The sequence below is a fragment of the Elaeis guineensis genome, chromosome 1 (assembly GCF_000442705.2).
Source record: "Elaeis guineensis isolate ETL-2024a chromosome 1, EG11, whole genome shotgun sequence".
In the NCBI taxonomy this organism is placed as follows: Eukaryota; Viridiplantae; Streptophyta; class Magnoliopsida; order Arecales; family Arecaceae; genus Elaeis; species Elaeis guineensis.
Genome location: NC_025993.2, coordinates 114,940,057 through 114,996,309, shown reverse-complemented (window position 1 = coordinate 114,996,309; position 56,253 = coordinate 114,940,057). Strand labels below are relative to the sequence as shown.

Sequence of the window (56,253 nt, the reverse complement as noted above, 5' to 3'; positions counted from 1 at the left end):
CTAAAAGGGATGGTGCATTTGTGACATAACCAATTTGAGTGTCTTTGAAGTTAACGAGATGATGAGTAGATGGGTGGGTGCTTCAGCTAACTACCATGTTCAAACGGGGCCACAAAGGTCATGTGTCATGACCTAATCAGCTTTGGACGAGGCAAAAATCCACCAGTCCGTGACACACGGCCACCTAATTGTTCTACTCTATGGGCTCAATTAGGTTGTCCGTAAGCCATCAGAATAAAGACAGATAAAAGTGAAACAGAGGAGTCTCATGGCCTGTTTCCCAAACCACCTGGCTTGGACCATCATCTATGCTACTTTATATCCGAAGTTCTTTATTGCATGATTTCTGTGATTATAAAATCTATTCCTAGTTCTCCATCACCTAAATAGATGGATCTCACTCTTTTGTGATGGTTGGTGCAATGATATACAGTTGAGACTTTTAGATGAATTTCAAAAATTAAAAATAACTATTATTTTATTGTAATGTTTTAATTAATGCAGCTATGTGCATCCGGACACAACCCTAATTCCATCCAAAGGAGCTAAACGAGTTGGTTATTACTTGATGACATGGAAATATGAAATGAGCTATCATAAATTGGTGAGAACGACAATGCTTAGACGAAGAGAGTACGTGAAGATCTATACAAATATGTAGTTAGTTTTACATTAATTGTTTGTTGGAAAGATCTTAAATACTTGTACAGGATTAAAGAATCTAAATAATATTTTTTGATTAACTTTTTTAAGTGAGATCTTTGGTTGTTACAATGAAAAAATCATATGAAAATAAATCCAAAATCTCTATCATGTTCCAATTGCCTCCTATTTAATTGTGAGGTATTGTTCTGGGAAAGGAGATTTTTCTGAGAAAGCTTTGAGATTTATGAGCTAAGAATGATAATTGTTGTCAACCCATCAGATGACCGACTCAAATGAGGTAGGTTTTATCAAATCTGAATAGAATTGGGGTAGGTATGGATTCTATATATAATACCCGATTCGGATTTGAACCAGATATCATATATAGAACTTCTCGATTATATGCCATTGTGATAATTGTTATTTACAAAATAATTGTTTTATGAAAAACAGGGTTCTTTGTAACAAAAATAAAATGATCAGCTATTTTTATCAACAAAATGGCCGCAACCATACAAGCTAGATCCTCACAAGACATATAAATGGTATCATTTTTAGACACCGGAGTAAGTGGTAACCTACTTGGGATAAACATAGGCTTCATCGGCCTATATTAATATGGAAGTAAATTATCATATGCAAATAAGATCCTCTTTTATGTGTCTCCATGATACAAAATTCCACAATAGCTCGTGAGAAAATGATTTGGTGCTAGATGTTCCGCAAGAATGTAGACTTGCCACTCTCCTAATTAGTCATTGTAGACATGCAACAAGGGCGAGATAAATTAATATACATGTGCACTACACGCTAGAGCATAATAGTCTTCTAACTATTTTTTGGTAACTTGCATAAATTTTAGGGACTATTAGGACGCATAAATTTTAGTTTCTGAATTATTTTTTATGATGTACGTCAAGTTCGATGATTTAAAAATTAAATTTGAATAGCCCACCTATTATCTTAGTTTTAAAGAAAAAATCATGGATAAACTTAATCTACCACATATATTATATTATAGATAAAGTCAATAAAAAAATGTCACAACAACCTGCAGTGGTGTGTTAAGTGGTTAAACAGTAATATATTGAGGCGGTTATAAGATTAAACAATGGTATCTTGAGATGGTTATAAAATTTTTAAATCAAAATACTAATGCAGCATCGTTTCATTAACTTTATCTAAATCTATCCAAAAATTTCTCGTTTCAAAGAGAAAATCTCGTGGAAGCCGTGACATCGGGTGTGGTGCGTGGGGATGGTTTGGAGCGTGTAATCTGCCACATGAGTGCAGCTCCTACGTTTTTTGGTTTCAATTGGCCCACCCCTAGGAGGGAAGCTGTGGTCCCCAAGGAAAGATAGGTGCCTTTTCCTTGGCATGTGTGATTATAAAAGCATAACTCGTAACGTACAATGCCAGTGGCTATTGAAAGGAACTCAACAGGTAGGTGCCTTCACTCGATCTAAGTAGCATTTTCTTTCGTTGAATCAGAATGAATTGGAAAACTAACTCAATTGGCCTTCGAGATCCAGCAAATTCTAATATCCTGTTACGAGGTCTATATAATTATGGGAAGGTTATGGAACATGAATGATGTTTAATTAAGAGCAAATTTGATTGGACCGAGTTATGCTCTGGAATGTGAACGACAGTAACTTATGTTCTAACTATTTAGTTATAAGAATCTGTTTCCATTCTGATTTTAAGGAGTGAGAGTATCACAATCTCTCAAAATCCAATCCCAACTTCCTTTTATTTTGAAATCTCATTCTGATTCCAATTATGAGCCCAAATATATCGAAAAATATGATCATTCTAATTTCGATTATGATCTGATCAGATCCTAATCATAAAATTTTGTATATGCAAATAAAATTTGCAAATATTTGTGAAATGATGTGGTGAAAGATAGAAGTGGAGATACCTACAAGAGCTTGCAAATGGATAGAAACAGAAGGGATGATAGCTTCGTACTTATATCTTCCAAATTAACATACACCACTGCTACAAAAGAATATCACCATTTGATTATAAATTTGTGTCAGGTATTTGTCTCATTGTGATCTTCTCTTTTTTGAAAATTTTTGATGGTCCCCACTAAACATCGTTTTCCCCCCTCTCTTCTCTTGGCTTCTCTCAACTCAATCATCTTTGTCATTATCACCTCGACCTTCTCCATCTTTCTTGATGTATTCCTGCACTAATGGGTGTCACCTGTCCTTCTAAACTTGACTTGGTAACGTCACCCATTTCCTAGCTATCCCTCACATTATATTCTTGTGAAATATATACCATTTAAGCTATAAAAAGGTAGGATAGATTAATAGGATTTTATCAAGAAGCAAAAAAAATTTCTTTCACTAAGTTGAGCATGGTTATGCAGGATGGCTAAATTCAATGTTGCCTTCGCCATATGAATTATGCTACACACCGAGGTTAGCACACATGCTCATTAGATTGATAAATTGCACATGCAGCACCGAACCTATTTTTGTTAGCTTTCTACAAAGTGAAGATGATTTTATTTTTTGTTGAGAAATACAATGAAGATATCATTTAAACCTAATTCCGCTAAGCAGAGTGGAATGCCGATCAAAATCTTAAAAATTTAAAAAGATTTTTGTTTCCATTGAGATCTTGTTTTGTATGTCAACCACTTGGTAATCTCAAATACTGATTCTTAATTTATATATCTACCCTAATAAAAAAAATAGAAATAAAAGTTTTGAAATCTAGGAACGTTCATCCCAAATTTCATCCACTATTTTCTGATCGCAAAAGTAACATTCCATAATGTCCAAATTACCTAAACAATGCTAACTATATAAAAATAAGGAAATAAAATTTTATTTTATTTTATCCAAATAAGGAAATTTCATCTAATTAGAAGCATAGTAATAATTAATTAATTAATTAAACATCTTCAATTAAATAAGAAAATTAATTACAACCATAGTCATAAATAAATAAATAAGGGCCGCATAAGAAAAATGTGACTCAAAAGAAATAAGAAAAAAATGCCAACTATAAAAAAATAAAGAAAAATTGGGACGAAATATGTTCAGTTTAGTGAAATCATATCCAAAAAAAATCTTGTCTTTATGTTAGTCTCTCACCACAATTTTTTGCAAATAAAGAAGCAAAATGATAAAATTAAAAAATAAATAGAGAAAATATCGTAATTAAAATTCATGATAGTAAATAAATTAAAAATCTAGAAAGAACAATTTTATGATACTCGTGAGAGTAAATAAATCCTTAAAAAATAAAAATTTTATAATTTATGTATCATAATTTAAAATTTTATTTTTTCAAATATGCATTGATATGCTTGGTGCTGTGGATGCAAATAGACGAGTAGGATCAAGTCCGAGGGATCCCGATCCAACTCAATTTTTTGATTGGGTCTTAATATTAGACCCAAATCCAATTCCATAGAATATAGGATCGAATCGGATTGGGTCCATGATCAAAATTTCGATCTGATAGATCATTCAAGTCAAGTCAAATCTATGTATAATCTGATCCCAATCCAAAAAATTGGATCTAAATCGGATCCGAATCAAACATATTCTAATTACCATGTAACTAATTATTATTAACCATATAAAATATATAATAAATAATATTACTCTCAAGATAAATTAGGATATAAAAATAATTTTAAATCTATCTTCACGTTAAAAATATTATTCATATAAATCTTAAATCATAATTTATAGACTCAAATATGTTCGGATCCTAATAGTATACCGAGTTCCTATCAGATTGGATCAAGTCGAGTCGGATCTAAAATTTAATGGATCCAGATTCGATCCAGAAAATGGAACAGCTTCAATTTTAGAATCTGATACAGTGCCGGGTCCTTTGAAATGGGTAGGATTGAATCTAAGCTGATCAAGCCAAGTCTGGTTCACCAGACCCATTTGCAGCCTTGGGTGCCGGTAAAATAATAAATCTCAAAAGTCGAACGATATGATGTGAGCAAATCTGTCAATGAATTCCAATGACTTCCTCAAATAGATTCTTTAGTTAACAAATCTTAACATTTAAAAATAATTATTAATTTTAAATTCATTTTATGGTTCAAGATTTCAATATCTCAATCCTAACATATTCACTGAGATCTCAAGAAAAACTTTTTCAAATTTTCCATCATCCAATCTCAAATTGAGATAATCCCAGCCAACCGAGATAAGTTTGTTGGCCATGAAGACGAACACCGCAGTAATGCAGGTTATGTGGTGCTTATCTTCCCGGATTCCAATTTATAAAGTTCACATGACCTGAAATCAGAAAAGTTTGAGACAAACTCTGCACAAAATTCCATCTACTAATATCCAAATGACTGTTATCCATTCCACAAGCCTCCAATTCCCCTCCAGCCAATGTCTAATAATACCAAGTGTACCCAACCAATTGGCAGAGATCAATGCTCCGCAAAATCCCCACAGCCAACTCATCTGATCACAACCATTGTATCCTTCCTTCTTGGCCAATTCCAACTACTTTAGGGTGGTTCATAAAGATTTTATATAGATTTTATATATAGAGAAGTCTCCATCATTCTCTGAATCTCTGCACAGCCCCACTTCTAGCTTTTTCCCACCTCTCTTTTACCTGGTAACACCAAAAGAAAATATTTAGCCCTCTGCATCACTGGATACCTTTCCTCCCTCCAACCATTGCTAACCTCCCTTCTCTTCTCCTTTTCCATCATGTTGTTGGAGAGGACCACAGCCACCTCCCCTCCCCCTCCTCATATTCTCTACCACCTTCATGGCTCTTGAACGCATTTCCTGCTTTAGCCCCTGAACCCTTTGAGGTCTGTGGTCTCTCTCTCTCTCCCCACATCTTCTTCGCTTCTTTGGTTCTTCTCCCTCTTATGCCTGGGGGTTCTTAAATGCTTTAAGCTCACATGAGTCATATTTATTTTTCCTTTCCCATGGACTGTTCTATCTGAGCTTCTCTACTTCTCTCAAGATATTGCTCCACTGTTCCTCCTCTCTTCCCTACTTCCTCTAGTGTTAGCAAAACAAGGGAAAAAAGGAATTGTTGGTCTTTTTAACTACTTAGAAATTAGCTCGAGTTAGCAGGTCTCAAGTTCCAGTGCAGTGCACTACATTGTGTTCTTCTGTGCTCTCTTCCATGAAATCCCTGCTCTTCTATGCTTGCTTAATGTTCTCTTCAGTAATGCTTCTTCATTAGACCTCTAAAGCATTTGTTCTTCTCTATTCTTTTCATCTTGTCTCCTTCTATCTACGTCATTCTTCTTTATTTCCTCTTTCCAATGCCGGAATCTTACTTCCCTCTTCGGTGGGAGAGCACTGGGGATCAGTGGTGGTATGCCTCTCCTATCGATTGGGCTGCGGCCAATGGCCATTACGACCTCGTCCGAGAGCTCCTCTATATTGATGCTAACCTCCTCATCAAGCTCACCTCCCTCCGCCGGATCCGGCGGCTCGAAACCGTCTGGGACGACGATGCCCGCTTTGTAGATGCTGCTAAATGCCGGTCCTTTGTCGCCCGAAACCTCTTTATCGAATGCGAGAAGAAGAACCGGAAGAATTCACTGATTCGAGCTGGCTATGGTGGTTGGCTGCTCTACACTGCAGCCTCAGCAGGGGATATTAGCTTTGTTCAAGAGTTGCTTGAGAGAGACAAACTTCTGGTCTTTGGAGAAGGGGAGTATGGTGTGACTGATATATTTTACGGCGCGGCGAGGAGCAAGAATTCTGAGGTTTTTAGGCTTCTGTTTGATTTTGCCGTGTCACCGAGGTGCTTCGTAGGTGCCGGCGGTGGCAGAAAGGCGGTGGATGGGTCGGATGCTGGTGTTTCGATTTTTAGGTGGGAGATGATGAACAGAGCTGTTCATGCTGCTGCTAGAGGAGGGAATTTGGATATCCTGAAAGAGCTTCTTGATGACTGCTCTGATGTATTAGCTTATAGGGATGTTCAAGGATCTACCATCTTGCATGCCGCCGCTGGCAGAGGACAAGTTGAGGTGAGACTGCTTCTACTTCAAATTTTTCAAGTTGAGGGGATTTCCTCAGTAATTTTCAGTTTTGATGGTGGGTCTAGGATTCTCTGTATTTTTTTGATATGTTGAAGAGAACAGATTTTGTTTCTGAAAAAGAAGAATTGTGAGTGAATGCATACAATAAGTGGTTGCTTTCCATGTGATAATCCTGCCTGATGGGCCAAAAAGCCCACAAAATCCATTTAAAAAAAAAAATAGGGAGGAAGACTCCCGATCGGAGTCTTCCTCTTCCCCGATTTCGATCAAGAATCGGAGTCCTAGGGCCATTAAAAGACCCTAGGACGAGCTCTATAAGAACCCCCCACCTCTCCTGTAAGTGTAGATCCATTAGCCACCGACGATCACCGGAGTTTTTCTCCGATTTTTCCGATTGAAGCCGCGGTGCTTCGACCTGTGCTCGCCGTGATTTCACGCCGGTGAGGGTCATCGGAGGCTGTGGTAAGGCCTCCTTCCTCTTCCTCTCTTCTCCCCCTTCTTTCTCGTGCCTGTGAGCACGATGGCCGGCGACGGATGTCGCCGGATTTTGTTGGAAAAGAAAATCCCCTGTTCACGCCGCTTCTTTTCTCTGATTTTTCGGCACCGACGGTCACGCCGACCGCCGGCTCTGGCCTCTCCGAACCCAGGAGAGTCGCCCGTTGCTGCCGGCCACCATCGGGCATGTTATGGCCATGATCGGCCGGTCAAGGCACGGGGACCTCTAGGTCTCCTGTTTCGGCCCAATGAAAGTCCGGGAAGAAGAAGAAGAAGAAGAAGGAGAAGAGAAAAGAAAAGAAAAGAAAAAGGAAAAAGAAAAAGAAAAGAAAAAGGAAAAAGAAAAAGAAAAGAAAAGAAAATGCAAAATAGAAAAAAAAATAAAAAAAATAAGAAAAGAGAAAAATTTCCTCTCTCCCCTCTTTCTCCCTCTTTCTCTCTCTTTCTCTCTCTATTTTCTCTCTCTAAAAAGAAAAGAAAAAGAAAAAGAAAAATATATATATATATATAAGAATAATAATAATAAAAAAAATACATGTGAGAGAAAGTTTCTCTCATTTCTCTCTTAAGTCTTTCTCTCTCTAGAATTGGACTTTCTCTCTCTACCTTCTCTCTCCATTTTCTCTCTCTAGATTTTCTTCCTATTTTCTCTCTTTAGACCTTTTATCTCTTTTTATGGATTTCGTCTCTCTAGGGTCATTCTCTCTCTGATTGCATCACAGACCCTAGGATAAACTTGAGATGAAAATATGATGATCTGAGACTGCTCCGAAATTCGTGCAGTAGATTAGATCCTGATCCGATCCTTCTTCGAAATTGATAACATCGATCATGGTTAATCCATATTAAGTCATCCTGATATAACCTCTGATGATCTCAATCATGATTGCCATTTTTGAAGGATACGAAGATTCTCTCTCCACTTTCTCTCTCTACTTTCTCTCTCATAACCGACTTTCTTTCTCTAAGAAGGTCTATGAATCCTGTATCGAGTCATGCCTTCATCTTTTAGAGGCTCATATTGACTCTAATAAGATGATCCGAAATTGCTTTGATATCCGTGCTGAATGTCAACCTCATTTGGTCATATCAAGTATTTTTCAAAACCATTATTAAAGAACCCTATTGATTGAACTTGATCTTAATTCGATCTGTGTTTCACGATTTCTTGATCAAGTCACTTGAATCTGACCCTCAGATCAGAGATCCTGAATTGCCCTGGTATCTAGATGGTCCGACACATCCGGACAATAGTCCTCTTTCCTTATGATTTAATCTTGTTATATTTATGGAATAGAATTTGATAATGATTTGATATTTTAAATAGGATTAGCTGATTCTTCTAACGAAGTCTGAAGATCTAAGATGAACGAGGTAAGTGGATCTTATGCTCCTTATTTATTTTTAAATGATCATATTTTTATGTAAAGAATTGCTATTGATGAAATCATAATTTTTCATAAAATAAGGATCGGCATATGTGATATGAAAAAGCATGTTTTATTATGAGCATTGATTTTATGAATATGTCTTATGAAAATAGCATGATTATGAAGCATGAATTTTATTATTTTTCCATCTATGTATATGTATGCTTTAAGAAAAAGATATGATGATTTCAAAGGCTCTCAGATGGCTATGAATGAATTTCTTCGGGAAGGTCGACATCCGGAGCTAGCATCTACACGAAACATGGCCCTGCAAACGGGTATAAAATTGGCACATGAATTAAGAACTCTGTCGATTAAGAAACATGGCCCTGTCACGGGTATAATAGTGACCTTAGCACGAATATCTGTGAGCAATGTTTAGAAACATGACATGAATACAAGATGAAAATGATTTACGATTCATGATTGTGAAATATACAAGATTTATGCATGCATGATGAGTTTATAACTTGTTTTGTTATATGCTCTATGAAATGCTTTATTTTATATTATCTGTTATTTTCTAAATATTGCATTATCAAGAAAACTTATGCTTGATCCGATAAGGAAGCGCAAGTTCTACTTACTGGGCTAGTGTAGCTCATATTCCTTTTGTTTTTTTTTTGAACTGAGAAATAAAGTTAGGATCGGCAAAAAGAATCCAAGCTTGAAGATCGGCATAGCAAGCTGAAAAATTTGGCAACAGAAGTTTAATTTATTTTATAATCATAGATTTGTAGTTATTTATGAATGTTGAGATTCGGGTTAGTACTTGCTTTTGGATTTAGATGCTCTGAACCCATATTGGTTCGATTATTTGATGAATAATAGAATTGAATCTTTTTATTTGACGGATTTTAGATGATTATGATGAATTGGCTTCGTGTTATCGTGGATTCCATCCCTCGGTAGCATGGCCGTGTTATGTCCCGGATTTGGGACGTGACATTCCACTTGTGTGAAGGACTGCAATTCAGCAGCAACAGACTTGCATTATCCTAATTGTGGTTTTTAGACTATCGACTTTGATTGGAGATATAGCCCTTGAGTTATTATATGATTTTGTCTTCTTTATGTCCTTCATACTTTCATGTAAATAAGGAACCTCATATGCTGTAACTGGGAAGTGTTAGTGTTGATAAAAAGGGGAAAAAACTCAAAAAATGTGAAATTGTTTAGCTGTTACCTCTGTTGCTATGAAGAATCGGTTAGGTTTTTATGTCATGCTAACTTCTTGTTGGTATAGACTCATATATGTTTATGTTAGAAAAATATGTTGTCTGCCCTTTCAACTAAATTACCAAGTTGTTTACTACCCATTCTAGAACATCCCATTTTGTTAGTCATACATAATTTTTTCTCCCTAAAGTCAATTGATGCAGACTTTATTCCAAAATAGCAGGCAATTGTCATGGTACTTTTTCATCGATGTTGTAATTTTGGTCCTTACCACATTATTGATTAGGGTTTTGTTGTATCGTTTTGCATCCTTTTACGGATTGTTAATAACTGATATTGATACTGGAGTTGCCAAAATTCCCTGTATGTGTACCTGCCAGGAAATCAATTTGTGAACCGTTTACCTGAAACATTCTCTTAAAACATCTGTAACTTTGGATGGATTATCAAGCAACCTTTTATTGATGCTGCTGAGAAGTCAATATCAGCATTGAGCTGTTGATGTTATCTGATGTAGAAGACGAAGCCTTGCTCATAAACATGATGGACAGAATAAAAATTTATAAATGAGTATGTAATTTCTATACATGTGGATCTAATTGAAAAAGCCATCTCCTGATAAATGTAACTATGGTGACATATCACTCTTTAAACTTGGTATGCATTTTCTGTTAGTTACTTATCCAACACAACTAGGATACAGACAAATTAAGGTGATGGAAGAACCAATCATGTAATGAAGTAGGTGAAGTGATATATTAGCTGCATGAGCTGCAACTAGTAGTGTTAGTTTTTGTCATTCTATCAGCTAATACTAATAGTCTTTAAAGCACTGGAAGGATGTGTACATGAAGCTTATTCTCAGCATATCTATATAAAGAGAGATAAAAAAAACATGGTTTGGTGATGTTGCTTGAATGATTCTATAAACTGTAAGTTTCTTCATAGAAATGCAAGGTTAGGAATCCAAAAGCAGGAGTTTGGTATTACTTTTAGCATTAATTAATGAATAGTGAGTTGATGGTTAGTTTTAATTTATGTGCCCACTTATGATTTCTTTCTTGTCCTTTTCCTTTTTCTTTTAGTCTTTTCTGGATAAAGTGATTCTATGGTGATGGCAAAATAAAAAACAAATGAAACAGATGCGAAAAGTTTGCATCGTTTAGGATCATACTGGAACTCTGCAGTATGGTTGGCTATTTGTGCCATGTGAGATCTAAGCAGAAAGGTTCATGTTCACATGTGCATTTAAATCCTCTCACATGTCATTTGCACTTTTTAGTTGTGCAATTGATTAGACCATAATTAATTCAACACCATGCTTCTGAAGGTGATGGCAAAATAAAAACAAATGAAACAGATGCGAAAAGTTTGCATCGTTTAGGATCATACTGGAACTCTGCAGTATGGTTGGCTATTTGTGCCATGTGAGATCTAAGCAGAAAGGTTCATGTTCACATGTGCATTTAAATCCTCTCACATGTCATTTGCACTTTTTAGTTGTGCAATTGATTAGACCATAATTAATTCAACACCATGCTTCTGAATAGTTTATTTTGAACGATGAACGCTCCTTAAACTCCTACGAAAAATGCCTATGAAAGTTCACTGCTAAAACAATTTTGCAAAATCTCAATAGTTCATCATTTTTGGAGTTACTAAGAGGAGGAGAGGGTGCGGACATGAAGTTCCAATTAACAAAATTTTGGTGTTCCAAATATATCATGTGCCATACGTGTGTGAAATTGCATGATGGTGTGAAAATTATGTTTCTTCAAAGAAAATGCAATAGGATTCCACATTATTATCCTACCAAAAAGGGTTATTTGCTTTGGCCTTATAAGGATTTCCATGTCACAAAGTAAGGGAGATTCTTTCATTTGTGGAGTAAGTTATATGCATCTGCATCGCATTGTGAAACATTTGCATTGAAATTTCCATTAGGAATTAATTTCCTACTGACTTCAATCAATCCAAACTAATCATGCAGGTAGTTAAGGACCTAGTGGCATCTTTTGATATAATCAGTTCTCGAGATAATCAAGGGAACATAGCACTGCATGTGGCAGCCTTTCGAGGACATTTGTCAGTTGTCGAAGCCTTAATTATTGCATGTCCATCATCCTCCACCTTGACAAACAATTCTGGAGATACTTTTCTTCATATGGCTGTGGCAGGTTTCAGAACTCCTGGTTTCCGAAGGCTTGACCAACAAATGGAGCTCATGAAGCAGCTGGTTTGTGGAACAATTGTAAATATTCAAGAGATTATCAATCTCAGGAACAATGATGGAAGGACAGCCCTTCACATAGCTGTGATTGGTAACATGCACTCTGACCTTGTTGAACTGTTGATGACCGTAAAATGTATCAACCTAAACGTTCGGGATGCTGATGGTATGACCCCATTGGATCTACTCCGGCAACACCCACGATCGGCATCATCTGAAATACTGATTCAACAATTGAGTTCTGCTGGAGGAATCTCAAATTCAAAGGTCTACATGGCAAGATCAGCCATTGCTTCCCATGTAAAGATGCAGGGTATTGGAAACAGTCCAGGTACTTCTTTCAGAGTTTCTGATGCAGAGATATTCTTGTACACAGGTATTGATGCATCAGAAACAGGTGGAAGGCCTAGCTCATGCTCAAGTGCTAGCAGGAGTGAACTCCCAAATTTTGGAACCATCTCAGGCCAGAAGAAACAAAATTCTGTCAACAGTGCAGCAAAGCGGCTCAAGATTCTACTCAGGTGGCACTGTCTGAAGGCGAAGAAAACTAATACACCAAAGAAGTTGGGAGACAATGACTCAATGGACTCATTCAAGAAATGGAGCGAGCGTGAGGAGACACCAACTCCCCTCCGACAGCGATTCTCCAGGGGAACATCGCTTCCGAACAACAAGCGAACTCTCTCTGTTAGGAGTTCCATGCCAAGTCCTGCCATGAAGAAGAAATTTGCTGCTGGTCTAATGCAAGGGGTCATTCAAGCGATGCCACATTTGGCTCCTTCAACACGGTTTCCATCTGATTCTTTCTCGAAGTCATCGACGCCATCCCCAGCATCAGATAAACAGAAAGTAATCTGTTTGCAAAATGAGCCAAGTGGTGGTGCCTGCTGCTCAAATTCATCAGTTACTGGTGGTGGCATGATAGAGAACATATCACAGAAATCTGGTTTCACGAATGCTAGCCTAATGAATCAATATTTCTGTTTTGGCACACAAGACCTGACAGTGGATGATTTAGTCAGTGGACAGCTATCAAGTCGGACATTCAAATGTTCAGTTTTATCCATGGCTTAATTGACCCATTGAAAGATATGGAGCTTGTGGCATATCTATGTATTTGTCAAGGTAATTGCTCTGTTGACCAGCATTGCTAAGTGTATTTTGTCAGCAAGTTGTCTTAGTTTTTTACTAAGAGTATATGTTATGTGTTTGTTTGTAGGTATGCCTAGAATGGATGTAGCTTTCAGTCTGAACCATATCTAACTTCTGGAAATAACTTGAGAGAATGTTAACATCACATCATCAGTGTTAGTCTGCTTACATCATTTCATGCATTCAACCATAGACTTCGCATTAACTAGATGGTGAATAATTGAATGTATCACAAAGAATTGTTTTTCAACCAGAAGTTAATCTTTTAAAGATGTTGATGACTGCCTCATATCACACTGGGCTTTCTATGAATAAACAAATATTGTTTTATATCCTTCACCTACAACACTCACTCGGGGAGCACATGGAATCTTTTGATATGTAGGCATGAAAATAAAGTAGGGGGACAGATGAGTTATGTGCAAGGTCATTAAGCAGGCTTGAAGCTATTGGAACTTGGAACAACATAAATGAAAAAATACAATGTTTTGATATCTAATGCAAAAGTATCGAGGAGATTGAAGTTCATGGTTTCTAACAGTGTTTCTGCAAGAAACAAATTGGTCATGCAGTAGACCACTTGATGAGGTTTCACTTATTCTCCATGAAGCATCTCATGTTCCACCTGGATTTCATCAAAAAGCTGGCATCCAGATCCAAAAACAGAGTCTGCACATAAATTCTGGTAACGGCGTGGGTTCGCTGCCTAGAATTTTTCATAACCAACATTCTTGGTTGCATTGTTGAGACTTCTTGTGACGGCCTTGGAGGTACATGGGAGATGAATGCACCACAGGCATGATGGAATAGATTTCCTATGACCAACCACTCATATCCTTTTCCTCTTAAGTTGTCTCATCCCTGCAGGACCCTAGCCATGAAAATTGGCTAGGTACTTTTCTCTTGTACCTTTGAAACTTGGATCCACCATTGCCGCCACCAATAACCCTTCCTCACATTGTCTTCGATGCAGCTAGCTGATTTAGATCTTACGAGCTGGACTTCGACCACTTTCTCAGGGCAGTGATTCTATTTATACCAGTAATTCTAAACCTCCGGCCTGATAACGCAATGCAAACGTGGACAACGATGCACGTCCAAGAAGGCTCATTTTCTCCGAGATCTTCTCCAACAAAACATACATTCCGCTAGCTGCCATCATCATAAAAGCTGAATTATATATTCTTTGGACGCAGCGTGTTTTTTTTTAAGATTTTAATATTTTCATATACAAGCAGGAGGAAGTTTCCCTCAGATATTATACAAGTGATTTATCCTCAAAAAGTACGTTCTATAAGAAAGATAAGGCTTGGCTAACAATATTTTCCACTTCCCCTCCCCCTCCCCCTCTCCTCCCCCCCCCCCCCCCAAAAAATACAACTAATTCCAACAAGTCTTATCTTCGAAAAAAAACTCAATCCTTTCAGTATTCACACATTTCAAAATTCCACAACAGGTGGTGGAAAGTACTCACCTGCTAGAATCCCAACTCACTATGCCATACCCTATACAATTTTTTTTTAAAATAATAAAATAAATCACTCCTGCTTACCTAAGATCTTTTGCCCTATCCAGTGATCCATCCTCACTTGCTGTCAGTGAAATCTGCATCAATCACATCCCCACCATCGGCACCCTTGCCCGCTCCAGGGGTCCCGGCCCACCCAGCCCCAGCCGCAGCAGGCTGGTTGTAGAGCGACTGGCCAAGCTGCATCACCTCCTGGTTCACGGCAGCCATGGCATCTTTCATGCGCTGGGTAGATCCCTCCGTAATGGCATCTCTAAGCTCCTTGAGCTTTGCCTCCACCTTCTCTTTGACGGCGGCAGGGACTTTGTCTCCAAGCTCCTTCAATTGCTTCTCTGTCTGGTATACCATGGACTCCGACTGGTTCTTGGTGTCGATGGCTTCCCTTTTCTCCTTGTCCTCCTTGGCATACTTCTCAGCTTCCTTCACCATTCTCTCCACCTGCATGGTTCCAAAAAGGAATAATTATTTACCTATGCTAGGCTTCAAGATAGATAGATAGATACCAATGAAGAATGTGAAACAAGTGCTTCATATTTTGTATAGATAAAGCAACGATGAGAAAAGGTGCATAGAAACAAATTGCAAAGCACAAGCCTTATGCCAACCTTTTCAAATGTTTCTACCAACACTAGCAGGTGACACAAAAATATATGATATCAGATGATTATTGCAAATCAACACAAGTGAAATAACAATTATGCAAGAGATTAAATGAAACAGTACCTCACAGAAACAAAACCAGTCTGACTTCCACTCAAATTATTGCTAACAATGAGTTTTTGGAGTATTTGTGGCATAATTATCTTTAAACATGTATAGGCCATCAATTAGATACCAAATATACGGCAATGCTAACAGAAGCACTAGATCTATAATATATATGTGATATGTAATCTGACGTCCGTTCCACATAAACTAATACACTACAGAGTCAAAGTGATCCTCTAGTACTTCAAAAAAACATACCTCATCGCTGGGCAAGGTGCTAGCCCCCGTTATTTTGATGTCTTGCTTCTTCCCGGTGCCCTTATCTACAGCAGTAACTGAGAGAATACCGTTGGCATCAATATCAAACTTGACTTCAATTTGTGGGACCCCTCGTGGGGCTGGAGGAATTCCATCAAGACGGAAGCTTCCAAGTGATTTGTTGTCCCTCACAAACTCTCTCTCACCCTGAAGAACATTTATCTCGACACTGGTCTGCCCATCCGCAGCAGTAGAGAAGACCTCCGATTTGGAGGTGGGCAATGTGGTGTTCCTTGGGATGATCTTTGTCATTACTCCACCGAGAGTCTCCAGACCAAGAGATAGTGGTGTAACATCCAGAAGAACAATGTCAGCGACATCTCCAGCCAACACACCTGCCTGAAGGTTCGAAAACAAGAAATTATGAATAACGTACCCCAGATAAGAAAAGATCCAATATTGAAAGGAAATAGTTAACAGACTAGTTTCTGCAAAACTGGCACAAAGGCAATCAACCACCTAAAGCGTACATCATTCAATGGAAAAAAGAGCAGGTTTTTTTCCTTTTCTTTCCTCGATATTGTATGTATGCATATTACACCATAATCTCATAGCATATCAGTAACTCACAAAACACATCATGTGCTTTTAGTCTCTTTATGTACTTTCACAAGCTTGCATGTCTTTCAATGCAAATACCAAACTGAATCCTTTCATGATTAAAGAGCACTTTTCATCCGAAGATCCCAAACATCATCTTGAAAGCCAAAAATTCTAACCTAGATTGGAGACACTATACCGCTTTCTTTTTTTTTTTTTCTTTTATTTTTTTAGATAACAAATAATGAAATAAATAACCATCAATTTGCGCATGTACGCGTTTGGAGCTTCACAGAATCAAACCCTTATTTTATTACCTGGAGGGACAATGAATCACTAATAAATAATGATGTTGACGTACCCACATAGTAGCAGTTGTCAATAAATAAAGATAAACGAAACTTAGGACCAAATGTCATATTGCTCAGGTTTCAGATTCCATCAAAAAAGAAAATGTCAATTCTGATAAAACTTATTCCAGTAGAACAAATATCAATTATTCCTTTTAACAAATAATTTGCATGAATAAAGTGGTGAGCTGGTATGGATCAATACTGACCTGAACAGCAGCCCCTAGGGCAACAACTTCATCAGGGTTGACGGAAACATTGGGTTCCTTTCCTGTCATCTTCTTCACGAGTTCCTGAACAGCTGGCATGCGGGTTGATCCACCCACAAGTATCACCTCATCAATATCCTTGACTGAAAGTTTTGCATCTCTTAAGGCATTTTGTACTGGAGTTTTAAGCCTACAAGACACCAAAAGCAGATATAAGCTACAAATACATTAAATATACATCTAGAAGAATCCCAGAATGAAGAAAGCATAATTGAACCTATGTTTAATTTTGCACGCTTGGTACATAGTTACTGATTTTAATGAAAACACCAGAAACCACCCAATAGAAAGAAGTGATGTTTTCCAACAAAATATGAACTAAACATTAGAAAACAGTGAACAACAAAAGGGAAATAAGAACCAAGGAGGCCAAAAATAAACCATAATTTAGTCTTTTTTTTTTTTAATAGTCTCAACAACAACAACGGATCATTCATACCTGTCAAGGAGGTCAGAACACAATTCCTCCAATTTAGCCCTTGTAAGGGTTGCCTCAATATGCTTGGGGCCATCAGCAGTTGCAGTAATAAATGGTAAACTGCCAAAAAGCGTCGACATTTCCCGCATTAGGAAGACTTACAAAACATAGAGATCAAGAGAGTGTAACATGTCAATTAAAAAGGAAATTGATGTGACATTAGAATCTAACTTAATGTTTGATTGCGTCAAGGATGATAGTTCAATCTTGGCCTTCTCTGCTGTCTCGGTGAGTCGCTGAAGAGCTTGTTTGTCTTTTAAAAGATCAATGCCTTCATCTCTCTTAAAGTTGGCAGCAAGCCAATCAACAATTCTCTGCACAAAAAGACATAAATAAGCCTTTTTTTTTTTTTTGGGAAGGGGGGGTGTTTAACACACAGCATTTATAGGTCGATTTCTGTAAGCACTAATTACTGTCAGATTACATGAGTGAAGCATCTGTTAGTGCACACCGTTTATGGTGTACCCCAGCATATGTGAGTTTTCTTTTTGGCCATTTAAGAACACAAAATTTTAGCTAAATTGCAAAGAATTATTAAATATAAATAAAGGGAGATTCTGCCAATGACATATCGCATAACAAGTAGAAAATATCATAGAACATCCAGTAAGTCAACTGTTTCTAACTCAGGCAAGGATTCATGAATAATTTCAAAATAAGTCAGTAATTATGATGCCGAAAGGCAAAGAAATAAAGTTCAAGCATAAGAAGAGTGGAAAAAATGTGCAATATTTAATACAACCATATCAGAGACAAGCTTATTAGATTCATCAACAAATGCAGCAGCAGCAATGCAGCAGCATTTCTTCTTCTTCTTCTTTTTGCTTTTTTTTGGGGGGGCTTTGGGGGGGGGGGACCTAGTTAGAAGCAGGTATCAAGGACATCTAGGTATAAGCCAATGGCAAATAAGAAAAATGTTTAAAATCTTCACATAACAAAGATGTTTTTAATTTAGAAACCAATGACAAAAAAAGTTTTCAGCTATTCAGGTCCAACCCCTAATTAATGGGGAAAGCCTGTTTGTTATGATTATGCTTTCACCAACCCCTGCTTCAAGAAAAAGCTATAGATATGACAGGTAACAAATAATTGATTGTACAGTGTATGTAAAAAAAATCTATATGCTGTTAGATAAACACTTGGTGGAGCTTCTGATTGATGTATAAAAACCTAAAACCATGCAGAATGATACTTACTCAAACTGGCAGGATTGTACAAAAATTACGCACCACATGTAACTTAATTAGCAGCATCATATTTGTGTGGGCACTCAAAAAAAAAAAAAAAAGGTTCAGTGGCAGAGATACATAAGACAGCGCTAAGACACATATCACACACATAAACACGGCAAATAATCACATACCTAACAAGTACCAGAGTAATTTTACACCCCCCCCCCCACCCCCCCAAAAAGGTACCTAAGTATTAATTATTGCGATATTGAGTTGCAACAGAATAGCCAACCTTATCAAAGTCATCACCACCAAGATGTGTGTCTCCAGATGTAGAGAGCACCTCAAATACACCATCTCCGACCTCAAGAACTGCATCAAAATGTTATAAAAGCGATTACCTAAGGTAATGTAAGTTAACCAAAATGCTATAAAAGGCTCCACTACATCAAAATACCTGACAGCATTCTCTCTCAAAATAGTTAGCAACATTTAATTGTGTAACTTAGGCATATATTTGACCAAATCTGTTGTCAAATGTATTTTTAGGGACTCCATGCAAAATCATGCATAGGCAGATAGCAGTTAATTCAAGTTCAATTGATTTATGAGATGTATGCGTTATCAGGCAACCTGTACCCTGTAGCTCATGTTTAGTTTCCATATTGTTTCACAATATTGTAATCTTTTCGGATTTTATCACTGCAACTCAGAAACTTGAACAAAAACTGCCAAAATTACCAAAATGGAACTCAATTTGCCTCCCAAAATAAAAACCAAGGTCTGAACCTTGTTTCAACAAGACGAGTGAAACAAGACAAGGGTAGAACCAACCCAGACATTTGAAAATACAAGGAACCCAGCTTTCAGAAATATTTTCAACCCAAGTATTACGTTATTAGCATTTTGCACAACAAACACAAACCAAACTCTTTGGTTTCTGTAGTGACCTCTTTAAAGAAAAACTAAGTAATTCTTTCAGCTCTTGCAAAAGCTTCTCTAATTGCTATTCCAACGTAAATATATATTTTACCCCACACATTATATTGGGACAAAATTTTAGTTCAATTGTAATTCCTCGATAATTTATATCGAATGAACAAAATTTCCCTTATGACTGCTAGTTTACCTCATTCCCTCTCCAAGTTAACTTCACAACACCAATTGTTATCTATCACCTCCCATCATAAATTTATCTATCCCCTCCCATCATAAATAACATCATCATATCTGCCACGTCTTATACTACTGGTTGTGACTAAAAGCTCATCTCTCTTCAAAATTTATGTAAATGCTGTTATCAAATAATATGCCCCATAACATACAAAAATAATTGAAGTCCTGTGTCCTATCTCCAAAAATTTGTAAGCCATGTACCATCTTATATCCTCTACTAGTTCTAAAATCACCTGCTGCGATAGGACATTCTATTTGATTGATTGTATCCAAAAGTCAGAACATGAAGCAACTCATGGAAGTGAGTCAAAAATATGAAGCTCCTATATAATATATTATATTCATCATTGCAACAAATAATGATCCTACAAGGATCTTATGATCACTGTTGGTGGGCAACAATCTGTATGATGTAGAAATAAAGCAATATGCATAACAGATAATTTTAAGAACATATTGTGATAACCCAGCCCATTAAACCAAAAGCCCACTAAGCCAAAAAAAAAAAAAAAAAAAAAAAAAAAAAAAAAAACAGAGCATTAAAAGACCCTAGGACGAGCTCTATGAGAACCCCCCTCTTCTCCTCTAAGTGTAGATCCAACAGTCACCGACGATCGCCGGAGTTTTTCTCCGATTTTTCCGTTTGAAGCCGCGGCCCCTCGACCTGTGCTCGCCGCGATTTCTCGCCGGTGGGGGTCACCGGAGGTTGTGGTAAGGTCTCCCTCCTCTCCCTCTCTTCTCTCCCTTCTTTCCCGTGCCTGTGGGCACGATGGCCGGCGACGGGTGTCGCCGGATTTTGTTGGAAAGGAAAACCCCCCGTTCCGGCCTCTTCTTTTCTCCAATTTTTCCGGCACCGACGGTCACACCGACCGCCGGCTCTGGCCTCTCCGAACCCGGGAGAGTCGTCCGTTGCCGCCGGCCACCGCCGGACATGATATGGTCGTGATCGGCCGGTCAAGGCATGGGGACCTCTAGGTCCCCTGTTTCGGCCCAACGAAAGCCCGAGAAGAAGAAGAAGAAGAAAAGAAAAGAAAAAAAAAAGGGGAAAAAGAAAAAGAAAAGAAAAAGGAAAAAGAAAAAGAAAAGAAAATGCAAAATAGAAAAATAAAAAAAAAAAAAATAAATAAGAAAAGAGAAAATTTTCCTCTCTCCCCTCTTTCTCCCTCTTTCTCTCTCTTTCTCTCTCCCTATTGTCTCTCTCTAAAAAGAAAAAGAAAAAGAAAAAGAAAAAGAAAAAAAATATATATATATATAATAAAAAATATATATATATGTGAGAGAAAGTTTCTCTCATTTCTCTCTTAAGTCTTTCTCTCTCTAGAATTGGACTTTCTCTCTCTACCTTCTCTCTCCATTTTTTCTCTCTAGAGTTTCTTCTTATTTTCTCTCTCTAGACCTTTTATCTCTTTTTATGGATTTCGTCTCTCTAGGGTCATTCTCTCTTTGATTGCATCACAGACCTTAGGAGAAACTTGAGATGAAAATATGATGATCTGAGACTGCTCCGAAATTCATGCAGTAGATTAGATCTTGATCCGATCCTTCTTCGAAATTGATAACATCGATCATGGTTAATCCATATTAAATCATCCTGATATAACCTCTGATGATCTCAATCAGGATTGTCACTTTTGAAGGATACGAAGATTCTCTCTCCACTTTCTCTCTCTACTTTCTCTCTCATGACCGACTTTCTCTCTCTAAAAAAGGTCTATGGATCCTGTATCGAGTCATGCCTTCATCTTTTAGGGGTTCATATTGACTCTAACAAGATGATCCAAAATTGCTTTGATATCCATGCTGTATGTCAACCTCATCTGATCGTATCAAAGATCTTTCAAATTTATTATTAAAGAACCCTATTGATTGATCTTGACTTTAATTCGATCTGTGCTTCACAATTTCTTGATCAAGTCACTTAAATCTGACCCTCAGATCAGAGACCCTGAATTGCTCTGGTATCTGAATGGTCCGACACATCCGGTCAACAGTCCTCTTTTCTTATGATTTAATCTTATTATATGCATGAAATAAAAATTGACGATGATTTGATATTTTAAATAGTATTAGCTGATTCTTCTAACGAAGTCTGAAGATCTAAAATAAACGAAATAAGTGGATTTTATGCTCCTTATTTATTTTTAAATGATCATGCTTTTATGTAAAGAATTACTATTGATGAAATCATAATTTTTCATAAAATAAGAATCGGCATATGTGATATGAAAAAGCATGTTTTATTGTAAGCATTGATTTCATGAATATGTCTTATGAAAATAGCATGATTATGAAGCATGAATTTCATTGTTTTTCCATTTATGTATATGTATGCTTTAAGAAAAAGATATAATGATTTCAAAGGCTCTCAGATGGCTATGAATGAATCCCTTCGGAAAGGTCGACATCCGAAGCTAGCATCCACACGAAATATGGCCCTGCCAGCGGGTATAAAGTTGGCACATGAATTAAGAACTCTGTCGATTAAGAAACATGGCCCTGTCACGGGTATAATAGTGACCTTAGCACGAATATCTGTGAGCAATGTTTTGAAACATGACATGAATGCATGATGAAAATGATTTACGATTCATGATTGTGAAATATACATGATTTATACATGCATGATGAATTTATAACTTGTTTTGTTATATGCTCTATGAAATGCTTTATTTTGTATTACCCGTTATTTTCTAAATATTGCATTATCATGAAAAATTTATGTTTGATCCGATAAAGAAGCGTAAGTTCTACTTACTGGGCTAGTGTAGCTCATATTCTTTTTGTTTTCTTTTTGTTTGAACAGAGAAATAAAGTTAGGATTGGCAAAAGAAATCCAAGCTTGAAGATCGACATAGCAAGCTTGAAAATTTGACAGCAGAAGTTTAATTTATTTTATAATCATGGATTTGTAGTTATTTATGAATGTTGAGATTCGGGTTAGTACTTGCTATTGGATTTAGATGCTCTGAACCAATATTGGTTCAATTATTTGATGAATAATAGAATTGAATCTTTTTATTTGACGGATTTTAGATGATAATGATGGATTGGCTTTGTGTTATCGTGGGTTCCATCCCTCGGTAGCATGGCCGTGTTATATCCCGGATTTAGGACGTGACACATATACCCTTCTAATGTAGGAAATAACTAAGATTTAACATACCAAGCGCACTTACTGCAGATTTTTGATACAAGTGAGATCATGAACTAAAGAGACAGGGATTAGATTCCCCTAATATCACATATCCTTTCATTTATCATGTGAATTGTCCATTTCACTCTCTAATGGAGACAGGAAACTAGAGGTGTGCAAAGAAAAGTAGATTTATAATTGTTGGGTATAAAATACCTTCAGCCGAAGTTCTCAACGGGATTAACCCTCGCGAGTTTCCTCCGACTCCGGCTGCAGACAGACCTCGTCCGGACTCCTACGGGAGCCAGACTCCGCCCACAACTCCGACCGCAAGCAGACTCCGCCCGGACTCCTACGGGAGCCGGGCTCCGTCACCAACTTCAACCGCTGGTAAGCTTCGTCCGGACTCCTACGGGAGCTGGACTTCGCCCCTGACTTTAATTGCAGGAAGACTCCGCCAGGACCCCTACGGGAGCGGGCCTCGTCCCCGACTCCGACTGCAGACAGATCTCGTCCAGACTCCTACGGGAGTCGGGCTCCGTCACCAACTTCAACCGCTGGTAAGCTTCGTCCGGACTCCACGGGAGCGGACTTCATCCTGACTTTAATTGCAGGAAGACTCCGCCCGGACCCCTACGGGAGCCGGGCCTCGTCCCCGACTCCGGCAGCAGACAGACCTTGTCCGGACTCCTACGGGAGCCGGACTCCGCCCACAACTCCGACCGCAAGCAGACTCGCCGGACTCCTACGGGAGCCGGGCTCCGTCACCAACTTCAACCGCTGGTAAGCTTCGTCCGGACTCCTACGGGAGCCGGACTTCGCCCCTGACTTTAATTGCAGGAAGACTCCGCCCGGACCCCTACGGGAGCCGGGCCTCGTCCCCGACTCCGGCTGCAGACAGACCTCGTCCGGACTCCTACGGGAGCCGGACTCCACCCACAACTCCGACCGCAAGCAGACTCCGCCCGGACTCCTACGGGAGCCGGGCTCCGTCACCAACTTCAACCGCTGGTAAGCTTCGTCCGGACTCCTACGGGAGCCGGACTTCGCCCCTGACTTTAATTGCAGGAAGACTCCGCCGGACCCCTACGGGAGCCGGGCCTCGTCCCCGACTCCGCTGCAGACAGACCTCGTCCGGACTCCTACGGGAGCCGGACTCCGCCCACAACTCCGACCGCAAGCAGACTCCGCCCGGACTCCTACGGGAGCCGGGCTCCATCACCAACTTCAACCGCTGGTAAGCTTCGTCCGGACTCCTACGGGAGCCGGACTTCACCCCTGACTTTAATTGCAGGAAGACTCCGCCCGGACCCCTACGGGAGCCGGGCCTCGTCCCCGACTCCGGCTGCAGACAGACCTTGTCCGGACTCCTACGGGAGCCGGACTCCGCCCACAACTCCGACCGCAAGCAGACTCCGCCGGACTCCTACGGGAGCCGGGCTCCGTCACCAACTTCAACCGCTGGTAAGCTTCGTCCGGACTCCTACGGGAGCCGGACTTCGCCCCTGACTTTAATTGCAGGAAGACTCCGCCCGGACCCCTACGGGAGCCGGGCCTCGTCCCCGACTCCGACTGCAGACAGACCTCGTCCGGACTCCTACGGGAGCCGGACTCCACCCACAACTCCGACCGCAAGCAGACTCCGCCCGGACTCCTACGGGAGCCGGGCTCCGTCACCAACTTCAACCGCTGGTAAGCTTCGTCCGGACTCCTACGGGAGCCGGACTTCGCCCCTGACTTTAATTGCAGGAAGACTCCGCCCGGACCCCTACGGGAGCCGGGCCTCGTCCCCGACTCCGGCTGCAGACAGACCTCGTCCGGACTCCTACGGGAGCCGGACTCCGCCCACAACTCCGACCGCAAGCAGACTCCGCCCGGACTCCTACGGGAGCCGGGCTCCGTCACCAACTTCAACTGCTGGTAAGCTTCGTCCGGACTCCTACGGGAGCCGGACTTCGCCCCTGACTTTAATTGCAGGAAGACTCCGCCCGGACCCCTACGGGAGCCGGGCCTCTCCCCGACTCCGGCTGCAGACAGACCTGTCCGGACTCCTACGGGAGCCGGACTCCGCCCACAACTCCACCCAAGCAGACTCCCCGGACTCCTACGGGAGCGGCTCCGTCACCAACTTCAACTGCTGGTAAGCTTCGTCCGGACTCCTACGGGAGCCGGACTTCGCCCCTGACTTTAATTGCAGGAAGACTCCGCCCGACCCCTACGGAGCGGGCCTCATCTCCGACTCCGACTGCGGGAAGACTCCGTCCGGACTCTCACGGGAGCCGGACCTCGTCCCCAACTTGGCTGAAGGAAGACTTCGTCCGGACTCTTACGGGAGCCGACTCCGGCTCCTCTCAAACGATAGCTAACCACCCTCTCCGCCAGACACTCCAGCCGAACTTCAGCCGACAGGTCTGCACTCCCTGGCGTGACGCAGCAACGGCCACGATCCTGCCCCACTCCTGCGACGGATTCGCGCGGCCCATTGCTCCCTGGGGCCGCAGTAACGGCCACGATCTGCTCCACTTCCTGCGATGGATTCCAGCGGCTCCATTACTCCCTGGCAGACCGCTATGATGCCACGATCCTGCTCCACTTCTGCGACGGATACCGCGCGATTCTTCCATCCTCTGGCAAGTCGCGACAACGGACGCCGCTCCACTCCCCGCGACAGACTCCCGTGGCGTGTCCCGGTGATAGCCACGATTCCACCCCACTACTCTTCGCAACAAACTCCCCTGACTCTGGGCAGCCCACTGCCAGACGGTTACAGACATCGCTATCAGTCTGTTGCTCCCTCCGCCTATAAAAGGGGGACCCCAGATACGTTATTCTCTAAGCTCTCATTTTTATCTAGAAACTCTGCTAAAATTTCGTTCGAGCACTCCATTCTTGTTGAGGCAGAGAACTGACTTGAGCATCGGAGGGTCTTGCCGGAGCAACCCCACCTCCGTTTAGACTTCTTTTGCAGGTCCCGGCGGCGACCGCGACTCCAGCTTCTCCGACGCAAGCAGATTTTTGCACCAACAGGATTGGCGCTAGAGGAAGGGCTGTGTCTTCGCAGTATCCTTGTTCTTAAAGGAGCGCTCAACGGGACCGCCCCCGGGCATCTTTTCCGGCATCCTCTCCTCCTTCCTCCACTTGGTCTTTGCTCGATGCCTCCCGCAAGGCATCCACCGACGATCCACGGCCTCCGCGGCCAGATCTCAGGCTCCGACCTCACCTCCAGTTTCCCAGCCTCCTCCTCCGACGATGGCGGTCGGCGCGGAGCAATTTGATCTGCTGGCGCAGCAGTCAGAGGCCTCACTGAAGCTGTACAGGCCATACAGCAGCAGCAGCAGCCGCAGGCATCAGTGCGCCTGGAAAGGGTGTCACCGGAATGCCAGAATCCGGCAGTGGGGGGGCCACTTGGGCCAGCCGCCCCGTCTTTCCGGAAGACGAACCCGAGGGTGGAGAGCCCTCAATCGGATCATGACTCCACCCCTGGAAGATCCCTGCCCCCATTCTGCCAGAGGACCCTCGAGACCCGAGTCGAGAGGATTTCCTGGACGGAGACTCCAGGAGATGAACCGGCGGATCGAAGAACTCCGCCACGCTCCCCCGCTTACGGTGAGGATATTTGCACTGACCCTCCCTTTTCTCAAATGATCATGCAGGAACCGATCCCGCCAAACTTCAAACTCCCCCAGTTCGAAAGCTACGACGGGACTTCAGACCCAGTTGATCATCTGGAAGCCTTCGGACGATGATGCTGCTTCATGGCGCACCTGACGCCATCCTGTGCCGAGCCTTCCCCTCCACCTTGAAGGGAGCGGCGAGAAATTGGTACTCGATGCTGAAGTCGGGTACCATCTTTTCCTTCGATCAGATGAGCCACCAATTTGTGGCCCATTTTGTCAGCAGCCGACGCCCCCGAAGGGCTCGGAGTCCCTCATTAATATCAGGCAGAGGGAGGGGGAGTCCATTCGGGCCTACATCAACCGTTTCAATGTCGCAGCGCTGGAGGTCCGAATTTGGACCAATCAGTCGCAATGGCCGCTCTGAAGGGCGGCCTTCAGAAGAATGACCTTTTGTTCTCCCTGGAGAAGAAGTACCCCAGGGATTTTGCTGATTTGTTGGCTCGGGCTGAAGGGTACGCCCGAGCGGAAGAAGCCTTCAAAATGAAGGATGAGGAGACCGTGAGAGAGCGGCAGGCGGAGACTCGAGTAAGCCCGCAGTCGAAAAAAGGTCGAGAGAAGCTCGGCCGCATTCTCGATCCCCTCCTGGGCACAAGCGTGCCCATACTCCCCCGGGTACGTAGGCAGAGAAGTTCGGATCGCGGGTTCGCGGGTTCTCCATCGGAAGATTCCGCAACTACGCCCCCTCAATGCCTCGAAGACCCAGGTACTGATGGAGGTCAGGGAGCAGCTCCCTAGGCCAGAGAGGATGCGCACACACCCCGAGAAGCGCAACCCCAACAAGTTCTGTCTCTACCACCCGACCACGGCCACGACACGGAGGAATGCATCCAGCTCCGAGACGAGATCGAGGAGCTCATCCGGCGAGGTCGACTCGACAGGTTCATCCGACGCCGGCCTGAGGGTAGAGAAGATCGGCCAAGGGCCCTGCCGCAACCTGAACCGCCAAGGAGGGAGGAGCAGCCCGGGGATCGGCCTCCAATCGGGACCATCGACTCCATCACCGGAGGGCCTCAAGGAGGAGCAGACCTTCCACGACCATGGAACTCGGGAAACCTGTAAATGTATCGCTTACGACTTTGCCCTGAATCTAAATTCCTTTCGACTTTGCATGTTCTTCCCATTTGGCATGGATTCGTTACGACTGGGGATAACCCCTTCAAACAGTTAAAACAAGGTTATGTTAGGAACAGGAGGAGAACCTCATCCTAACATAAATAAAATGAAAGTCCGATTATCTTGAGATCGATTGGGGAGAGGCCCATATAACGGCCCTTAGGCCCCCATGGCCATGTAGAACAGGAGGAGAACCTCGTCCTGCATGAGCAAAGTCAAAGCCGTTCTTTTAGATCGGATGGGGGAGAGGCCTTACAACGCCCGAATGCACCCCACAGCCATGTCAGGAACAGGAGGAGAACCTCGTCCTGACATGAGCAAAGTCAAAGCCCGATTCTTTAGACCGGATGGGGGAGAGGCCTTACAACACCCAATGCGCCCCCACAGCCATGTCAGGAACAGAGGAGAACCTCGTCCTGACATAAGCAAAGTCAAAGGCCCGATTCTTTTAACCGGATGGGGGAGAGGCCTTACAACGCCCTAATGCGCCCCCACAGCCATGTCAGGAACAGGAGGAGAACCTCGTCCTGACATGAGCAAAGTCGAAGGCCCGGTTCTTTTAGACCGGATGGGGGAGAGGCCCTTGCGATGGCCCTTATGTGCCCCGCGGCCCCGTTGGGAACAGGAGGAGAACCTCATCCTAACCTGAGCTGAGATCGACTACGTCAGGAACGGAAGGAGAACCTCATCCTGACGGTGACGAAACCCGACCGCCCAACAAGATCGGATGAAGGGGAAAGGCCCCTCAGCGGCACCTCCACACTTCTACGCAACCCCGCGAAAGGCAAGGGGAGGACCCTCACTCCGAAAGGAGGGAGGAAATTAAAAAGGAAAGCGACGAACTACATCGAAACAGATGAAGGACAAACTACGCCAAAGACGTAAGGAACCTCATCTTAACAAAGACGGAAGTTCCTACCAGCGCCCCCGGCCTCTAAAAGGGCTCTCGACACAGGTCAAGAAAACAGCGACACCTTCGGGTAATGCGGAGATCGGACCACCAAGCTCGAGCCTACGGCCATGGACGACGAGGAAAGTAAATCAGCGTATCGACGACTGGGCACCTCCAAACGACGTCAACATCGGACAAGTCAACGACAAGAGAAGTTCGGCGGACGATAATTTAATACAATACGCGGACGAGGTAACACAAAATCCCTTTTCATTCCATTTGCGAAATATACACCATGAAGCCCAGAAGGCCAAAGGAAGAAAAGCAAAACGACAAAAGCGAGACAAAACAACAAAAGGGAAAATGTATACATGAAAAGACAGAAGGCCAAAAAGAGCCCTAGGGAAGCTCTGCTCCTTCCGACCTAGAATTATCTGCTCCACCCCTTATCCAGGACTGCCTCAGATTCTCAACTTCTTCTTCTAGCTCTCTCTTTTTCAGCAGCGCGTCCTGGAGCGCCCGACGAAGTCCTGGCTTTCGGTCTCCGCCTCTCGACGCCTCTTTCTCAGGACCTCAGATTCCGCCTCCGCGTCCGTGACGGCCTGCTGCTCGTATGCCAGCTGGATCTTCAATTGCTGCAGCTCAGCCGTCCTTTCCCCGAGGGCGACAGAAAGCCCTTCGACGGTTCCTCTTAGGGACTGGAGTTCATTAGAATCCCGAGCAGAAGTAAGCTGAGCCCTGTCAGCCAGCTGCCTCTGAAGACGGGCGACTTCGTCGGCCGCCACCCTGAGTCTCCTTTATATTCATCCACCTGCCTGCGCCAACCGGTCCGATGCACGTCGTAGCTCACCTCGGCGTCCTGAAGCTGCTGCTGAAGGTCGGAGACCTTCTTCGACCACTCCCGGTCGCCGTCGGCCCGAGCCAAGAGCCGGGATGAACTTCCTTCCAGCTGGCCAATTCTCTCCCGCGCAGCTGACAGTTCCACCCTGAGAGAGCTGATCTTGGCAGCTTGAGCCCAAATTCGATCGCTGGCACTCTTCTTGTGTTCCTCAAGCTCCTTCGCGAAGTCCGCCTTCCTCCGGCTATACTCCATGATCCCCTTCACGTGGAGATTCCGAAAGCGGGTGGCCTCCGAGGTGGCTTCAGAGTAACCCTCCCTTAACCTGCGAAGCTCGCCTTCCATCTTCTTCGACCTTTTTGTCGCATGAAGAACCTCCTTCCAGCCGCTGGATCGTGGACTTCAGCGGGATCCCTGGACAGGGAAGTGCCTTGGCAGGACACTGCCATCGAGAGACAGAAGCGTCAAGGCGCGTCTCATTGCAGAAAGAAAAATAAAAAGGGGGAAGGGGGAGAAGAGAAGCCATCCACGGTGAGAAATTCAACTTTATTGATTGAATGATTCTTGAAGACAAAAAGGAAAAGAAAAATACAGTAAAAGAAAGATACAAGGTCGGAGGTCTCAGACCTCAGAAGCAGGAGTTGGAGAGCTCGGTGTTCCTGGAGGGGGGCTGCGGTAGCAGTAGCGGCAGGAGAAGGACCGACCTCATCCTCAGACTCCTCGCCCAAGAAGCCGAGGTCGAGCTCGAAAATTTCCTGGCCACCTTCTCCTGGCAGAGCTCGAACCCCTTGATGAATGCTTCTTGGCCGAACCTGACGTTCAGTCCCTCATCTCTGCGGAGGCCTTGAACTCCTCCACTGCAAGAACCCTGGCCTCCGAGACCAGGATCGGAATCTGCTCCGCCAAGTTGGCGACCTCGGCCTCCGCCTTCCTCACCGTCTCCTCCGAGGTCTGCCTCTCTTCCTCCCGGGCCTGCTTTTCTCTCTCCAGGGCCTCCTGGAGGGCAACTACTTCGGCTGCCTTTTCTTTGAGGCGAGCGACCTCGGCCCGGCGAGCTCCTCCACCTGGATGGCGTCCCTCCTCGCCCGGTTCGTCGCCTCGATATTGGCGAGGAGCTGGTGCCCAATCTGCAAGGGCGGCTAGGGATCAGAACAAGGGTCGAATAGCCGGTTAAATGAAGATTTGTTTACCTCGAGAAAGGATCCTAGGGAGTCCCAAACCCGCTGCTCAGGATCGACGCGGTCGATCCTCTCGACGACTTCAGGCAGAATGCAGCCGTCGATCAACCGCTTGATCAGGTCCCTGTCATTGAAGGGATTCTCCGGCTCCTCTTCGGAACGAGGGACTCGTCAGCGGGGCTCGGCGGCTACCCACCCTGCGGGCCACCGACTTCCTTCTCCTCCCCCTCTCGACTACGGGCGCCTCCGTGGAGCGGACCCCCGAAACGGGAGCCCCAGTCGCGGACTCCTTGAAGAGGCCCGGGGGCCGTTGGTTCGGCGTCCGAAGGAACGTCGATCGCGGGGGCCGCCTGGACAGGCGCGGCCAGGCTCGTCTCCTCCACCCTGGCCTTCTTTGCTGATCCGGAGACCGCGGCACCTTTTCTTTTGTGGGCCTTGAGCCCCTGGCGAGCATCCGTGCTGCTTCGCGTCCATTCCTAAAAAAAAAAAAAAAAAAAGAGAGATCAGAAATCAATAATGGGATGAAAAAGGAAGGAGTGACAAAAAAAAAAAAGAAGAAAGAAGAGAGAAGAAAAAGAAAAAAAAGAAGAAGGACAGAAGAAAAGAAGAGAAAGGAAAAGATGGAGTACTCGCAGGATCCTGGGGGCTCAGGCCGATGTTGAACAAAAATTGCTCCCTCAGAAGGTTGGGAAGGGAAGGAGCGGAATAGTCAAGAAGCTTCCGGCGGCCTGGAGGTCGTCCTCCCCCAGGCTGGGAGCCCGGCAGACAGAGTCCCTCAGAGAGCCCCAAGGGGGCAGCCCCAGCCTCAAGGTCGGGCAGTGGACGAAGAGGTATTTCCCTTCCAGTTGTGGATTGAAGAGGGGGCACCTTTCAGCAACCCCTTCTTGCCAAACTGAGGGGAGAAATACCACCAGTCCTTCGCCGAAGGGTGACGCTTGAAGGTATAGAAATGCCTAAACAGAGAGAGGAGGCTGGACTCGACTACGTGGCAAAGGGAAAGAAACCCTATCAAAAACCTAAAGAATTCGGGCAACTGAAGCCAAAGAGATATCTAAGAACCGGAAGAGGGCGACAACAAAGACGGAAGCGGAAGCCGGAGTCCGGCACGGAACGCCTCCTGATACAGGCAAAAACGACCGGGTGGGGAGGCTAGCCCGGTCGGAGGGGCCAGGCAGCTCCAGGTCGTACTCCGGAGGAACTCCATACTGAACCCTTATCAGAAGGAGTTCATCCAGAGTCAGGGAGCAGGAATGGCACCCGACGCAAAAATCGGGCGAGGCCCACCCCAGGTGCGGGTTCATCTACAGAAGGGGACCTGGGGGTTGAGGCGGAAGAACTCCCGGAACCGCTGGAAGCGGAAGTACCGGAAGACATTTCGAATACCTTCAAATGAAGACCCTAATGATCCGAAGAAAACGGACGGGACAAAGGACGAGAGGTCACAGGAGACTAACTCAGAGGAATACGACAGAAGAAAATGGCAAAGAAAAGGCCCCTAAGTGGCGGGAAGAAAAATGAAGGTTCTGGGACTAACCTAGATCGCTCTGAGGGATGCAGAGGGGCGAGGACAGGGATGACTCGAAGGACGCCTATGGCCCAAGAAGACGCCAAGAGAATCAGGGCTCTCGAAGAAAGGGCAGATACCGATAGAACTCTCAAGCGGAATAGGGCCCCTAAAGGCGGAAGGACGGGTTTAAATAGACCCTGGATCCGGCCCATAATGATCGCGAATCCCCCAGGCCGGCCCGCGCTCGACACGTGTCCCACTCACCACGGCAGGCGGCTAAAAGTGGCTGACGGCTGACAGAGCCATTACTGCCGTACCTGGGCCAGCATACCAGCGGAATTTCGAAGGGTCCCTTCGTATCACTCCGATTCGAAAAGACTCCAGCACGCGCACATTTAATGCCAAAATATCTGAGGGCGGCCGTGCACAAGATTCAAGGGGGCAACTTCGGCTGTGCAAACCTCTCTGTACTTCCTTCATTCGAAATTCAAACTCGGAAGTAGGGGGACTGGTGTTGGGTATAAAATACCCTCAGCCGAAGTTCTCAACGGGATTAACCCTCGCGAGTCTCCTCCGACTCCGGCTGCAGACAGACCTCGTCCGGACTCCTACGGGAGCCGGACTCCGCCCACAACTCCGACCGCAAGCAGACTCCGCCCGGACTCCTACGGGAGCCGGGCTCCGTCACCAACTTCAACCGCTGGTAAGCTTCGTCCGGACTCCTACGGGAGCAGGACTTCGCCCCTGACTTTAATTGCAGGAAGACTCCGCCCAGACCCCTACGGAGCCGGGCCTCGTCCCCGACTCCGGCTGCAGACAGACCTCGTCCGGACTCCGCCCACAACTCCACGCAAGCAGACTCCGCCCGGACTCCTACGGGAGCCGGGCTCCGTCACCAACTTCAACCGCTGGTAAGCTTCGTCCGGACTCCACGGGAGCCGGACTTCGTCCCTGACTTTAATTGCAGGAAGACTCCGCCCGGACCCCTACGGGAGCCGGGCCTCGTCCCCGACTCCGGCTGCAGACAGACCTTGTCCGGACTCCTACGGGAGCCGGACTCCGCCCACAACTCCGACCGCAAGCAGACTCCGCCGGACTCCTACGGGAGCCGGCTCCGTCACCAACTTCAACCGCTGGTAAGCTTCGTCCGGACCCTACGGGAGCCGGACTTCGCCCCTGACTTTAATTGCAGGAAGACTCCGCCGGACCCCTACGGGAGCCGGCCTCTCCCCGACTCCGCTGCAGACAGACCTCGTCCGGACTCCTACGGGAGCCGGACTCCGACCGCAAGCAGACTCCGCCCGGACTCCTACGGGAGCCGGGCTCCGTCACCAACTTCAACCGCTGGTAAGCTTCGTCCGGACTCCTACGGGAGCCGGACTTCGCCCCTGATTTTAATTGCAGGAAGACTCCGCCCGGACCCCTACGGGAGCCGGGCCTCGTCCCCGACTCCGGCTGCAGACAGACCTCGTCCGGACTCCTACGGGAGCCGGACTCCGCCCACAACTCCGACCGCAAGCAGACTCCGCCCGGACTCCTACGGGAGCCGGGCTCCGTCACCAACTTCAACTGCTGGTAAGCTTCGTCCGACTCCTACGGGAGCCGGACTTCGCCCCTGACTTTAATTGCAGGAAGACTCCGCCCGGACCCCTACGGGAGCCGGGCCTCGTCCCCGACTCCGCTGCAGACAGACCTTGTCCGGACTCCTACGGAGCCGACTCCGCCCACAACTCCGACCGCAAGCAGACTCCGCCCGGACTCCTACGGGAGCCGGCTCCGTCACCAACTTCAACCGCTGGTAAGCTTCGTCCGGACTCCTACGGGAGCCGGACTTTCGCCCCTGACTTTAATTGCAGGAAGACTCCGCCCGGACCCCTACGGGAGCCGGGCCTCGTCCCCGACTCCGGCTGCAGACAGACCTCGTCCGGACTCCTACGGGAGCCGGACTCCGCCCACAACTCCGACCGCAAGCAGACTCCGCCCGGACTCCTACGGGAGCCGGGCTCCGTCACCAACTTCAACTGCTGGTAAGCTTCGTCCGGACTCCTACGGGAGCCGGACTTCGCCCCTGACTTTAATTGCAGGAAGACTCCGCCCGGACCCCTACGGGAGCCGGGCCTCGTCCCCGACTCCGGCTGCAGACAGACCTCGTCCGGACTCCTACGGGAGCCGGACTCCGCCCACAACTCCGACCGCAAGCAGACTCCGCCCGGACTCCTACGGGAGCCGGCTCCGTCACCAACTTCAACGCTGGTAAGCTTCGTCCGGACTCCTACGGGAGCCGGACTTCGCCCCTGACTTTAATTGCAGGAAGACTCCGTCCGGACCCCTACGGGAGCCGGGCCTCGTCCCCGACTCCGGCTGAAGACAGACCTCGTCCGGACTCCTACGGGAGCCGGACTCCGCCCACAACTCTAACTGCCAAGTAGACTCCGCCCGGACTCCTACGGGAGCCGGGCTCCGTCACCAACTTCAACTGCTGGTAAGCTTCGTCCGGACTCCTACGGGAGCCGGACTTCGCCCCTGACTTTAATTGCAGGAAGACTCGCCCGGACCCCTACGGGAGCCGGGCCTCGTCTCCGACTCCGCTGCGGGAAGACTCCGTCCGGACTCTCACGGGAGCGGACCTCGTCCCCAACTTCGGCTGAAGGAAGACTTCGTCCGGACTCTTACGGGAGCGGACTCCGGCTCCTCTCAAATGGATAGCTAACCACCCCTCTCCGCCAGACACTCCAGCCGAACTTCAGCCGACAGGTCTGCACTCCCTGGCGTGACGCAGCAACGGCCACGATCCTGCCCCACCTCCTGCGACGGATTCTGCGCGGCCCCATTGCTCCCTGGCGGGCCCAGTAACGGCCACAACTCTGCTCCACTTCCTGCGACGGATTCGCGCGGCTCCATTACTCCCTGGCAGACCGCTATGATGCCCACGATCCTGCTCCACTTCCTGCGACGGATACCGCGCGATTCTTCCATCCTCTGGCAAGTCGCGACAACGACGCCGCTCCACTCCCCGGACAGACTCCCGTGGCGTGTCCCGTGATAGCCACGATCCACCCCACTACTCTTCGCAACAAACTCCCCTGACTCTGGGCAGCCCACTGCCAGACGGTTACAGACATCGCTATCAGTCTGTTGCTCCCTCCGTCTATAAAAGGGGACCCCAGATACATTATTCTCTAAGCTCTCGTTTTTACCTAGAAACTCTGCTAAAATTTTCGTTCGAGCACTCCATTCTTGTTGAGGCAGAGAACTGACTTGAGCGTCGGAGGTCTTGCCGGAGCAACCCCAACTCCGGTTTAGACTTCTTTTGCAGGTCCCGGCGGCGACCGCGACTCCCTCGACTCCAGCTTCTCCGACGCAGGCGGATTTTTGCACCAACAATAATATTATATAGGTGAGTCTTCTATAATGTAGATGTTATAAATTTTAAAATGATTTAAGCTGTTCTATTATGGCCATTGTAACATATGAAAATTCAAATAGAATTATGGAACTTCAGTTTGAAAGCATGATTAAAAAAATCATAAGGATTCAATATTTTGAGGAGCTTTTATGTTATCATAAAATTTTTAGAACCTGATAATTATACTATTGTATTTGCATCAATTTTTTTTTTATAAAAAAAGATGGGCTAAGAAGAGAAAAATAATCATTGAGAGACTCTTTTAAAGGTGGAATACACTATATCACGGTCAAACCCTTGAAGACTCAAGGGAGAGCTTTAAGTTAACACAGTACAAGATCATTTCCAATGAAACATGGCCTGTTCTCGTGAAAATAGAAACATTCTCATAACCGAAAATGAAAATCAACTGATTGAAACTGTAATAATATAAATAATAAAGAGCAAAATTGTTCAGTTCTAACTAAGATGGCATTCTCGACATAAGCATTATCCTAGCATAACTAGACTGAACAAAACATGGAAATTACCCTTAGGCCCTAGAGTACATCTCTGCTAAACAGACTGCAAAATCTATTTGTGGTTGCTTCTCTGCAATTAACACTTTAACCAGTTATTTTAATTAATCCTATATCTTAGAACTTAAAAGGTCCATTTTGTTTTCGCAAAGACAGCTCTCCAAATACCATTACATCCACCACAACATCTACTTTTGCCTACAATCTGATCATTGAATCTAAAAAAGGATATAAATGCATATCCGCAAATATGCAACCACAACATAGTAATCCAAGCAATGCTTGTTAACACCAAAAATTAATTCAAAGATCAATAAAGATGAGGCAGCAACACAGACTTTGACTAGTTTGTTTACCTGAAACATCAAAAGTACCACCTCCCAAGTCAAACACTAGAATTGTTTCATTGTTCTTCTTCTCAAAACCATATGCCAATGATGCAGCTGTGGGTTCATTGATAATACGAAGAACTTCCAAACCAGCAATACGACCAGCATCTTTTGTTGCGGTCCTTTGAGAGTCATTGAAGTATGCTGGAACTGTGACAACCGCTTTAGTAACCTTGTCATTCAAAAACTTAGATGCATCATCAACGAGCTTCCTTAAAACCTGAAAAGCACAAGATGATTTTTAATGCTCCAGGCTAGAATAATAAAACAGATGCACTTTAAACTCCATATACTGCCATAAAAGCCACTACTAATGTGCAAATTCTAAACTACTAGCTAAACGTTAGGACGTCACAATCTACATGAACATTCAACTAATTCAATGCAACCAAAACAAGAATCAGCTACAGTTCCAATCAGTTGGTCAAAGCCAGCTTTGCAGACCTAAACTATGAAAGGAACAACAGAAGATATAAGCTTTAATAATAACATTCCATGACTTACAACATCAAGGTTAACTCTCAAAAAGTTTAAACAAAAAGAAACCATATGATATCTACAGTACTTGTGGAGTTTATTAAAAAGAGATATTTTCTGAGACCAAAAGACTCAAAAATGAATCTTTCTTCTTCTTCTTCTTCTTCTTCTTCTTTTTAAAGTAGGGATGAGTATATGAATCCTAAAACAACCCTTGCTGCATCTACTACAAGGATGGTCTTCAGAACTCATATTTATTCTTTGAAAAAGGAAATATGCCTTCAATATGCCTGCCCCAAAAAAGTGCATCTATAGAAAAGCTATGTAGGGAGAAACCCAAAGCTCTATATGCAAAGGTTGTCTATTAATTTCTGAAGGTCAATAATCAGACACATAAACCCGGATTTAAGCAACCTAAGAAGAGCTAATTGAGATGAAACCGATGGCAAATTAGAAGAGTTCTAGGCGAACATATCATTTAGTCTTTTGGCATCAACAAAGACATCTCCATCTAAGCTCGCATCAAAAGAAATTTCATTTCCGATATAACTCGCTCAAAATTCAAACTTTACTAAACTATGAGTGAAAACTCACCGAATGCTTAAGATATATTGAGAGCTTAATACTTAAATTGAAACAAAAGCACAAGGAAGAAGAAAATAACCAGAGCTGAGATTTCTTCAGCAGCAAACTGCTTCCCGATGGCCGGACACTCGAGCTTGACGTTTCCATTCTCATCCTTAACGACCCGGTAAGAGACCTGCTTCGACTCCTCATCGACCTCAGACATCTTCCTCCCGATAAACCGCTTCACCGAGAAGAAAGTATTCTCAGGATTCACCACCGCCTGCCGCTTCGCAATCTGCCCCACCAACCGATCACCGTTCTTCGTATACGCCACGACCGACGGCGTGGTCCGCTGCCCCTCGGCGTTGGTTATGATCGTCGGCTTCCCACCCTCCATGGCCGCCACAGCCGAGTTGGTGGTCCCCAGGTCAATACCTACCACCTTCTGGCTCACCACCCGGAGAGGGCCGCCGTAGGCCCGATTTCCCCTCCCGGCTCCCCTTCTTGTACTAAGAAAAGCTCCATTACTGCCGTTTCTATGGCGATTACCGAAGAAGAGGGACTTTGAGGAGGAGATTCCGGCGGAGGGCTTCCGTGACGAGGGAAACGCCGTAACAGAGCCGAGAACGTGGATCTGGGCCGAGGAAGAGGCCATTTCTGGGCAACGAATTGGAGACAGTAAACCACAATTCTCAGAAGGGGTTCTAAAACCCTAATCCGAATCCTAATTCGACAGCAAGGAGAGCAAAGAAGAGCAGGGAGGGAAAGAAGACTTCGCAAAATACGGCCATAAGCTGGCGGGGACGAAGGCTTTTATAGGCTGGGACACGTGGAAGCTCTGGAAGGATTAGGAGGGTCTAGGAGCTTCCTCGCGCTCTCGGGAACGAGGGTGATGCTTCGTGCGTGTGGCTTTATTAGGATGGCAATTGCAGCCGATATTTGATTCGATTACATCAGATGTGGGTTTTATCCGATCCATTTAAATCTCGATTTACATATAAATTTTAAATTAAATATTTAAATTTAATTCAAATCGAATGCACATGATAATATGCTCCATCCAAGATTCTATTCGGTATAATATTAATCTAAATTTTTTATAATTAATTTAAAATATTTACATAATGAATTCTTTATGTTATCTGATCTAATCCAGCTTATCATGTTTATCCAATCTGATTTGATTCATACCATCTGTTTTCTTCGATCCAACTCTAGATATAAAGCGGGTATGGATATGAAGTTGAGATGGATACAAGTATCGATATGTTTTATATCATGGTATCATTCTTGGGCATATTTGATGCACATTTGGACATGTGGCTTTTTTTTATTGTGGAGTTGGAAAAGGAGCCCTTACAAAGATTTCAAGGAATATTGTTACGGGCAAAATGGATAGGATTGAAAAAAGATTTATTTAGAAAGATTGGCAAGAGTTTAAATTTGAACTAATATTTTAAAATTTTAGGATTATATATAAATATAATCTCTCACTCATTTAGTAATAGAGTATAGGCTAGTGTCGATTGGTTGAATTGGTCCAATGGTCAAGTATTGTATATCAGTGATCTAGATTCGGTCCCATTATATTGATTCTATCCGAGATTTTTTTTTCTCGTGTTTATGAAGTGACCTTCTATGATAAATATTTGCCATCCATGTATATAATAACAATCTAGTATGTTCTAAGTTATTTATGATTCAAGTGTAGCTTGCTAAAAAAGCTTTGTTTGAATGCTAAAATAATTCCTAGTTAAGATATAGTTATTTAAGTATCCATCCAAACACCAATGCTTCTTGGGCGGTTAAATTAGCCAATCAATCATGTTAGGTCAAACTAGTTAAAGTTGTTCTATTAAATGGGAGAATAATTTTAACCATCAATGGTTTCTCTTGTTCGTCTCCCAATCACTTCTCCAAGCCTGCCATGGTTAGTTGCCAAATATGTCTCATAAATATGTGGAAACTTTGATCTATATGTCGTTGCTTCAGGTCGCACCTCTACGGCTTGGCTAGTAGGCCAATTTGTGCTACAAGACTTTCACATGCTCTAAGATGTGGCTCTACAACTTATAAGATCTCACTTTTAATAATCTTAAGCATCTCTAATGTCTCTCCTATGTTATTTTAACTGTAGAGAAGGCTAAGCATTAGGGTGGTGCTGTCCCTATAATCAAAAAATTATCCTTTACTACTTAATAGCAGTCTTTCAACCAAAAATCTTTTCTCATTTCAACAATAAAGGCTAGCTAACCAAGCACCTTTCAAACTCACATATAGATAGGAAAGTGTTGGTCACTAAAAGTTAAAAATGACTACACTTGGTTAGCCATTTGGCATCTAAACATAGCATCAGTGGCTCACTCAATTTGATTTTCATAGAAAACAAGATAAAGCTAAAAGCATCTTTTGATTTAATAAATAAGCTTAGCTCAAGAAAAAGTTATGCAAAGAAGTATTTTGACCCTTAGGAATTGACTCAATTAAGCAAGTTATAAATCTAAATCAAATGCCATATGATACCTATTGGTTTTAGTGAGTGGCAATTCATAATCAGATCCAATTAAATTTTCAAGTTGATTTAATTCTTAAGGTCATTTTTTCATAAAAGATACGTAATAAAAACAAGTGAGATAGAGTTAGAAATATAATAAAGGTTTGGGAGGAGGCTATTTTTATTACAGGTAAATTTGATCAACGCATCAATCTCTTGTCGCCATGTACTTGACTTATCACGCACTCAAGACATGCATCCTAAATGATCATGCTTTATTTTGATGGAAAAAGGGAGGCCACCCACCTAGTATTTATTGATCGCAGATGATCATGCTAACCGAGAGAAATTTTAACGCATCTCTCAAGTAGTACAAAAAAAAGTCTATAGAAAAAGTAAAACATAAAAAAGTCTATAAAAAAAAGTAAAACACCAAGTGAAAACATGATCCTTTGAGACCTAGAATGAGTGGAGATAAGGAGGTCTTTTTTTGCTTTATTTTATATACCCTTCCACACACTAATTTTTGATGTTTATGCAAAGACATCTAGCAATTCGATTAGCACCTCATTATTCCAATCATAGTAGGTTTATACCTAATCTAAGATAACCATTTCATAAGTATAAACTGGATATAATTTGATTTAAACCCCTCTCCCTTTCCTAACCGTTACGAGGATACATGACTAATTTAATCCTACTATATATTAATATGATATTAATATTATAATTTATAATTTACACTATATATATAAAAAAGAGAGTTTTGAATTGTCAAATATTCCCTCTTTAATTGCATTTGTCACATTTTCTTCCAAATTATACTCCCATTTACCTTAGAAAATACATTCTCCTCTCCCCCACTTTTCAAGATCAAATTTGATTTTAAAATTAAAAAAAATAAATTTAAAAAAAAAAGATCTAGAAAGATCTCTAGACTTAATGTAGATAATTATAGCTACTATAAATAAGGCTGGATAAGATTTAGGAGCAAGATTTGCTACATCAAGAAGTTAAGTCATAAGCTAAATTTATGGAGATCATAACTTGACCATACAATATCTAATTGAGATAATCATTTTTTTAGTCAAATATTTCTTAATATCTACAATACTCACCCTTTAGAGGGCAGAAATCCTAACGGTCAAGCCTAAATTCTATTATTTGAGGCCCATCAAAGCTAAATTTTTTTTTTCGGATTTAATCAGACCTATTTTTTAATCTTAGACAAATCAAATGTAGAAATAAAAGACAAAATTGATGTAGAAATTAAAATCTTCTTTCTAAAGAATTTTAACTTTTTCAAGTTTACTTCTATTAGTCATGTCTATTTTAGAAAAGAGGGTCTTATTAGAATCAGAAAGAAGAATCTAACCAAAATTATATAAGGGCAAACCTAACTATTATAAATAAATATTGTGTTCCTCAGTTTAAAACATCAATGTAAGAAAAGAAGAAGTAAGCTCTATTTTTGTAATTCTTCTATCTTCTTCTAATTTTTTTTTTAAAGATTCAAGTTGAAAAGATTAAAAAAAAATTTTCTTTCACATAAAATGAAATGATTGAATAATTAAAAAATTAGATTATTTAGAAATATATATTGAATGTTTAGATTATGTCAAATTAGATATAAAATAATAAAATTATCTCCGCATGCATTTTGATGGAGGTTGACAGAACCAGTTAAGACTTATAGAATCAAGAATATCTTGTTTTCTTCAAACCCATTGGGAGAGCTGCATGATTCATTTCTCTCTTAATCTCATCCATTATATTATTTATTTTATTTATTATAAATTATATTAAACATATTAAAATCACAAGTTTTTGATCAAGTCATTTTGAAATTAATCAAGGTTTTTGAAATTGAGATCCTGCTTAGATCATTTATTATTTTATTGATTTGCTGACTTTATTTTGAGTTGAAATTGATTCAAGCTTGAGTTAAACTCAATTTAGGTTTGATTTAATATTTGATTATATGTTAACTAAGATCAAAAGTCCAATATTTTGATTGGATGCAATGGTTAATTATATGTTAACATATTTGTATCAATCAAGTCCTATCGAGCCAATGGATTGAGGGTTTTAGAAGCTTGTCCAGAGATTAATCTCAAGATTATGAATTCAACTGAAGCCCAGTGACATTTATACCAAGATTGACTTGATTTTTTATAGCAACCCAAAATCAAGCTACTTATAATAGGCCTAATTATGGATGGGATATTTGCACAAAATGCAATCCATCCGGTTGTATGTTTATTTATTATTTTTGTTCACTAACAAGTCAATGGTAATAATTGGCATGAAAAATGATAGCCACAAAATTTGCGCATTCTTGCACATATCAAGGAAATAGTGCTGTCTACAAACCTTTAATTTTGGTACTATATTTTGAATATTTTTATTTCTCAAAATAATTTGAATGCTTTATGTAATACCCGGCCCATTTGGGCCTTGGACCAGACCCAAAATCTCAGAAGCCCAACGAAAAAAAAAGAAAAAAATTGAAGACTCCCGCAAGGAGTCTTCTTCTTCCTCCGACCGACTCCTAAATGAGGTTGGAAACCTTGCTAGGGAGAAGTCAAACTTCTCCCTCCGACTCTACTTAAGGGAGAGATCTTTCTCCCTCATTCCCACCAAAGAATCTCGGAGCGAAACGACGAGGATCGTCAGAAATCGCTCACGGAAGCCGTCACCATGCTCGCCTAGATTTCTCACCGGAGAGGTCATTGGAGCTCGAGATAAGCCACGATCTTTCTTCCTCTCTTCTCTCCCTTCCTTCCTGTGCCTGTGAGCATGATTGCCGATGACCGAAGTCATCAGATTTTGTCGGAAAAAAAGTCTCCTATTTTTCATTATTTTCGGATCTCTATTGACCAAATCTCGTCGCCGGCCATCTTTGGCTCCACCGCCACCTTCACCTATTGTCGGACCTCCAGCCGTGCCACCGCCTTTTGCTAGAGCTCGAGCCACCGAGCCTCTCCCCTCGGTCCCTCCTCCATTTGACCAAGAAGGGAAAGAAGAAAAGAAAAGAAAGAAGAAGAAGAAAAGAAAAAGAAAAAGAAAAAGAAAAAGAAAAAAAAAGAGAGAGAGAAGATTTTCTCTCTCCTCTCTCTCCCCTCTTCCTTCCTCTTTTTCTCTCTTCTCACTCTACTTTCTTTCTCTATTTTCTCTCTCTAAAATTTTCTCTCTCCTTCTTTCTCTCTCTAAGAAGACCTATGGATCCCATATCAGGCCATCTTTTTTCCTTCTAGGGACCTATGACTCTGAATCGATTTAGTGCCTGGGGGGTTTATCTGACTGGTCATTCAGTCAATCACTTTCTATTATTATTAATTTTTTTGAATATATGGAATAAAAATTGATCCTGATTTAATATTTTAAATAGGGTTATCTAATTTATTTAAGGAAGACTAAAGATCTAGGATGATTGAGGTAAGTAGATCTTATGCTCTTTATTTATTTTTAAATGATCATGTTTCTATGCAAAGAATTGTTATTGATGAAATCATATTTTTCATAAATTAAAGATCAGCATATGTGAAGTCAAAAATCATATTTTATTACGAGCATTAATTTTATGAATATATTTTATGAAAATAGCACGATTATGAAGTATAAATTTTATTATTTTTTTCATCTATGTATACGTATGTTTTAAGAAAAAGATATAAGAATTTCAAAGGCTCTCAGATAGCTATGAACGAATTCCTTCGGAAAGATCGACATCCGAAGCTAGCATCCACATGAAACATGACTCCGCCAATGGGTATAAAGTTGGTACACGAAATAAGAACTCTATCGATTAAAAAATATGATCCTGTCACGGATATAATAATGACCTTAGCACGAATATCTGAGAGCAATATTTTGAAACTTGACATGAATACATGACAAGAATGATTTATGATTCATGATTGTAAAATATACATGATTTTATACATGCATGATTGGTTTATGACTTATTTTATTATATACTCTATGAAATACTTTATTTTATATTATCTATTATTTTTTAAATATTGTATTATCATGAAAAACTTATGCTTGATCCGATAAGGAAGCGCAAGTTCTACTTACTGGGCTAGTGTAGCTCATATTCTTTTTATTTTTTTTTCTTATACAGAGAAATAGAGCTAGGATCGGTGAAGAAAATCTAGGCTTTGAAGATCTGCGATGCAAGCTTGAAAATTTTGTAGATGAGTTTAGTTATATGATAATCACGAACTTATAATAAATAATTATAAATTTTGAGATATGAATTTATATTTGCTTTCGAATTTAGATGCTCTGAATCAATATTGGTTTAATTATCTGATGAATAAAGGAATTGAATCTTTTTATTTGATAGATTTTAGACGATTATGATGGATTGGCTTCGTATTATCATGGGCTCCATCCCTCGGTAGCATGGTCGTGTTATATCCCAGATTTGGGACGTGACAGAATGGTATCAGAGTTTAGGTTATGATCATTGAGGATTATGATATAAGTGATTAGGATATGATAGAATGATATCAGAGCTTAAGTTTAAGATCATTGAGATAAAGTGATATCAAAATTTTATGTATGATCAATAAGATGTGACAGAGTGGAGTATGATGGATAATATCAGAGCTTAAGATTATGATCATTGACGTGATAGAATGATATAAAGTTTAGGTTATGATCACTAGAGAATATGATTTAAGTGGCATTTGAGCTTAAGATTATCATTATTCGAGATTGTGACTTTAATGATATTTGAACTTGAGATTAAAATCATGAGGAACATGATAGATATAAAAGAAAGGATTCAATAATTTGATTTCGAATCAATAGATATTATGATAAAATTTATGCATAAGTGGCATATGATGTCTATAATAGAATTGACTAGTTATATCTTAAATTTCAATTAGTAGGTGTTGCCCAGCTATGCAATCTAAGAGGGGGGTGAATTAGATTTTTAAAACATTTAATGTTAATTTAGAACTATGATGATTAAATAACAATGAGCAGGATATACGTTGAGAGTGATTTAAGCAAGGTGTAGAAATTAGATGCAAGAATGCAAGTAGATAAGAAAATTTAGAAAGAGAGCAAGTAAGCACAACACAAACAAATAAAATTTATAGTGGTTCGGTGCCAACCATGCACCTACATCCACTCCCCAAGCTCCTACTTGAAAATTCAAATCCACTAAACTGTATTCAACAAGAATACAACGTTGGTCTCTCTGACTCTAGCTATCCCAAGCTAGAACACTTATTTTTTGGGTACAAGCCAATCCAATACAATCCGATTCAAGATTCGAACCAACCTTTTCAAGTTTTAGAATCCTTCCAAAACTAAAAATCAAGACAAAACAGAGTATGTGAATTAATCACACGAAAATATAAATTTAGCTCCTTTAATGAGCAAATAAAACTTTAAATATACTTTATATAATAAGAAGAAAGCTTTTCTGATTTTTCTCAAGGTAGTTGAAGACTTAAATTAGCTCTTGAGGGGTTGGTGAACTTGAAATGAAAGCTTCTTTAACTTCAAGAGGGCTCTTTGCTTAGAGCTGAAATGAATACTTGAAAAATCCTTCTTTATTCCCTCCTTTAAATGCCTTTTATAACTTCAAATGATGGTGGAGAGTAATCTGGGTAGATTTAGAGCTGTTGGAGATCATTAAATCAGCATTAAATGCAACCAAAACGAGCTGAAAACTAGTCGTTGCGGAGTTTTTCCGTCACAGGGGTCGACTCATGCACATGAGTCGACTCATGAGATCGACTTCTGTGGTACAGAATAAAAAATGACTGTTCTGTAATTTTGACGTATACAGCAACAGAGATCGACTCATAGGATCGACTCATGCATAAGGATCGACTCATGGGGTCGACTCAATTGGATGTGCCAGCCAAAAAAATCAGCATGCCGTTCAGCCCTTTTTGACATGAGTCGACTCATGGGATCGACTCAATTTTATTAACATGATTTTCTTTCAAAATACGTATCCAAAAATTTTAAAATTGCCTCCAATAGATCATAAATCTTCTGTTCTTTCTCTTGAGGCTTTCGAGTTAGGACTTGATAAAATTATGATTTTATCTCTAAAAAATAATAATTTTTTTTTCAAGCCAAAATTATTAGTAACCTCCTCAAATGCTTTGTAATCATCAAAATCAATTCAAGGAGTAACAATCTCTTCCTTTTTTATGATGACAAAATACTTAAGCAAAAGTAGAGTATAACATATATAAAGCATTGAACATGAATTTCAAATTTATAAAGATGCATCACTTAAACATCATAGCCAGTTATTTGAATGAAATGCATCATGAGTAGTTTAAAGATCAATTTAAAATTTGCTTATAAGATCATTTGCTTTGAAGATTAAATTAAAAATTACTGATAATTTTGATTCTTTGACGCATTTGCTTTGACAATTTTGCTTATTGCTCTCGATTCTATTTCTCTATTGCTTATTGCTCGATCTTGATTTTTGATTCTCTACTTTTCCTTTTTGACAGCATCAATTAAGATCTCAAGAGATTTTGAAGAGAGAAAAAAAAGGATAACATAAAGGACATATTTTCTCTACTCCTCCTTTTTGATACCATATTTTATTTCTTTACTCCTCCTCTTTGATTGTTTATTTTTCTACTCCCCCTCATTATAGCAATCATAAAGGATATATTAATTTGCTCATATAAAAGATATTGCTATTCATAATATTTTATAGCACAAATATGAGTTATTTTTTATATCTTATAATTAAGATAATTCAATTGATCCCAATCATAAACATTCATTGAAATTCAAAGCATATAAATATATATATATATATTCAAAATGTGACTGAATACATAGGTGTCCCAATACATATGAGTCAACTCAAAATACAAAAGTCATGGATAACAACTATCCAAGAGTCAATCAGCCAATAAATACAAAAGCCATAAGATAGATCCTAGACATAAAAGACTAACTATTCTAGATCTAATATATATCATGACTGGAGGCATCAGCATCAGAAGAGTCATAGATATGATGAGAAGATGTAGGATCAAATCCATGGACACGACCTCGACCACATCTGCCTTGACCATGGATAGAAGTATCGGCACGAGTAGAGGGGCGAGAAGGTCCTGCAGTCGGAGAAGATATAGACTGTGCTAGAAGAGAAAGTCTGATGATGTCCAAAAAATCCAAAGCTCTCGACACAGACTGCATCAGGGTACCAAACTGAGTAGAGACAGCCTCACTGGATTTTCTGATCCCTCTCCTCAAAAAGTCAAATCTATCCTCCAAAACTCTCCAAAGTCTAGCCGCCTCTACAGACAGGTTGGAGACCTCTGTGATGTCCTCATGCGGCTGGAGATGGGCTAAGGCTAATACTTGCCTCATGCGGTTGGGGATGTCCTTCTTCTTTGATTGGGAGCTCCATATTAGTATAGCCTTCACAAGGCAAGTGCAGGATTTATCCCAAATGCAATGGATCAAGAATAATATCAACACCTTTCATTGTAGACTTTACTATTCCATTGAAGTAACTTAAGTTCAAATAAAATTCTTTGACTAAATCAACATAAGTATTTTCTTTCAATAGACAGTAAAACTTCCATCCTTGATTTTAATCTTTGATCTAATAGAGAATCCTTCTTTTTCAAAAAATTTGAAATCTATATTCTTCCCGAATTTCACTTTTCGATCAGAGAGAGGTATCTTGCTTGAACTGATTGGAGACTATGTAGAAGTTAAAGCAGGACCTGGAGCTTGGATTGGAGCAGGAGAGCGCTCGACTGCCATTCTTTTTCTACACACACTCTTTTCCAACCCGCGAACAGATTTTTTTCTTTACGGTAGCTTCATTTTGGGAGCCATTTGGACAAAAGAGACTTGCAAAGAGCTTAGGAGACTAATTGAGAGGTAGAGAGGAAAAGATTTTAGAAGAAAAAATAAAGATTTTGGAGAGATAAATTATCAATTTGAAAAAGAGGGGTTGAATCTAGGATAAGCTCGAACCGTCCAAATGAGGAAGAAAGAGGAAAGAAAGTTGGTTCCTTAATGGGCGACTTGAAGGGTGAAAATTGGTGGGAAGAGAGATTTTGAGAGAAACCTTCGGTTTGAAAGAGAAGAGAGGGAGAGCTTTCGTTCAGTGGGAGAAAGAAAAAGAAAGGTAAGAGTCAGCTCAACGAAAAATTTTTCATTAAAAAGAGAGCGCTCGAAGGGTTTTGTCAAAAATTACAAGTTTACCCTAGGATCAACTCTGGGGGTCGACTCATGGCACAAAAAAATTCAAAAGAATGATGAAAAAATTTCGAAAAAAATTTGAAACTTTGAGAAAAGGATGTTTACCCAGAGATTGATCATGTGAAGAATAATTTTGAGCTTTTGAGCTCTTAAGAAAAAGGAGAGATGAGAATTGAGCTCAACAAATTTGGTTCAATGAATTTTTGGCATTAAGAACTTGAAATCAGAGAGATACTTAAGCTGATAGATCAAGGATTCCTAGTTCTCTCCTAATTTTATAAAATCTATCTTCACTTAAGACCTTGATAAAGATGTCAGTCAATTATTTTTCAGTACATACATAATTAAGAATTATATTATTATTTTGAACATATTCTCTTATGAAATAATGTCTAATTTCAATATGTTTTGATCTAGAGTGCTGAATTGGATTTTTAGTTAGATTAATAGTACTAGTGTTATCACATCTTATGAGAGTTTTATTGAGTTTGATGTCAAAGTCCTCAAGTTGTTGCTTAATCCACAAGATCTGAGCACAACAACTTTCAGCTGCAATGTATTCGGCCTCGACCGTAGACAGTGCTACTGATGTGCAAATCTTAAAATTTGTTTATAAAACCGCAAGCGCACAGTGTGTAGAGTAGCACGACCAGCGAGTACGGGTCGATCCCACAGAGACTTGATTTAAAAATAATTTTTAAATCTATGCTCAAGCGAGCTTTAACGAAAATCGAAAATCAAAAGTTGTTTGCTAAAGACAATAAGACTAAGGATCTAGAGTTTTTGAATCCACTAGATCTAGATTAGGAAATTCTACCTAGAATTTTTCTTATTGATCCTAACGACTACTCCTCTTGTCTTTCCCAAGCATAGATTATGAAGGGACTAAGGCCCAACGATAACCTACCAAGATTCTTTACAGGGGAGTAGTAACTAGGATCCCTTAGGATTTTCTCCTCCTATGCACTGAATCAAGCATGAACTATGAAGGGACTCTGACCCAACTGTAGTTCATCAAAAATTTTTGGCAAAAGAGGAAGAAAAAGAAACCCTAAGAAAAAGAAAGAACCCTATGTAAAATCCCTACTCATGATCTAGCTTCATCGCAAACCCTAAAAGGGATGCTTAGCTAGACATGATCTAAATCTACTTGCAAAATTTAAATACAGAAAAATAAACTACCCTAATTTCATAAATTAAACTATCCTAATTGCATAATTTTAAACTGCATAATTTAAACTAACCTAATTGCAAGAAATTAAATTGCATAAATTAAACTATCCTAATTGCAAGAAAAATAAATTACATAATGTAAAGAGATAAAATTGCATAAAAATAAGATTTTATATATAAAAAAAATTTATTACAAAAACCTCAAAGCTCGAGGCTTGAGAAGAAAGCTAAAAACCTCACTATCTAGGGTTACAAGCTTGATCGGAAGGAAAGAATCATTAAAACAAGGGCCTTTGGGGGCTTTTTATAAGCATTTGGGGGTTATAAGGTTTTCAAAACTTTAGATGTGGGACTAAAAAGTTTTAGAGGGTTGTTAGGGGGGTTTAGGGGCTCAAATCTCGTTCAAAAAGTACTTAAATCCATCAAGAAACCCTAGAAATTATTTCAGCCGTCTGATCTTCATCTAAAGGACCCAATTTATCTAATAAATCAAGTCGGGAGCGATTCTGGGCCGTCGGATCATGATCTGGGTGAAGCGCTGCCGTTGGATTGTGCTGCAGAGATGGGATCAGGTCAGATGCATCGCGGACCATCCGATCAAGGTGTTGGAAGATTTCGTCCGTTGGATCGCGCTGCAGAAGGATCCCGTGTTGTCCTAGTGTTTATTGATTCTTGCAATTGCCTTGATTACGGTTGGATCTTGACCGGCTGCGATGGTGGCCATCCGATTGTGCAAAAATGTGGAGTGTTGGATCTTGATCGGACCATCGAGTGATGTGAAGTTATCAGGTTGCCCTTCGGACCTTCTTCTCTCTCCTCATGAGCCCTGGACCGCGCGCATGGACCAGGCTCGCGATGCGTTGCGGTGAGCCGAGACTCGCTGATTGGCTGGTTTATGGTGCGTCGATGGGTCCATGGTCCAGGCGCCTGTTGCTGTGGACCAGGCGGCTAACCAGATCACCAAATCAGTTGATTTTTGACCAATTTTGACCTGATTTGACTCGGGTTTGACCCAATTGAGTCTTCTTTCTTCATTCTTCAATTTCTGGGTCAATTTAACTCCGTTTTGCGTAAAATTTATGCCGTTGGAATCCTCTTTCCTTGTTCTTTCTATTGATGACCTCTTCTTCTACAAAATATAATAATAAGTATCAATTTTTTAATAAAGTTAGATAATTTAGATATTAATTGATACTTTTTATGTCAATTTGTGACATAAATCACACCCCCCAACTTAATCATTGCTAGTCCCTTAGCAATGTACCAAAATAAGATCATATTCCAAAAAGATCCTTCCTTTGTAAATTAATTTAAGATCGAAATTCAAGAAGTTTTCTAGTATTACTAAGTAATGAGCTTCGAATTAGAATCGGTAGTCAGTCTACTTAGGAGCTTTCTTAGAGTACATTTAAAATTTTATAGCACTTGTGTGAGTGATAACTAACTTAGTATTTCAGTATTAATTTGTACAGGCCAATTGTATCATTTTTCATAACTTAGTTCGATTAATTTTCTATACACCCCAGATTAAACAAAGAACTAAGGTAGCTTTCATACTGTTTTTTTTTTTTTTTGAGCATCCTGGCCTTCCCACCACCATTTGACGCGAATCTCAACACTTGACTTAGGTAAAGAGACCCGGTTACTAGGCTTAGGGCAATCCATATTTACTCTGTATTTTGTATTTTATTTCAGGCAGGTAGCTCTTTCCTTAAATTTAAATTTCTTCAATTGGGATGTAGAAAAAATTATCTAATTTAAATAATACTCAAATCCTTAACTGGCCTTACAATTAACACCTACTTTACCTTGTTAGTGTGCATGTGCAATTGGAAGTGCTAATAGTCTTTAAATGACCTAGGCCACCAAGAGTCTAGCCAGCTAATCTTCTCCGTGACTCACTACATTTATTAGCAAATACTTTCTAACTTACTCTTATTTCTTTTCTAGATTAATTTATTTCAATTTTTTTTTTAATATATTAAATGCAAGAAATAACTCATAGTGGAAGGAAAAGGAAATGATAACACCTGATTTTGTTCAAGCTCTCCCCCCAACTTGACCGACATTATCCCCAATGGAGTTTATCTAATTTATTTGTCCTAAGCAAACTAAAAACAAAGAAAGTATTAGAAATTAAATAAGCTGGGTTGCCTCCCAGAAGCGCTAAGTTTTATGTCTTCAGCCAGACCAAACCTCGAAGCAATTTAATCAGAATAAGTTGGTTCATAAAGAACCATGGCATCTTCAACAGTCTCGACAGGTAATTCCAAGAATGATTTTAATCGTTGACCATTAACTTTAAAGATAACACCATTATTTGGGTTTTCTATCTCAACAGCTCCGTGTGAAAAGACTTTCTTTACTAAAAATGGTCATGTCCATCTAGACCTAAGCTTTCCTGGAAACAGATGTAATCTAGAGTTATATAAGAGCACCTTTTGTCCGATATTGAAAGTTTTTCTCATAATTGATTGATCATGAAATGCTTTGGTTCGTTCCTTTTATATCCTTGCATTTTCATAGGCTTCATTTCTAAGTTCTTCTAATTCATTCAACTGAAGCTTCCTATGGTTTCCAGCGTCATTCAAATTTGTATTTAGTTGTTTGATGGCCCACATGGCTTTGTGTTCTATCTCAATAGGCAAGTGACATGGTTTACCAAACACAATCCTATAAGGAGACATTCCTAGATTGGTCTTGAAAGCGGTTCGGTATGCCCAAAGTGCATCAATTAATTTCAAAGACCAATCCTTTCTATTGGCACTAACAGTTTTTTTCAGGATCTGTTTGATTTGTCGGTTTGATACTTTAACTTGCCCACTAGTTTGAGGATGATATGGTGTGGCCAATTTATGGGTGACATTATACTTTTTCATCAATGTTGCAAAAGGTCGGTTACAAAAATGGGTTTCTCGATCATTAATGATGGCCCTAGGAATACCGAAACGGGAGAGAATATTTTCTTTAAGAAACTTAATGACCATTTTGCTATCGGGTGTTCTACATGCAATTGCTTCTACCCATTTTGAAACATAATCAACTGCTACTAGAATATATTCATTTCCAAAGAAATTTGGAAATGGTCCCATGAAATCGATCCCCCAAACATCAAAAACTTCAACTACCAAGATTGGGTTGAGTGGCATCATGTGTCGCTTGGTGATTCGACCCATTTTCTGACATTGAGCACAACTTTTACAATATTCATGAGCATCCTTAAATAAATTGGGCCAATAAAAACTACATTGGAGAACCTTAGCAGCAGTTTTCTTAGACGCGAAGTGACCCCCACATGTTTGATCATGACAAAAAGATAAAATATTCATGACTTCGTTATCTGGGATACACCTTCTAATAATTTGATCAGGACATTGTTTAAAAAGATAAGGATCATCCCAAATGAAATACTTCACTTGGGCAAAGAATTTATATTTATCCTGCTTAGTCCAATGAGAAGGTATCTTACCTATGGCTAAATAATTTACAATATCAGCAAACCAAGGTTCAGTAGACACAGACATGAGTTGCTCATCTGGGAAAGATTCATTGATGGGTGGTTCACTAGATGGTGCGACTGAAATTCGGGACAAATGATCTGCTACAACATTCTCAGTGCCTTTCTTGTCCCTAATTTCTAGGTCAAATTCTTGAAGGAGCAAAATCCATCTGATTAAGCGTGCCTTGGCATCCTTCTTTGCTAGGAGATGTCTAATAGCTGAGTGATCGGTGTAAACAATGGTGTGGGTCCCAACTAAATAAGATCTAAATTTCTCTAAAGCAAAGACAACGGCAAAGAACTCCTTCTCAGTTGTGGTGTAGTTAAGCTGCGCATCATTTAAGGTTTTACTTGCATAATATATCACTCTAGGCAGCTTATTTATCCGTTGACCTAAGATTGCGCCCACAACATGATCGGACGCATCACACATTAATTCAAATGGTTCAGATCAGACAGGAGGATGAATGATTGAAGCTGATACAAGTGCTTTTTTTAGAAATTCAAAAGATTCCAAGCACTCATGAGTAAATTCAAATTTGGTATCCTTTGCCAAAAGATTAGTCAGTGGACGTACTACTTTGCTAAAGTTGGCAATAAACCTTCTATAGAATCCAGCATGACCTAAAAATGAATGTATTTCTTTCACAGATTTAGGTGGTGGAAGACTTGCAATTAGATCTATTTTGGTCTTGTCCACTTCAATCCCCTTTTTAGAAATGACATGGCCAAGAACTATTCCCTGTTTGACCATAAACTGACATTTTTTCCAGTTGAGAACTAAGTGCTTCTCCTTACATCGTTCTAGAACTAATTGCAGGTGATTCAGACACTTGGAGAAGGTTAGGCCAAAAACAGAAAAGTCATCCATAAAAATTTCTAGAAATCGTTCTATCATATCTGAAAATATGCTGATCATGCATCTCTGGAAGGTTGCTGGTGCATTACATAGTCCAAAGGGCATTCGTCTATAGGCAAAAGTACCAAATAGATAGGTGAATGTAGTCTTTTCTTGATCTTCAGCGGCTATGGGGATCTGGTTGTAACCGGAGTATCCATCAAGAAAACAGTAAAACTCTTCTCCGGCTAGTCTTTCCAACATTTGATCAATAAATGGCAAAGAAAAGTGCTCTTTCCTTGTCGCAGCATTCAACTTTCTATAGTCTATACAGACCCTCCATCCCGTTTAGGTCCTAGTTGGGATAAGTTTGTTTGCATAATTTTGGACCACTGTTACCACAGATTTCTTGGGTACTACTTAAACTGGGCTTACCCAAGAGCTAGCAGAAATAGGATAAATTATTTCATTATCTAGGAGTTTCAGAATCTCCTTTTTAACTACATCCTTCATAGCTGGATTAAGCCTTCTTTGGGCTTCTCTTGTTGGTTTAGCCTCTTCCTCTAAGTATATTCTATGTTGAACTATAGAAGGGCTTATTCCTTTGATATCTGCTATGGTCCAACCTATTGCTTCTTGATTTGCTTTTAGAACTGACACTAACTCCTCCTCTTGCTTGGGATCTAGGTCTGATGCAATAATTACAGGCAAAGTTTCTTTGGGTCCTAGATATGCATACTTGAGATGTTCTGGGAGGGGTTTCAGTTCTAAAATGGATGCTTCCTCTATTGATGGTTTAGGTGATGATTTCACCATCTCAATGATTGGTTCAGTAGGAAGTGTCGATTCCTGATTAATCTGATTTTCTTTAAGTATTTCATTGACGTCCTCAGACTCATGGATTAACCAGGGGTTAGACTCTAGGTCGACTTCATCATCACTAATGTCAATGGATTCATAAATACCATCTTGGACTACATTGACATCAGCATGAGAAGAGGATTTCTGTTCTAAGTTAAAAACATTAAGCTCAATGGTTATATTCCCAAAGGATAACTTCATTAGACCATTTCGACAATTGATTTCAGCATTGGCCGTAGCTAAGAATGGTCTTCCTAAAATGACAGGTATATGTCCTTTAGGATTCGCAACTGGCTCAGTCTCTAAAACAATAAAATCTATAGGAAAAATAAAATTTTCAACCTTTATCAGAACATCCTCGACCATTCCCTTAGGGATCCTGAGAGATCTATCGGCTAACTGTAATGTGATCCCAGTAGGTTGAAATTTTTATAATCCTAGTTGCTCATACACCGAATATGGAAGGATATTCACACTAGCTCCTAGATCTAGCAAGGCCTTTTTTATATTGGTTTCTCCAATAACACAAGAAATTGTTGGAGCTCCAAGGTCTTTATATTTAATTGGCACATGGCTAGATAGGTATGAACTGACACTTGCAGCCAAAAATGCTTTCTTTGGTACATTAGTGGTCCTTTTCCTAGTGCAAAGATCTTTTAAAAATTTGGCATAAGTTGGAACCTGATGGATTATATCTAAAAGAGGAATAATAACTTAGACTTGTTTAAATACCTCTAAAATTTTATCTAAATATTCAGATTTATTAGATTTCAGTCTGTTTGAAAAAGGAGCTCTAGGACTTTTAAGTACTGGACTAGGTGAATTTTCAGTTTCTGGTGCTTGAGGTTGAAAGGTAGTAGTTTTAGAAGGTGACTCGGCAGATGAGTCCTCTATATCATCAAGTGCAACTACTTTATTGTCTATTTATTTTTTCGATCTTAAGGTATGAATGGCATTTACACCATTAACTTGGTTTCCTTGTTGGGGTCGTGGACCATTTTGGTTCCTAGGATTTGGCTCAGGTTGGCTAGGTAACCTACCATGTTCTCATTCACTAATGGTCGAAGCCAGCTGACTTACTTGCATTTCCAGACGGGCTATAGCTTGGGTGTTATTATTTATGAGTTGACCCGTGGTTTGCATAAAGCTGGTATGTGTCTTCATCATGGCTTCTAGGCTTTTCTCTAAAGAGGTAATTTTCTTGTCATTATCATGGAAGCCTGGCGGGTTGTTCATCACTGGGTTGGACCTTAGATTTTGCTGATTGAAATTTGGATTGCCTACATTAGGATTCTGGGACCATGAGAAATTCGGATGATTCCTCCAACCTGGGTTATATATGGGTGCATAAGAATTGTTCAATGGTCCTTGATAGGTGGCATTCACCTGTGCACACTCATTCGAGTAGGAATATTCTTCTAAGACATGGTCTGGTGCATTGCACCCTTTACACATGGGTGCAGATATTTGATTTACATTGGCTGGTCTCTGTAATTCTAAGGCTTCCAATCTACGTGTTAAGGTTGCAATCTTGGCCTCTGATGCTAGGGTTGGTTGAATTTGATGCATTCCTCCTCTTGAAGGTGTAGCTTTATCAGGTTCCCTAATTGTTTCCCACTGTAAATTTTTCTCGGCTAGGTCTTCTAAGAATTGCCAAGCTTCAGTAGTTTCTTTGTCCATAAATTGGCCTTGGCACATGGACTCTAGCATGGTTCTTGAGTTTGAATCTAACCCCTCATAGATGATCTGGCATAGTCTCCAAGTTTCTATTCCATGGT

General features: G+C 41.4%; 2 protein-coding genes and 1 non-coding gene across 4 annotated transcripts in view; 2 read left to right on the top strand and 1 right to left on the bottom strand.

Annotated features, from left to right (window-relative positions):
• Window positions 1-5,133: 5,133 nt before the first annotated feature.
• LOC105037180 (uncharacterized) lies at window positions 5,134-13,292 on the top strand. 2 transcript variants are annotated; one of them, XR_012142572.1, is made up of 3 exons: window positions 5,134-6,649; window positions 11,756-13,120; window positions 13,215-13,292. XR_012142572.1 is itself a non-coding variant. In XM_073260580.1 (2 exons), the coding sequence occupies exons 1-2, from the start codon at window positions 5,936-5,938 to the stop codon at window positions 13,067-13,069; spliced, it is 2,028 nt and encodes a 675-aa protein (XP_073116681.1). In that variant the 5' UTR covers window positions 5,135-5,935; the 3' UTR covers window positions 13,070-13,292. The 2 variants fall into 2 exon arrangements, 1 of the variants encoding a protein (XP_073116681.1); XM_073260580.1 differs by having other exon boundaries at window positions 5,135-6,649; window positions 11,756-13,292.
• Window positions 13,293-13,618: 326 nt separating this feature from the next.
• LOC105038674 (stromal 70 kDa heat shock-related protein, chloroplastic-like) lies at window positions 13,619-38,190 on the bottom strand. The gene is made up of 8 exons (XM_019847806.3): window positions 37,479-38,190; window positions 36,305-36,557; window positions 18,803-18,882; window positions 17,510-17,652; window positions 17,300-17,398; window positions 16,801-16,990; window positions 15,642-16,040; window positions 13,619-15,113 (listed from the first exon to the last, which is right to left on the bottom strand). Exons 1-8 carry the CDS (start codon window positions 38,034-38,036, stop codon window positions 14,733-14,735), a joined length of 2,103 nt encoding a protein of 700 aa, XP_019703365.2. The 5' UTR covers window positions 38,037-38,190; the 3' UTR covers window positions 13,619-14,732.
• An 18,053-nt stretch (window positions 38,191-56,243) lies between these two features.
• The window catches only part of LOC140854963 (small nucleolar RNA R71), a 107-nt gene continuing 97 nt past the window's right edge, over window positions 56,244-56,253 (top strand). The window contains exon 1 of the small nucleolar RNA XR_012138056.1: window positions 56,244-56,253. This exon is cut by the window's right edge and continues 97 nt beyond it. This is a non-coding gene — a small nucleolar RNA (small nucleolar RNA R71).

Coding starts and splice junctions, on each gene's coding strand:
- LOC105038674 (XM_019847806.3), bottom strand. CDS start 38,036: ATGGCCTCTTCCTCGGCCCAGATCCACGTTCTCGGCTCTGTTACGGCG. Junction 17,653..18,802: donor GTGGTGATGACTTTGATAAG/GTTGGCTATTCT, acceptor CTTTTTGTGCAG/AGAATTGTTGATTGGCTTGC. Junction 17,399..17,509: donor TTGACGCAATCAAACATTAA/GTTAGATTCTAA, acceptor GCTTTTTGGCAG/TTTACCATTTATTACTGCAA.
- LOC105037180 (XM_073260580.1), top strand. CDS start 5,936: ATGCCGGAATCTTACTTCCCTCTTCGGTGGGAGAGCACTGGGGATCAG. Junction 6,650..11,755: donor CTGGCAGAGGACAAGTTGAG/GTGAGACTGCTT, acceptor CTAATCATGCAG/GTAGTTAAGGACCTAGTGGC.